This window comes from Ictidomys tridecemlineatus, unplaced genomic scaffold (assembly GCF_052094955.1).
Source record: "Ictidomys tridecemlineatus isolate mIctTri1 unplaced genomic scaffold, mIctTri1.hap1 Scaffold_46, whole genome shotgun sequence".
Taxonomy (NCBI): domain Eukaryota; kingdom Metazoa; phylum Chordata; class Mammalia; order Rodentia; family Sciuridae; genus Ictidomys; species Ictidomys tridecemlineatus.
Window position 1 is genome coordinate 1,638,913 of NW_027522984.1, and position 72,089 is coordinate 1,711,001.

A 72,089-nucleotide genomic window follows, 5' to 3' on the forward strand; every position below is an offset into this window, starting at 1 on the left:
TTACCCTCAGGGAGCTGAAACTCTAGCCCATAAGTAAAATAACTTCGATAAAACTCTTATGCCAGGCAGAGCCCAATGGGCTGTTCCAGAGAGTAACAAATCCAAGAGATTCTGTGCAGCTTTGGGGAAGGAGATTTGCAGATGGAGGAGAGGAGGATGGGTCAGGAGAAGGTGCTGTCTTACGGAGCAATGTGGAGAGCAAGGGGTTGGTGCGGAAAGAGGAAAAGGGAGAGACACCAAGGGGCAAGTGTCAGAGACGCCTGGAGGGCTCTGTCCTGGGGAAGCTCAGGAGACAGGCTGGAGGGCAAGGTCGGCCAGGCTGGGAGGCGTCTGGAATGGGCCACGTCTCAGGGGAGAGCTGCTTGAGCTAACTTGGCTACAGGGATGCGTATTTGTATATTTGAAGGCATTGTGGCTTCTTGCACAGTCCACAGGGTGGGGGGGAGGCAGGTCCTGCAAGAGACCTGGGACCCATCCAGCCTCTCACACCCCGTCCTTGTCCATTGCCCACCTCCCTGCCTCTCTGTGTCCCTTGGGTCTTTCAGTGTCCCCTGGGTCTCTCTCTTCCACGTCTGTTCCAATCTCTCCACTTGCTCTCTGTTTTAGTTTTTTGTCACTGTGAGTAAAACATCCAACAAGAACAACTCAGAGGATGAAAAGTTTATCGGGGGCTCATGGTTTCAGCATCTCAGTCCACAGTTGGCCAACTCATTGCTCTGGGCCCAGGCGAGGTAGCACATCCTGGGAGGTGGAGCTGCTCGGCTCATGGTGGGATCGGGGAGCAGGGAGGCAGGGTGGGGTGTGCAGGGAGGGTGCATCTTCCAGGGCAGCCCCATGAGCCACCCCTCCAGCCAGGCGCCACCTACCCACAGCCACCCCCAGGGCATCACCCCTGGATAAGCCCCATCATTTCACCCCTGGGCATTCCTGCTGTCACAGAGCTTCAGGGGTCATCTCACACACCAGGCATGACAATGACCCAGTAGGGCTGTATTCTGTTTATCTTATGCTGCCTTTTAAATATACATTTGGACTGTTAGTCTTTCTTTCTAGTCCAAATAAAGAGGCAGGAAACACACACACACACACACACACACCTTTGAAATCTCTCTCTGGGACACATGGTGGACCCTAAGAGAGCAGCCCGTCCCCTTACTGCAAGAAGCTGGAAGCTGGGCATTGTTCAGTGGCTCTGAGAACACTTGGAGAGCAGAGGTCAAAGAACCACTTTGGGAAACTCAGGACTGTTGTGGTGTGAACCGATCAATACAATCAATAAGTTACTGATACTAGTTGTGTACAGCAATTGCTGGTGAAACTACCTGATCACTTACGACAGTCCCCCCTTTCTGGAGCAGGGGGAATGGAGTCACTGTGGCTGTGTGAGCAAGCAGGTGTGGCCCTAGGGACCCACCCCAGCTGTTCTAGACTCCACCTTGGTTCTTCTGTCACTGCCCCCTGAAGGACCTGCAGGACCCGTTTCTGAGAAAACAAAATGAAAGCTGTTTTCTGCTAAAAAAAAAAAAAAAACTAACAAAACAAATAAACCCAAAACAACATATTATCTTCTGTACTTTGTACCCTACAAAATGTTCTCAACCCAGGATATGGTGGTCTTGGTGACTTTAAAGTAGATTCTCGCCCCTGCTGACCACCTGCTGGAACCCAAGAAATGGTTTTCTGAGTTGCTCTGCCACCTGCTGTTTCAGCTTCTGTGACTGGCTTGCTTGCATGACATTAAGGAAAGTCCCTGAGCTGTGGTTTTTGTCCTTAAATTCCCAAGACACAGGCCAGAAAATGGCTGTTTTCCCACAGAATTTAGTCTCTATGGGGAAACAGTCCCCCGCCAGGTGATAAAACTCTCTAATTTGTTTCAAATTCAGTCTTGAGTGTTTTCTGAGCCGGCTCCCTACAACAAGGACCTGCTGTTCCCTTATCTGGAGGCAGAAACCACTGAATACCACATAAGCTGATAGAGACAATGAACTAGAAATTTTAATTATTTGCTAGAAGCCAAGCGTGGTAGTGAGACGCTCCTGGGAGCTATGGTCATGGGGAGGAAATTTTCGCTCATTTCCAGGTATTTCCTCCAGGTTTTTCCTCTCACAGGAAGAATGAAAGGAACCCAGAGGTGTTGTTGGGGGAAGGGAACGGCAGCTACCGAGGCTCCAGGGACCCATTTTCCTGCAGGAAACAGGGTGAGACCTGCCAGCGACCACCCTCTGAACCCCACCAGCCACGTGACCTCCTGGGCACTCACAGAGCCTTCCTTCCACAGAAGGAGGATAAACGGCCCCCCAAGTGCACACAGGACAGTCATATTCTGTCCCCAACATGAACATTAACAAATTCAGAAGAACAGAAATCATAAATGTGCACCCTTGAACCATATCAACATTGTCCTAGAAATCAGTAATGGATATTCAGAAAAGCCTAACTATTTAGAAATTAAACACCACTAAATATTCCAGGGGTCAAAGATGAGAAGCCTCAGGAAATATTTAAGAAGTGTTTTCAGGCAAAAGAAAATTACAAGGTATTGAAATTTTGGGGGCACAAAAAAGCAGACTATTATGATTTAGATGTGGTGTCCCCCCAAAAGCTCATGTATGAGACAGTGCTAGAAGGTCCCAAGGAGACATGACTGGGTTGTGAGAGTGGATTAATCCCCTGATAGGGATAACCTAACTAGGTGGTGGGTGTGGCCGGGGGAGGTGGGATGCAGCTTGGCTCTGGGTATATATTTGTATCTGGTGAGTGGGGTCTCTCTCTGCATCCTGGCCACCATGAGAGCTGCTTCTCTCTGCCACACTCTGCTGCCATGATGTCCTGCCTCACCCTGAGCCCAAAGGAATGGAGACGGCCAAAACCGTGAGCCCCCCAATGAATTCTTCCTCTTCTCTGGTTGTTGGGGTGGGGTCATTTAGTCACAGGGGTGAAAAAGCTGTCTTCCACAGTCCTGAGAGGGAAAGGCACAGCGCAGAATGCCTATGTAGAAAAAGGAAAAAAATCACAAAGTAGCTGCCAGAATTTCCAACTTAGGAGCCTCCTAAAGAAAAAGCAAATGATACCTAAGATGAGCCTTAGGAAGGAGATAGTGAAAATGACAGCAGCTGGGGCTCCGTTCACCCCCAAGACGGACGCCCAGGAGTGAGCGCAGGTGTGACACTGTGCCACGGGGGGGTCTCTGCAGAGGCAGTCCGCTGCACCCTTCTTGGTGAGTGGTGCCCCCCCACGCCACTGCCCGCCATGTTCCCACTCCTCATCAATCCTGTGGGCAGAACAAGTCCTCTTTCTCGTCAGTTTTGCAAGTCTCAGCTCATTGTCCAGGGTCACTTGAGAAGTGTATCACGCTTTGCCTGTCCATTTTCCTGTTGATTGGTTGATATTTTTCTGATTGAGTCAAAAGAGCCGTTTACATTGTTAGTTTAGGGGAACCTGTCATTTTCATAGATGAATCATTTCCTCTACTTTGTCCCTTGGGTTTTGACCTGTTTATTACATTTTCTGCTATCAGATTAATTAATTTTCTCTTCTGTGGATTCTGGTTTTTGTAAATTGCTCATAACAATCTTACCTACTTCAAGGTTATCAGAGGGAACCTTTCCATGTTTTCTTTGAATTCTTTCATTGTTTCAATTTCTGCTTTTAAATTGTTGATCCACCTGTAATTCATTTACATACAAGGAGTGATTAAGACATTGAATTTTAAGATGATTGTTGAACACCTGGAAGGAATTTGTTGCCTTGCTTTGATGAAGTTTGTCATTTTTTGCAAATAATTCGTGTTTACCAAGAAATACGAAAATGGGCAAGAAGAATAAAAACTTCCCCACGATTGTGTCCTTTAGATAATGTCTGTGAATTTATTACGTAACCTTTCTCTGTGAAGAAGATATGGAGATGATCTTTCACGAAAGAATGGCAGGAAGCATCCCATTCTGTCACCTGAACATCCTTCATAGCACGCTGTGGCTCTCTCTCTCCAAGTGCATGGTTTTAGCCACTGTTGGGTTGAACTCAAGACAGTGGGGGTTGTGGAGTGAGGCAGGCAATGGGGTGCAGCTTTGGCCCCAGCTCCTGCTGGGGTTTGCATGTCTCCATCGAAGCTGAAGTGTGAGCCCTGTTGTGAGCTCTGAGGTGGGAAAAGATGGGACCTCAGGATGAGGGTGATGAGGTCACAGGGCTCTGCCTGCAAGAGGGAATTAATCTTCTCATGGACTAGTGGGTTAATGGGGCATCTTTGGAGTGAGTGTCATAAAATCCAGTTTTAATCTGTCTCTCTATGCTCCTGCTCATTATACAAAGCCCTGTGCCTTCTTAGGGCTCTGCAGAGAGTCCCCACCAGCAGAAAGACCTCATCAGCTGTCGCCACTGGATCTTGATATCCCAGTCTCCACAACCATGAGTGGAATAAAACTCCAGTCTTCATAAATTACCCAGTCTGTGGTCCTCAGTTATAGGAACAGGAAATGGACTCAGATGCTGCTCTTCCCCAGAGCGCAGTGTGACAGGAAGAATAGAGCATCCGCTTGAAGGTGACTTGGTGGAGGAATCCTACGTCAAGGGGGATGAGACCGTCTTCCTGCAGAATCACTGGACACTGAGGGGACCAAGGAGGATGTAGGGGGAGGCGGAGAGGAAGAATACCCTGCCAGGAAGAAACGCCAGAGCAGAGGAATGCCAGAGTCCCCTCTGGGCTCATTGTTCATGTGATTGGGACTGCAGTGGGCTCAGGGTCTCTAGGAAGTGGGATTCCCAGAGCAGAGGTTCCAGGAAGGTCATCAGGGGGCCAAGCAGAGCAGCAGCAAGAGGCCAACTGCAGGGACCATCGGAGCAGCCACTTGCACCGGGGTGCACCCAAGATCAGAGGAGAGAGGAGAAGCCTGGGGCATGGCCGGGGAGAAGGGAGATGGGCCAGCAGGGAAGACACCTTGGGTGTCCAAACCAGAGACAAATGCAGACAGGTCGATGTCCACCAGCACCGTGCTGGGCCTCTCCTCAGGGGTGGTTTCTGCCTTGTGGCTTCAGTGTGTCCACCTGTGACCTCTCATAGCTTGTTTGGCTCCACCCAGCTGCCACACCATCATCCCCTCTCTCCCAGCCGGGCTTCCTGATCTCAGGTGTTGTGGTATCTCATGCAGAGAGACTGGCCACCAGGGCATCCAGCAGGGAGCAGTGTTTATTAGTGCTGACGCTGGCCCAGCGGATTCATATCCAAAGGCCGAGCCCTGGGTGCAGGAGGCGTTGTTTAGCTAGCTCTGGTCAGTTCCTCTGCAGGAAAAGACCTGCAGCTCCATCTTCCTGTGAGGTGATACAGTTCCCATCTGACATCCACTTCCCCTCTACAGAGTTGCAACAATGTTGCTGCAGAGCTGGGGGTGGAGACACTGACACTGTCATTGAGTCTCCAGTGCAGAGGGGCAGACTCCTCTCACCTTTAGATCCAGGAGCCAGACAAATGTAAAAGTGGCCACCCTGCATCCGCTGATTCCCCAGGGGGGGCTCTGTCAGGTTCTCGACTTGTCCCTCCCAAGAATGCCCCGAACCCCCATCCCCCCAGGTCCCATCACATGATGATTCAGATCAACAGTGTCCTGAGCTTCTTGAACAGAGATGCAGCAACCACGTTGTTGCAGGAAGGACGTTCAGAGCAGGCGTCTCCGTCTGTTCATGCTGTGGTGATGACACAGACCGAGTGGATCCTGAACAACAGGAACGTGTTTCTCACAGGGTGGAGGCAAGTGAGCTTCTGTCCCTGTCTTGTCTACAGAGACCCTGCCCTCCAGATACCATCATGCGGAGAATAGGGTCTCAACACACCAAGTATCAGGGACGTGAACTTTCAGTCCCCTGGAGTAGAAAACGACAGGGTGACCTATGCCTCATCCAGGCAAATAACTCCCACACAGCAGGACGTTCCCAGGACACAGGTCTGCCAGAGTCAGCTCCAGAGGTGATCCCCAAAGGGTCCCAAGGATGGGGAGGGCCCAGGCACTGAGGAGCCAGGCTCCAAGTGGAGAAGGGTGCACTTGCGGGGTCACCCAAGACCAGGGTGACTAGGGCGTAGGCTGTGGTGTGGCCCCTGGCCCACTCCACCCAGGCAGGCTGCATAGCTTTCCTGGGTCTCAGGCTCCCCCAACCGTGGCCGGAGCAGGCAACAAGGACCTCATTCAGTGCTGCAGTCCAAGTGGTCCTGGCCCCCCCTTCTGTCTTCCTCTCCACTGTGCTGTTCCGCCTCCACCCTATGGAGGCACAGTGTATTCTGAGCCTTCCTAGCAGGATAATCCATCATATGCTAATCGCATTGCTATTCGGCTGTAAGATCCGGTCAGCAGCACATGGGCCAGCATGAAAATAGAGGAAAGCAAGGCCTTTCAGGGAGCATGGCCAATGTCTCTTGAGCTTCCAGCCCAGTGCACAAGGCCACAGAGCAAGGCCCAGGCCAGGGAGGAGCAGGAGGCAGCATCCAGGCTGCTAAGCGGAGGGAGGGGAGAGTGCAAGAGGCAGCCCTTGGTGACCAGTAGCTCCTGCCTGGTCACCAACCAGCTCAGATGAACAGATCAGCCTCTAAGTGGCTCCACAAGATTTCTGGAATTTTCTTTCACCCAAAGGGGGTCCTGGTCCAGAAGAGACCCTGGTGTTCTTAGTCTCATGTGATTCTCATGACCCACTGAGAACCAGAAGAGGAGCACCGGGGCACCCCTGCTGGCTCCTTGGTGCTTGGTGACATGCTTGCCTGTCACTGTGGCCCCTTCCTGGCTGGGGAGGGATGACAGTGTCAAGTAGGACAGCAGAGGGGCCCCTTGCTTTCTCTACTGCTCCTGAGCTCCTTTCTCTGGTGCTTTCTAGAAAGCCACAGCTGTTCAGGGGATACTGCTCTCCCAGTTCCTCACAAGGACGTGGAAGCTTGCAGAATCTGAGTGAGCAGAGGCCAGTGGCAATGGCGCTCCCCACATGGGGTGGAGCTCGCTCCCTCACCTGCGAGGCCATCTGCCACCCTCCTGAGGATCTGCTAGATCATGTGGCTTGGGAAACCCCTCTCCACACCAGTGAGAAGGAGGTGAATTGGCTCGTGACTATGGGAGGAGGAGGGCTAGACACCTGTCAGCCTACCCCCAAGACTCCTTGAGGGATGGTGACATCCCCTGGGAGTCACAGGGACTCTGCAGTTCTAGATGTGCATGCTGCCATAGAGCTGGCGGATACCTGGGGGGGGGGCAAGGAAGACCAAGACCTTCAAGGTCAGGCAAGGAAGGCTATGTGAAGATGACTGTCCCAGGTTGGATGAGGTCGCTGGGCAGATGTCCCTTGGAAGGACAGTGTGTTTGTATGGGTTATGGTTGCCCTGCACCATTGTGGTCTCCCGAGCCCCCGCGAGGGTTTTGTGACAGGTGCGTGTGCGAGAGTGTATCCTCTATGGCCTCTGATTGCAGCAGCTTGGCTTGGACGTAAGTGACTCACTGGATTCTGACAGCTTCTCAGCCCCTTCCCCAGGCTCCTGCTTCTCCGGCATAGGTGTGGGGTCCTCTCCTCCCTCCCAGCTGGGGAAAGGGCTGGCATATGGGAAAAACATAGCTGCCCTGTCCAAAGGCTCCCAAAGCTGGGTGCTGCTGGCTGGAAGGGACAATCCTTGTGGGACGTCTTAAGGTTGCCAAGAGTCAGCTATAAGGAAAAGAGAAAAATGTACAAACACCGAGGAGGAAGGGGGCGGGCTCAGTGGGCAGCCTGGTGGAGCATCCCAGAGCAGCTTAGGTCTTCATAAGAGGCCTCTTCCCCCTCCCCACCCCTGGTGACCCTGAAAATTCTACTCTGGGGACAGCCCCGGGGCCGCTGTTGTAAGCTCCAGATGGCTCCCAGCCACCAGCGTCAGCCATGGTTGAAGGGAGGGAGCATGATGACAGGGACGTTGGCAGGGCAGGACCCAAGGCTGCAAGCCAGGCAGGCTGTGGGCAGCTGAGGGGCACTCAGCACTCAGCACTCTGCTTGCAGGCCCCTCACCCTGGCCCTCTGCTGGCAGGAGAGGCCAGTCAACGCCTCTCAAGGAAGAATTTTTTCCTGGAAGTCCAAAAGAAGTTGTGAGGCTGGCCAGAGGCCCCTCTCTTCTCTTTCTGGAACCTCCCTCCATTCCCAGGAGTCCTTTCCCATCCAAGAACCTGGATTTCATTAAATTCCAAGGAAGTAAAGCACTTTTGAATCATCATCAAGATTTGGATTCTTAAAGGCCCACATCAGTGGTTCTCAAAAACCAGTCACCACCAAGACTCAGAGCGTGTCAGGAAAGCAAAAACAGCTGACTCACATCCAGCAGCGAGGACTGCAGAGTGTCTGGCCTTCAGCAGATGTCCTTCGTCTGACTGTCTGGGTAAGGTGCACTTGTCCTTATGAAGCAGGGACAAGACAAAAATTTATGGAGAACCTCACCGGGGCCAGGCATGGAGGCAAACACTTCATAGAATACCTCTATTTTACAGATGAAGAAACTGAGGTTCAGAGAGGATCAGTGACCCATCCAAGGCTGCACAGCGAGGAGGCAGAGCGGCCCCTGAGCTCCCGCTGTGTGGAATAGCAGTTTTCAGACTCTTTGGTCCTAGGGCCTCTTTGCATTCTTAGAAATTATTGAATGAGTACCTAAAAAAGCTTTTTGTTTACACATGTTGTCTCTAGTGATGTTTTCTATACTAGAAATCAAAGCTAAGAAATTCTTAAAATATTAGTGCATTTTAATCAATACACCCACTACACATTTAACATAAACAGGGTTCTTTAAGAAAACAAAAGATTTTAAAAGAAATACAAGGACCGACCTACAAAATAATAAAAGAAAGAAAACAGATTAAAAAATAAATAAGAGAGGGAGAACAGAAAAATGACCCTGTGTTCCCTTTTTGCCAACCTATTTGCCATGTGGCAAAAGATAAGACAGGCAGGTTCCCACATCTGCACCAGGTCTGTTGTGACACCCCATCACCAGCCACTGGGAACTCCACTCTGTACCTGTGGAAGTGCCCTGCTGACTTTGGTGAGGTGGTTTTGCCTGGTAGACCCTCTTGAAGGATTCTTGGGGACCTCAGAGGTCCCCAGGCCACACTTTGAGAACTGCTAGTGTGTTCTCCAGTGCTAGGGACCATTCTACTTCAAAAAACCTCCAGGTGAGCTCATCCTTACAGTCTGTGAGGACCCCAGCGTGGCTTCTGCAGGTCCCCCTGTGGAGAGGGCGAGTGGGCTGGGGAGCAGGGGGTAGGAATGCGGGCTCCCGGCTGGGCGCTGGCATTCTGAACTCTGCCCCTCAGGTCAGGCTCAGGAAGGTGGGTGGCTGCAGCTCCTTGGGATTGCCGTGGCCTTCCTCAGGGATGCTGCCTGCATTAGCAGGATGCTGGGCCCAGCCTTGCGGTCCACCAGCTGCCCACGCCCATTGTGGCCTCGAGGAGGTTCAAGCTGGCTGGGATCCACAAGGGGGGAGACTGAGGTCCTGCCTAAGAGCCCACGGGCTGTTCCTGGGAGGACTGAGCTGAAACCTCCTGACTTAATGCCCAGGTCAGAAGCTCCTCCAGGAGATCTGGGTTGCAGGAAAGGTCATTCCAAGCTACCTGTTGATTGGGGGGCTTTTGTCTTTCTTTGTTTTAGTAGAGACCCTGGAGATAAGCTTTCACTTCTGTACCCAACCATGCCTTTCACATCACAGGGACCATGGTGGTCACTGCAGAGAGAAAGCTCCAGGCCACCAGCCACGAGGTCTTGGCTCTGGGCTTCTTTTTTCCTGTACCCCCCAGCCCCCCATGACCAGGAGTAGTCATGGGACCTTGCTGCTTTGCATTGACTAGGCATTTGCAATGTCCCTCTGCCAGGAGCTGACTCATGGCTGGGGACACAGAGATGAACCATGCACAGTCCTTGACCTTACAGAGGTTGTTCTACCAGTGGGAGAGGAGAGGAGGCCATCAACAGAGTGGGACAAAGATTAGTCGGGGTGATCAGGGCTCAAGGGGGAACTAGGTAGCCAGAGGGCCTCATGGTCATGGGGGCTGGGAGTTGCTGGGTGCTGGAGGGTCCTAAAGTCTCGGATATAAAGCTGAGGGTCTGAGGTGGGTGGGTCTGATGGGGGAGGAGGTTTGTGACTTCCAGGGCTCACTGTGGGTTGCGGGATCATAATGTCATCAGCGTAAGAGTGACGTGTGGTTGCCCTGGGTGCTGAGCCTCCACAGGGTCCGTCTGTCCCACCCTCTTGTTCTAGGCAGGCCGGGATCCTCCTGTGGGTGGGTGGGGTTAGTGCTGGCCAAGAGGGGATGGGGAGCCCAGCTGAGAGGGGGCACTGGCTCCTGCAGAAGGTGAGCTGGGCTTGCAGTCACCTCTGGTTAATGGGCACCCTGGGGATGGAACTGCATCTGAGTAGGGCCCCCTGCTCTCTGGGACCCTGTTCAGGCCTCCCAGGGGAGTTCCAGAACCAGGGCAGGAAGGGAGGTCCACCACTGGCCACCACATCCTGTTTCTTCTACAGAGACATTGCCCCACCTTTTGGGCAGGATGGGGCCCTGACATATGGAGCCTCCCTTCTGTCAGGTGGACTTGGGTTCAGTTGCTCTAGATATGAACCTCTTTGTCCCTAGAAAATTTTGACTAAAGTTAACCTCATAAATCCACTTCAAGCACACTTAAATTTATCCTGTTTGGAAAATCCTCCTGTGTTAAGAGGATCACAGATTAAATGTGTTTAGGGAGTAAATACCATAACATCCCCCGGCAGGGCACCAGGACCGAAATGCAACGGGGCTGATTGTGGGGTGCACTGGAGTCTGATTCATAGAGCACCTGGAAATGGGGGGCAGTCAGAGGTTGTGTCCTCACCTTCAGCTGCCCCATTTCCAGACAGAACCTGAAGTACCAGGAGGCTCAGCAAGACATCTGAGATCTGGTCAGGGGAGCACGTGGGACCCGGGGTGGGTTTGAGATCTGGTTGGGGGAGCGTGTGAGACCTGGAGAGGGTCTGAAATCTGGTCAGAGGACGTGTAGAACTTGGAGTGGGTTTCTTAGGTGGCTCCCCATGCAGAGTGCTCCTGGCCACACCAGTGGTCCCCTGGGCCTTGGCAGTCTCCATATGTTTGCTGGGCTCAGGGATGGTGGGGGATCTGCTGGTGCAGGGTCTGGGGCTCAGGAGGCCATCTCAGCCCAAGGACTGTATGCAGGCCTCCTGTGTCTGCTGATGGGCTCTTTCCAGATGCAGATCATCACCACCCAGTAGCTTGTGCAGCATGAAAAACAATCCTCCACAGACATCTTGCAGCATCTACTGTCCCCAAACACTTGAGTTCTTGTTCACAATGACCTTGTCTGCAGTTTTGGAAACGGGCATAAAGTGGTTACAAGACTCACCAGGGATCCTGTGTTTATCCAAGGGTCAGATCTGGAGTTGGAGCCCACCCTGACCCTAAGTCCCTTCCTTTAATGAATATGAGAGAAGACCCCCTGCCTGGGGCCCAAAGAGTGAGGCTGACTCATGACTGGACTTCCTGGCGTACCCGGGCTCGCCCCACCTGCAGTGGGACATTGGGACCCCTGGGGACATCCACACCACAGTGGCCATGCCAGTCCCGACCTCTAGGAGGCAGACACATGAAGAAGATTGACAGGTGGGAACTCATGGGCAGATGCCTGTCTGAAGCAAGAGAGGCTTTGTCTCACTGGCTCCCGGAAGGAGGTGTGCTCAACCTGGGAGACTTGGCAGCAGGCAGACTGAGGAAGCATGCGCCAAAAAGTGGGGGCCCGCCAGCCACACGGCAGGGCTCCCAAGGCTCTGGAAGCTTCTGAGCACCAGGTCCAAGGGCACATAACAGGAATGGTTCCACAGGACTTTCTAGTGGCTCTGCATGTGACGTAGGAGTCCAGACTGCAAACGTGGCCAAAGGGCCTCCAGTAGCCCCAGTTCGCTCTCACCTCTGACTCCCCTCCCAGCCCAGGCTGGGCACAAGCCAGAGGAGCAGGTCAGTTGCCAGGCTGTAAGGGAGACTGGGAAAACCAGCCTCTTGCATTTCTAGCTTCCCTGTTGGAGGTGGGCAGTTAGTCCCAAAATATAAAGGACTGGACGTGAAGGGGTGGACTTGGAAGGCTTTGCAGACTTCCCCGGACAGCAAGGCCTCAGCCTCTGAAGGACATTAAGATGCCGGATGCTGGCCATTAGGATTTCATTGACTCCCAGGGAGAGCCCTGTGTGGTGTCTTCTGATCAGAGAAGGCAGGAGACACCCCACACCCCACTGGCCATTTCAGAAACAGTGGGCCGTTTCCTCGGCTCCTTCGCTGATCAGCCTGGCTGACATCTGAGGTCTTTTATATTCCAACCCAGAAGGTGGTGGTTAATTCTTTATCCTGAGCATATCAGAAGGCTGAGGAGATGATTCTGGAAGCTGCTTCAGGCCTGACAGGGACTTGGGAGCCACCAGGGCATCTTGGATTTTTCCATCTTTGTGAGGAGCCTTGGCTTCTGCTCAGAGAATTTGGCTCACTGCAGCCGAATCTTTTCTGCTTCCTCTGCAGGGATTTCCGCAAATGCAGACTCTTGGGGAAGACCCCATTTCCCCAGCAACTTGACCTCGCTCATCGTTATCATTGATGTCATAACTGAATTTTTTTTTAATAAGCGAGGGTTATGGTTTCCCTTCCCTAAATTCCATGACTGTATCTTGAATATATATATAATTATGTTATGTAACTACTTATAATTATATGTAATTATACATTTAATATAATTTTATACATAAAGTAATTACCTATATGTGTAATAATTCACAGTTTACCAGTGAAGACTGAGGTGCTGAGAAATTTACTGATTGGTTCATATTTAGGGGGAGAAGGGCCAGGCTGGGAGCCCAGGCCGTCTGTCCCAAGGGAGTGCTCCTCTCTCCCCATAGATCTCCCTTCAGCACTGGCTGGGTTACTCTCAGGCTGGGGCAGGGGTCTTCCCAGCTCAGACCCTGCTGCAGGGCTGTCAAGCTAGCTCTGGGCGGTGGTGCAGGGATGCGGGGGCCTGGGGTTGGCCAGGTGGTGCTCACGTGTGAAATGACAGCGTCTGTTGTGAGCTGGGAAAGTTCACCTGTCCCTATAGAAGGTGCCTCCTGGGACATGGGACAGAGGGTCAACGCCCCCTGCGTCCTGCATGATAGCAGCCGCTGTGGGTGTCTGGATGGCGGGGTAGGATATGGAAAGGGGCATGGCACAGGGCGAGAGCCACAGTGCCGGTAGCCACGGGGAAAGTGCTAGGCTGAGCTGGAGGACACAGGGCATCGCCCATGGTAGGAAGGCCTCAGGGACGTCTTGTGTTTGTGAGCCAGCTGTGGCTGGAGGGCATCTGGGCTACGTCTGTCCCTCGCCCCATGACCGAAGTGCCAGCTGCACAGGGGCTGTGCTGGTTGTGTCTATCTTGGCCACACGCCCTCCATGGAGGTCACCACTTGACCCCTCTCAGAAGCGTCAATGCTGTGGGAATGGTTATTAATAGCTCAGGGTTGTCACATGGCTAATTTAGGGGTGACAAATGACTCTACAGCTTTCATCTTCCCCAAATGAGAGAGAATGGAAAAAAATTGCGGGTACCAAAAATAGATATTTCTGGATAGCAGCTTCTAATGTTAGGACCTTGGTGAGATTTACCATTTATTTTACATGCTCTGAAGTCAAATAAGTTATGGGTAAAAACAAACACATTACTGAACTCAAAAAAAAATGCAGATTATTTTAAAGAGCCCGATTTTTTTATGTGTTTCAGGCAAGACTATGGAGCTGAAGGAATAGGGAGCAGGATGGCACCTACAGGATGACATCCCTGTGGGGAGCTGTGCTCCATGGATGTTCCCTGGGATCTGGGACACGCTCCCCCACAACCTCACCATTCCCAGGCCTAGTCCACCCTGTGGCCAGCTACCGCATCGCCTGTGCCTATAGAACACAGCAGGGCAGGAGAGGTTTGGCCCATGGAAGGGACCCAGACCATAACCCATTAGTACAAAACACCAAGCTTTTGATGTCTTTGTTCTCAATGGGGAGAATATTTTTCCCTCGCAGAGATTTTTTTTTTCTCTTTTTTTTTTATTGATTGTTCAAAACATTACAGAGCTCAAGACATATCATCTTTCATACATTCGACTCAATTGGGTTTTGAACTCCCCAAATACATAATACAGACTCACTTCTGTTACATACTCACATTTTTACATAATGGCATATTAGTGACTGTTGTATTCTGCTACCTTTCTCGCAGAGATTAATCCACAGGCATGTGCTACATAAACCCAGACAGGACCTGCATGGATCTGTCATCTCCCGTTAGAGAGGAGGCCTTCCTGTTCTTTCTGTTCACAGCTGCCTGCCCCAGGCACTGTGGACCACTTAACCCACCTGCTCCCATTTGCTTCCTGGGAAAGAAAAATCTTCTCATCAAAATGAGAGAAAGAACCGCTGTGGCTAGGGAGACTCAGATAGGAAGCAAACCGAGCTGGATTGTTGATTGATTTCAGAGGGTGCATGTGGTCATAGCCAGGTTTTAAACTCAGACAGTGTCACTGGGTCAGGAAACAGAATTAATAGCTGCCTCACCATGTGGAGCTCTTTCTCTGTATGAAAGTGGCATATTCTGGGCACTCAATTTCGAGAACGGCCAGTGGAGCTTGCGCAGGACTTCTGTGGATGACTAGGTTTTGTGAGCATCCTACATTCTGAGCCTTGTGTGAAGCCATTAGCAGCCTAACCTGCTGCTGGCTCATGAAATCGCCTCTCCGGGGTCTTGGCTGAACATGGTGAGAGGTGAGCCCCGTGTCAGATAGGGCCACTTTGGGAGCCAATTCTGCCGCAGCAGATTACAGATGTGAATGGCAGGACAAACCCCTCCCCCTGTTAGAGCCATCTCACCCTCGCCCTTGGAGGGCGCCATGGCCAACATCAGCATGTAAACAAGCAGCCGAGTCCCAGGAGCACAGAGGGATTTGTCCTGTTCCATCCGTGCCTCCTGGCCTGCTGCCTCCACACCACTGCCAGGCAGCTGGCCAAGGGCAGGAGACTCGGCCTCAGGGAACTGGTGGAAGAGGAGGGTGATGCGGCCATCCCTGGAGCCAGCCAGGGTCATCACATTGCAGAGGTGGAGGAAGGCGGGGAGAAGGAGCCGTGGAGGAGATACCACCTAGAAGTGCTTCACTGTGATGTCCTCACTGCGATCACAGTGCTCTGAGCTTTGAATGATGGCTCTGTCCTTCCCTTGAAGAGCTACAGAATTTAAGATGCTGCAAGACTGACCCAGGGCAGACACCTAGAGGCAGCTTTTCACCACTGTGAAGAGCATCTGAGGAATCAGCTTAGCGGGGGAAGGATTTATATTGCCCCATGGTATCAGAGGTCTCTTCCAGGCCTGTGGGGAGGCAGAGCATCATGGCAGAGGGGCATGGTGGGCCCAACCACTGAGCTAAAGAACATAGCAGGATGTAAGAGCCTTGGCGTATGGAAGGGACCAACAGGGTGAAAGAGAGAAGGAGGATGAAATACTGCCCTTTCAGGACACGCCTCCAGGACATACCTTCCCCAACCACTGCCCCACCTGTCCACAGTACTTTCCACCCCCCTCTCATATTCCGTTCAGTCACCTATGGATTAGTCCACTGGTGAGGTCAGAGCCCTCAGGAGCCAGTCACTTCCCCAGAGCCCCATCTCTGAACATGGCTGCCCTGGGGACACAGCACCTGAGCCTTCAAGGAGCGTTCCAGATGCCAACTAGAGCAGGGCATGAGAGTCGGCTCTCCAGACCTGGGAATGGGTGGGTGAACAAGTCCCCTACAATGCAGGGACAGGCCCCGTGAAAACCCAGGAGTTTTAATGCTCAGTCAGGCAGAAAGATAGCTGTGAAAACTCAAATGGAAAAGGCAGAGATCCTCACCACCCGAATAAAATCAGAAATAGGATTTATTACAAATGCTCCTTCTTCTGGTTCCTCACCTTCAACATATATTAATTCTTCAGGATCAACCAGAACTTTCTGGACCAGTGGGTTTAATTTTTTTCTATTTTATGGGGCTTCACAGAAAGGACAAAATGACAACCACAGTGTCACATCTGCAGTCCTGCAGGTGTGGGTTTGCACCGCAGTTTCTTATAACATTTATACATGTGAGTAGAGGGGGGTCTAGGAAAATCTCTCCTGTTGTAGGAACTAAACAATACGGTCTTCATCTGTGGTGGGGTCAAATGGTCCTCAAACTTTGGTGTTGGTTAGAATTATCTGGGGAACTTTTTAAGAATATAGCTACTTTGTGGCCCCTTGTCTTAGAGTCAGATTCAGCGAATTGGGGTGGGCACATGGCTATTTTTAACAACTTCCCTAGGTGAACACTGGACCTGCCAAAGCCTAAAAGCAAATGGTCTATTTCTGTCTCAGAAATCAATGAGCTTTGTCAAGTTGCTGAGCCCACCAGCCAGCATCCTTCTCGGAGGGCTGGCTTTTAGATTTTCTAATGGGTTAAGATACATTAGGTAATTGCTCACGGGGACACCCCACTGGACCGCTCCAAGTAAACAACCAAATCAATAATCTCCAGACGTTTAAAGTGTTACTTTCATATACCGGATCAGCGAGTGCAAGAAGACTTCCCCCATATCTTGGGGTTCAGCAGATTTCAACTGCATCGAGTGTATTAAAGTTGTATTCATTAAACACCAGGAAGGTAATTATGTTTGGAAAGATGTAAGTGCTTTCCCCCGTGGCTAGGAAGAAAGGCATATTAGGGTCTCTACGGGATTCATTCCCTTTTCTTGTAACTTTTCTCTTCCCAAGATGTTTCATTCATGTCGACAAGAGGCTCGCAGTTCAGTAATGTCACTGAAATCACTAGTTGAAAATGAGTTGGTTTGGCCAACAAAATGCAGATGAAACTGAAAGCATCCGAAAAATGGTGGGCTAGGACTCCCACTTCCCGTTCTTTCACAGAAACATCAACCTGAACAACTCCCCGCGCACAAAAATACCAGAGCTAGGGAAATCAGGTGAGAGATCACAGCACCTAGATGTGGAATGAAAGCCGGTGCCTTAAAGAGGGCAGGAAAGGCAATTTCACATCACCTGGGTGACCCTTCCTCCAGGCCTGGGCAGCACAGCAGTGGGACAGAAACAGCTTTCTGTTTGCCTTGAATTAGGCTGATCCAGGAGGACCCCAAACCCCAGGTTCCTGGTGAGTATCTGAGCACTTGATCTCCAGGTCTACCCTAACGCCAGGCCAACCTTGTGGGGCCAGCCTTTATGTGACCCATGCACTCAATCTCCAGGCTCTCCCAGGCCAGGTTAGCATGCTGGCCCTTGTGGCCTGAGATTCAAGACCTGCTCTAGTGCCAGGATTGCCCCTGTAGATCCCAGGTCCCAGTGGTCACTGGCTGTAGGCCAGCCCCTTTAGCAGTCCAAACCTTTAGCAGATCCAGGGCTGGATCCACTCGAGCAGATCCAGGGGCAAGTCCCATCTGAGTAGACCCCAGCATCTGACTGGCTGCACTGGATCCTGCATTCAGAGCAAAGCAGGCCCCTGTGGCCCCAGAATCCAAGCTAATCTCCATGGACCTGGCCTTCATGCCAGCACATGCCTGTCCAGCCTCCAGGAAGACTTTCACAGATACAAACTCCAGGTCTTGCACAGGACCTGGCTGGCCTCAGGTTCCAGAGCAGTCCCCAGAGCTCCAGGCTCCAGTGGAGTCCAGATAAAAGCCTTTTCCAATGGATCTCAGGTTCAGGTTCACCCCAGGAGACTCTGGTACCAGGCTGGCTCCTACAGACTGAAGCTCCTAGATCACCCCTACAGACCCAGGACCCAGGCCAAACACCAAAGACCAAGGACTCAGGCCCATGCCTACATATTCAGGTTCTAAGACATGTCCATATGGACTCAGGCACCAGGTCCAAACAAATAATTCAAAATAATCAAGAAGTTTAATAGGCTATAGGAGAATACCAACAGATAGCTAAGCAAAATCAGGAAAGCCACACATAATCAAAATGATAAATTCAACAAAGAGAAACAGATGAAAGGTGGAGAAGAGGGGACAGAGTGAATAAGAGAGAGAATGTAATGACTGAACTGAAAATTCCATAGAGAGCTTCACAAGCAGATTTGATCAAGCAGAAGAGAGGATAAGTAAGCTTAAAGAAAAAAAGAATTAAAACGAGTTAAGAAGGCCTACAGGAATTGAGACATGTACAACCAAATCAACTTTCAGAAATACTTTGACAGCAATGTAAGTTCAGTTCTATATCTCAGAAATAAAGCAAATATCACAATAAAGTGAGTCATACTTTTTATAGTCTATCATTGCATATAATATTTATGTTTATCCTATACTATTATTTATTAAGTGTGCAATAACTCTCTTAAAAACCAATTTACATACTATAATTTAAGGAATACCTTATACTAAACTATGCTCACCATTACCTGAGCCTTGATGAGCCGTACGGTTCTTGCTGGTAGAGTCTTGCCTCAGTGTTGATGGCTACTGACTGATCGAGGTGGTGCTTGTGGAGGGATGGGGTGGCTGCAATAATTTCTTAAAATAAGACAACAATGAAGTGTGCTGGGTTGATTGACTCTCCTTTTCGTGAAATATCTCTCCGTATCATGGTGTTTTTTGATAATATTTTATCCACAGTAGAACTTCATTCAAAATTGAAGTTGATCCTCTCAAACCCAGCTGCTGCTTTATCAACCAAGTTTACATAATATTTTAAATCATCTGTGGTCTTTTCAGTAACGTCTCCAGCATCTTCACCAGGAGTAGATTCCAGCTCAAGAAACCACTTTCTTTTTTCATCCATAAGAATTCATTTTCATCTGTTAAAGTTACTTTTTTTTCCTTGAAATGAGGTCTTGCTATGTTGCCCAGGCTGACCTCACACCCTAACCATCCTCCTGTCTTAGCCTCCTGAGCAGCTGAGACTACAGATATGCACCACTGTGTCTGGCTTCCTCAAGATTATGTTGAGATTCTAGCAATTCAGTCACACCTTTGGTCTCTACCTTGCTGGACTTCGGAATGGATATTGTGCTAGTAGGCATAAAACCCAATAATCTTGTACTTCTCCACCATACTCTCGAATGACCAGATGCATCATTGGTGAGCAGTAATATTTGAAAGTAATTTTTTTTTCTTTCCACACAGTAGATCTGAACATCGGACTTAAAATATTCAGTAAACCATGTTGCCAACCAGATGAGCTGTCACCCAGGCTTTGTTACACCATTTATAAAACACAGGCAAAGTAGATTTAATATAATTCTTAAGAGACCAGGATTTTCAAAATAGTAAATGGGAATTGGCTTCCACTTCAAGTCACCAGCTGCATTAGCCCTTAACAAGAGAGTGTGTCTGTTCTTTAAATCTTTGAAGCCAGGCATTGATTTATCCTCTCAAGCTATGGAAGTCCTGGGTAGCCTCTTCCAAGACAAGGGTGTTTTATCTACGCTGCACATCTATGTCTATTGCCGCCATCTTTATCACTTATCCTGATCTTCTGGAGAACCCTCTGTAGCTCCTGCACCAACACTTCCTTCTTCCCCTTGACTTCTGGGTAATGGAGATGACTTTCCCTAACCACCATGAAACAGTCCCTGCTAATTTCAAAATGTTCTTCTGATGCTTCCTCACCTCTCTCACCCTTCATAGAAATAAGATAAGCCTTCCTCTTGATTAGGCTTTGGCCTAAGAGAACGCTGTGGCTGGTTTAATCTTTCATCCAGACCACCAACATTTTCTCCATATTTCTATAAGGCTGTTTTGCTTTTGTCTAATTCATCTGTTCACTGGAGTAGCACTTCAAGTTTTCTTCTAGAACTTTTTATTTACCCCTACAGCTTGGCCGACCCTTTGGTGCAAGAGGCCAGTCTCTCTGCCTGTCATGGATCTTGACATTCCTTCATCACAAAACTTGATCATGTCTAGCTTTTGACGTCAAGTGAGAGATATGCAGCACTTCCTTTTACTTGAATACTTAGAGGCCATTGTAAGGTTATTAACTTGCTTAATTTCAATATTGTTGTGTCTCCAGGAATAGATAGGCCTAAGAAAAGGGAGAGAGGCAGATGGCCAGACAGTGGAGCAGCAAGAACACACACATTTATCAATGAAGTTTGCTGTCCCATGTAGGCATGGTTTGGCACCCCCAAGCATCAACAATACGACATCAGAGATCACTGATCACCTTTTACCTTAATTAATATAATAATAATGACAAAGTTTTAAATATTGTAAGAATTACCAAAATGTGGCACAGATACATGAAGCAAGTACATGCTGTTGGAAAAACAGTACCAACAGAGTTTGCTTGTACCAGGGTTGCCACCAAACTTCGATTGAAAAAAAATGCAATACCGCTGAAGCACAGTAAAATAAATTATAATAAAGACAGGTGTGCTGGTACCTACTATGGGTGTCTCAGTAAGAACAGAAAGAAGTAGGAATCTTACATAAGAAATAGTGACAGGGGAGCACCCAACTATGGAAATGAATCCCAGAGAACCACCAAACAGGTTGATCATAAAGATTTCTTTACCGAGATATATTTTAACCAATGTTCAAAACTCAAAGAGAATTTTGAAGGCAACAAGAGAAAAAGGATTTGTCATGTACAGGGGACCCTCCATGAGACTTACATGAGACTTCTCAGCAGAAATCTTTCAGGCCAGCAGAAGGCGTATGATATATTCAAAGTACTAATAGGAAAAAAAAAAGCCAACCAAGACCACAATGGAAAGCAATGATGTCCATCCTAAATGAAGGAAGGAGAAAGACTTTCCCAGTCAAACAAAATCTGTGATTTCATGACCACTGGAACTGTTATCACCAGCTGAAAACAGCCTGTTATCCCTATAAGATGTTTTATAACACGTAGGTCTTAGGGCAACCACAGAGATAAACACCTCTAGTGGGTACACAAAGGACCAAAATAAGGATCTCTTCATATGCTTATCTGCCACCATAGAAAACACAAGGAAAGACAGAAGGGGCATAAGGAAGAACCCAGCATCTGCAAAACAACCACAAAAGAGAGACCAAAACTTTAGTCATCTGACCTTAGCTATCAATGATTGCTTTTCATATAAATGGATTACATCCTTCAGTCAAAGACATAGAGTAGAAGAATAGATTTAAAAAATAAGACCCAACTACATTCCACTTACAAGACCCTTCACCTTAAAGGACACACATAGGTCAAAAGTAAGGATCTGGAAAATTATATTACGTGACTTATGAAAATTATAGTACATATTTTATATGAAATAAAATAGACTTTAAGTAGAAACTATAAAGATAGACAAGATTATTTTTGTCATTATATCAATTCATCAAGATGATATAATAATTATAAATATGTATGTGTTCAGAGTTGGAGCACCTGAATATATAGAACACTTATTAATAAATCAGGCAGGAGAAACAAACTGTATGATAATAATAATAGGGGACTTCAACACCCAATTTTCAACATGGATAGATAATCTGAACAGAAAATCAATGTGGAAATAGTGGACTTGTACTATACTTCACACCAAATAGACTTATATAAATGTACAGGAATTTTCATCCAACAGCAGCAGAATGTATGTGTTTTTCAGGCACACATGGGATATTCTCCAGGATAGTCATATCTTGGGTCAAAAAATAAGTGTTAAATTTAATAATATTGAAATCATCTTAAGTATATTTTATAAACACAATGGAATTAAACCAGAAATCAGTAATAGGACGAGTTGCAGAAAATTTACAAATGCATAGATATAAGGCAACATGCTCCTGAATAATCAATGAGTTAATAAAGGTATTAATAAGGAAAGTAAAAAATATGTAATACCAATTTCACTGGGAAAACAACATACCAAAATTTGTGGGATTCAGAAAAAACAATTTTGAGAGGGAAATTTATAACAATAAATACTTAGAAAGATCCCAAATAAATAACCTGACACTTCAAGGAAGTAGGAAAAAAACAAGCTCAAGCCTAAGGTAGCAAATGGAAGAAATAATAAAGATCAGAGCCGAAATAAAGGAAATACAGAGAAGAAACACAATATAAAGATCAACAAAACCTACAGCTGACTTTTTTGGAAAGATAGCAACAAACTTTTAGCTACACTAAGTTGCAAAGAAGTAAAGAAAGAGGATATGTTATAACCCACACCATAGAAATACAAAGGATCATGAGACACTATGGGTATGCTTACTGTGGCTATAACTGAATATCTCAACCTGGGCAAGTTATAAAGAAGAGAGTTATTTATCTCATGATTCTGGAGATTGGGAAGGAAGAGAGCAGGGTACTGGCATCTGAGCATCTAGTGAGAGTTTTCTTGCTGTGTCATGCCAAGGTTGGGGGACATCACATAGCAAGACAGCAGACAGACTAGAGAGTTCACTTTCATATCAGAGCCACTCCCCTAAAAATGACTCATCCATTCATTAATTCATGAATGGATTGGTCCATTCATGAAAGTACAGCTCTGGGGACCCTGTAACTTTCCAAAGGTCCATTTCCAAACACCATTAACATATGAGTTTGGAAATTAGGTTTCTGACAAATGCAATTTGGGGTACCCATTCAAACCATAGCAAACACCATGGACAATTATACACCAATGGATTGAGTAATGTCTGGAGGAAATGAGTAAATTCCTGGACACATACAACTTCTCAATGTTGAATCACAAAAAGAGAAAATAAGAATAGACCAGTAATGAGTAAAGAAATGGAATCAAAATGCTTCCATCAAAAAAAAAAAAAAAAAAAAGCCCTGGGTCTGACAGTTTCAATGCTAAATTTTACATGAAAAGAAGAACTAAACTAAAGTCCCTCTCAAATGCTTCCAAAAATAGGGCAAAACACTTTTAAACTCATTTTTTGAGAACAGAATTATACTAATTAGAAAGCTAGACAAGGACAAGGACAAAGACAAGTAAAGAAAATTACAGGGCAATATCCCTCATGATCATAGATGCGCATATTCTCAACAAAGTATCCAAACAATGAATTTTAACAGCACACTAAAGGGATCATTCACCCTGTGTCAGTGGGTTACCCGTGTGATGCAAGGATGGCTTGGCATAAATAGATCAATAAATGTGATGTCATATGCTAATGGAATGAAGAGCACAGTCCAAAGGATCATCTCAATAAATCCAGAAAAATTGTTTGACAAAATCCAACATCTTTGCATGACAAAAAAATCTCAAGAAGAGATGCATAAAAGGTATGTACCTTAACCCAATGACAACCATATATTAAGAATCCAAAGATACCATCATATTCAATGGTGAAAAGTTGAAAGCTTTTTCTCTCAGATCAAGAATAATACAAGTAGAGCGATCGCAGTGGTGCACACCTGTAATCCCAGCGGCTTGGGAGGCTCATGAGTTCAAAGCCAGCCTCAGCAAAACTGAAGCACTAAGCAACTCAGTGAGACCCTGCCTCTAAATAAAATACAAAATAGGGCTGGGGGTGTGGCTCAGTGGTTGAGTGCCCCTGAGTTCAATGAAGAAGAAGAAGAAGGAGAAGGAGAGGAGGAAGAGGAAGAAGAAGAGGAAGAATTATTGACAAGCATACCCACTCTTGCCACATCTGGTCAACATAGTACTGAAAATTGTAACCAAAACAATTAGTGAAGAAAAATAAATAAAAGGTGTCCATATAGGAAAAGGATATGTGAAATTGTTTGCTGACAGCATGATTGTGAGAAAACCCTAGAAACTCCACCAAAAAGCTATTAGGACTAATAAATGAATTCAGTAAATTGTAGAATATAAAAGCAATGTTCAGCAGCATTTCTATTATACTAACAAGGAACTATCTAAAAGATAAACAGAGAAAATAATCCTATTTTGAGTAAATTTAATCAAGGAGTTGAATGATTTATACAATGAAATTATAAAATGTTGAAATGGGAATTTGAGATGAAATCAGATGCTCTCTCTCCTCCTGCTGGCGGGTAGGGTCTGTGTAAACAGCAGACCTCTGCAGCTGAGAAGGAGGGTTTTAGTGTGAGTACCTAATTGCAGCAGGGGATGGTGACAGCTCTGAGGGTCACAGTCAGCAAAGCCTGATTCTTCCCCACCACAAACGAGTGGTGTGTTGAAGCTCTAAAGGGTGGCTGCGCCCCTCATAGTGGCAACAGGTCCCAGCAGCTCACCACCAATTCCATCTGGTTGTTGTCTTGCAAATTCAAGGAATGGAACCTGTGGGCCAAGGAAGGCAAGAGCGAAAGAGGTAGGATGTTCTCAGGTGTGAAGAACAGAAAGGGAACTCTTGCAGGGGACAGAGGGGACCTGATAGGTGTCGTCACCTAAGCATGCTACTCTAGGGGATTACACAGCACTTGGGTTGACACAATTGGTTAAGATTTTAACTTATCAGGTTTGGGGAAAGTATTGAAGCTATTGTAAAGTACTTGAGTCTGAACTTCCATTCAGGTCACCCCAATTCCGCTTGCCAGAAGGTTGAAGTTGTTTCATTATGGAGGTTTGGGGTGGGGGTTCTGGGCTGGACTGCTGGGGGGAGTAGGTGTCTGCCCAAGGCCAGGTCAGGTTGCCACTGGGTGACCAGTCAGCACTCCCTGGCTTCTGCTACCTCAGGCCCATGCTGGCACATCAGGCTCTGCAGGGCCATGCCCATACTCACCGCCTGTGCCCGCCTCCTGTTAGGACAGTTAGGACAGTGCCTATAAAATGTTAAGGAATGGCAGAATACCTCCCACCCCAAATTTTGACATAAGGATTTTTTTTAACTAAAGGAACTTAAACAGGAAGTGCAAAATGGTTTATGGCACTCCTCTTCTGGAAAACAGGAGATGAAACTCCAATTTGAAAGATATAATCCCTGTAACAGAAAGAAAGTGACATTCTCATCAGCAAGGAGGGAAATCGGTAGAGACTTCAATACAGACAAACCCAGTTAAAATAAATCACTGCTTCCTTTAGACTCCCTCTATGATTTAGTTACTTCCCCGCAATGGTGCCTCTTTGTACAACCTAACAGGAGGGTGTTTAAGTTTAACCACTTCCTTGGGTCTTTATTTCCTCATGAGAGCTCCTGTGTCACAAAGAATTTACATCAAATAAGCCCCTATGTTTTCTCTTATTTAGGTTTAGGATTGTTTAATTCTCAGACCTAGATGAAAACCCCCAAAAGAGTTGAGAAAAAATGTTGCCTCTCCTGCAGTATACATCCTTCGGTTACTACACTATGCTTGCCATAAAGAAAATTAGTGGACACTCTGCACTCTTTCTAAAATATAATTGATTAAACATTGTAATCTACTAAATGCCCCTAAGCATTTAGAATAGTGGTGATTTTAATTAGGGAAAAGCCTCATTACAATAATCAGAAAAACTGTACAACTAAGCCATATCTATATACCAGCTTATCAGATAAACAATTCTTCAACAATATGAGACATTCCATTCCTAGGGTCTCACTAAGTTCCTTAGGGTCTCACTAACTTACTGAGAGTGGCTATGAACTTACAATCCTCCTGCCTCAGCCTTCTGAGCATCTGGGATTACAGGTGTGTACCCTATGATATTTCATTCTTTATGATACGGAAATGGATTTCTCTTAGTTTTTTTTTTTCAAATAGCCATGCTTCCCAAAGAAAGTAAAATTTGTGTGCTATTTTGATGCATTCAAATTATCTTCAAAGTTTTTACTTCTAACTTCTAACCACTCAACTCCCTAAATAAAATGCACCTTATTCAAAGCATCCACTAAAATTAAAGAGCCACAAAAAGAGACTGAAAACTAGAAAGCAAGCACAGGATCAAGATGTGTGCCTTATCCTGATACCTGACACCTCCTCATTTTCATTAGTAAACTTTCAACTCACTAAAGGATTGCCAACATTGACTGATGGAGTCATCTGTTTTCAGACCAAGAACAAGGCTCAACCCCATTATTATATGCAGGAATAAACTAGAACCATTCTATAGTCCTACCCAGCTCTCCAAACCCACTGAACCTGATCTCAGCAGATTCCATTAGACCAATATCTCATGTATAATATGAGAACATTTGAAACAAGTGATATTATGAGGTAGGTTAATTTAATTTCTTTCTCTTGTAATGTCTTACGTCAGTTTCTCTAGACCTGTCTTAGAGAAGTAAACACATCCTGCATCCACTTTGACTCCATCTCACTTAACCACATTAAGAAGAAAAAGATTAGTTTATGATGGAATTTAACCACTCAACAAAGAGAAAAAGAGCAAAATAATAGTGCAGTGATGATTCAATAAAGTGATTTTATATCCCCACACTTACTTGATTTTTTACAAATTTTATGAAATAATGAGATCATTAAAAAGATGACAACTCATAGCAGTTCTTCAATTTCACAATGATTTTGCTAATTTATGAAAAACATAATTTAAATATCATTGCAACTTTTTTTAACTTTTTCTTAGTTTTTTTAATGTTTTTTTTTTTTAATTTAAGGGCAAAACAAGCAAATAAAAATACAATGTATTAGTAGCAGTGCAATAATTTACTCCTGCCATTTTACTCCAGTTTCTTCCCCCTGAGATAACCAACATGAATCTATCTATATTTATTTCCCCACTTTTATCTTTGCTCATAAAAATATTTACTACATGTATATAGCAATATGATTATTTTTCTAGAACATGACATGCATTTCTCACTTGATACTATATTACAGATTAAATTCCAAAGTTTTGCAAGGAAAGTGGTAGTAAAAACACACACTTTTCAACATCTTCCAGCTTTCATGTGTAGCTTCATCCCTGTCTTCAAGAGTGGACAATTAGTCTCCTGGCCATTATACACACTTTATAGCACTTGTGCTCAGTAATCCAATGATAGTTCTAGTAAATTTGCATAAGAAAATAGAAGTCCTATCATGTGAATTAATGTCTACTTGACCTTTAGTGAATAATTGTTGTAGCCTTCCCTCCAACACCAGCCCCTTTTCAATAGACACACACAGAGAGAGACACACACACACACAGACACACACACACGGACACACACACATTGAAGAGCATGGGTGGTTATTTCTAACTTCAGCTTCATCATGGGGTTGCCTTTCAGCCTTCTTACCACCATTGATGTCCTTTGCTTTAGCAACAACAACTTTTGCTTATTTATTTAGCATACCTGCACATTTTCTTGCCTTTATCAAAGTTCTTTATAAATCAAACATCAGCAACTTTAAGAATAGTCATTACATATATTCCTTAAAGCTTCAAACTTATCCAAACTTATATCTTTATATTTTGAATATAATACTCTGCCACACTTAAATAAAATTTTTATAATAATTTATTTAGTAGAAAGAAGGGAGGAAAGGAAAAAAGAAGGAGGGGAAATGAGAGAGAGTTATAATTCTTAATAAATGCATATTTATTCATTAACATTTAAGACATAATAATTATCTAATTAGCAATAGCCATGATAAGAGTGGTCATATTTTGAGATAGTAAGATGTGTATTTCAAGCACAAGTACAGTAAGGACCCATGCCAAGGACAGTTATTTTGGTGAGAAAACAGAATTCAGGAACCCTTGGTTTTCTTCCACTCCCAAAGCTTTGATTCTGCCATTTCATCTCTGGTTTTCCAGATGTCTTGGTTATCACATTTTTGATTCAGTCATCATTCTTACCCAGAAAATTCTGTAGAAGTGATCATTAGAATTAAATTATGCTATAATGTTCAAGTTATAAAATGTAATAAAAGGATATTTACCCAGTTAACATCTTAAGAGTCCCAGACTACAATCCATGAAATATGAGGCTTCTTCAGAGATATAGCTATCATAGTTACTTATGATTTGTTCTGACTTTCACTTCTAATTTTACAAGATTCATAATGCTGAGCTTTAAACAACCACATTTTAAAACTCTAGGACCTCAAATACTGATAATCTTTCCCAAAAAGTTGAGTTTTGTGTGGTGACAGTGGCACTAGGACTTTTTTCATAATCATAGAGTATTGCCTGAACTTCATTTTCCAGGTCATTCCTAAGAGCCAGACATAAAGATGTGAAATATGTGCAATTTTTACCATTTTATGCTAATTGACAGAAGCCAAATGCTCACCAGGTGTGGTGTTGCACACCTGTAATCCAAGTGGCTCAGGAGGCTGAGATAGGAGGATCACAGGTTCAAAGCCAGCCTCAGCAACAGTGAGGCAGTAAGCAACTCAGTGAGACCCTGTATAAATAAAATACAAAATAGGGCTAGATATGTAGCTCATTGGTTGAGTGCCCCTGATTTCAATCCCTAGTACCCTTCCTGGGTTGTGGGGGAAAGAGAGAAGTCAAGAGCTGATAGAAGTTCAGCTTGTGAGACATTTACTCCTTATCAACTCTTGAAGAACTTCTCACCATTAACCTATTCAAAATCTCAAATTCTAGTCCAGAAACACCTTTCACTAAATTGATCAGGTAACTCTTTTTCATCACCTCTAGTGGTATTCCAGACATGGCGCCATGCCTTCCTCACCTTCCTAACTCTAATTTTTTCTCCAGAAGTTAACATGGACAACACTTCTGGAAAGCTCTACTTAAAGATACAGTCCAGTCAAACATAGGTGCTCTTCTAATGAAAGCCAAGAGCAATACATATTAACTCCTTATTATATTGGTATTTCAATATATTCTTTACCTGTGATGCTAAAACATTAGATTTCAAGTCTTGGAAAACCCTTGTCTTTGTAATCTAAGGATCTGGTATGAGTTCAAGAAATGTAAATTGATAGAAAAATAAGGAAATGAATGAATATATTTGAGTACTGTTTTAGGCATGTTAAATTCTATACAGAATTTCCTGAGGGATGAGCCACTAGAAGCCATGGTTATATTCTGAGTCTGGAAATTTTCTAAGATTAGTCTTTTTTTTTCAGATAAATATCCTTATCCCTCTAGTTATTAAATTTTAATAAATTCCTACTTAAAATATATAGCCATATCCAAAGAAAATTTATTGGCATATATTCCTAGTTCTACAGTTTTATAAATGTCTTTTAGCATCATGGTCAACCACATATGCCCATGAGGTCTAGGTTCTCAAACTTAATGTTACTGCATTTGAAGGTGGTTAGTCTTTGTAGGTTGTAGTGATACCTGTTGGTATTTTCTCTCTATGGCTTAACACTGTATTCATTCATTTATAAAGAAATTTTGTATTGGACATAAACTCGTATTAATTTAATATATTGCTGAATATTATAATCTGATTCCATTTTTAGATAAATATTCTTCAAGATATCAAACATGAGTAGAGAGAGGAGCAAAAGTCCAGATCAATTATTTACATTTCTCCAGGGAAATACTAACCTATATTGACTATGATAAGAATTCTTATGTTTTTATCATATTTTCTTTCCTTCCATTTCTGTTTCAAAATACAATTATTAAAATGCTTATAGATCTAACCATTTGATGGTACAGAATAGAGAGGAGAAAACAGGCATTGGTTGGCTACAATCTATATAAGAACTGAACAGTACTTTCTTCTAAAGTACTCAGCATAAGTGATAAAATTTGTTGTGTTGAAGGACAGAAAATGGAGATTGTAAAAGCATAGCAAGTGAAGTTGAGTTCTAATTAGAAGAGTATTTCATAAGCCCAATGGATAATTAGTGTAGAAAAAGTCAAGCAAGTATGTGATTACAGCAAGATGAGAACTGATGTTCTCTACTCAGAGACCCTGGCAATGATCAGGCTGCTAAGATTTAAGGGTAGAGAAACACTATCATTAAATCTTTGGAGATGAATAAAGACATGATTAAGGGTAGAAATCCTGGTGACATTTAAGGAGAGTACAATACAGACAGTGCTACCAAGAAGACTTCCATGAGCAAATAGAAATACAAAATACTCCCATGACTGACATCAGAAAGCCTGTGAGTAGTCAGACCACTTGGAATCAATCAGTTCCAGCTATGAGTAAGCCAGTAAAACAAGAAATTCTTGACCACCAGGGAAGACTGAAGAAAACTCACCAAGGTGAGTTCCAAAGGCTTCATTCACATCCAGCTACTCATTGTGGAAAGTTTTTAGAGGTAGGTCAGCTGTTGATTATGCATTATGCACATATTTGATGGTGAGAACTTGGAAAAATCCAATGCTAAAGATTAAATTACAAAAATATGAATATCCAATAGACATAATATAGGCACCTTTCCTTCCAGAGACACACAGAGAATAAATTATGTGAAGTCTGTCCATCTCTGAGACATCACCTTTGATGACCACATGTGATGTTAGTACTTTCATTTTCACTTTCCCAATACTCAGATATTCCAAAGTTTTATTTTGTTTTGTTGTTTTGTTTTGTTTTATTATGGGAGAACATAGTATAAAAGAGTTCTTTAATTCCTAAGTTGCCTAATGCAGTCTTCTGTTTTAAAGGGGGACTAAAGCTTATTTCTAGGTCAGTAGGAATATGTATAGCAGGTGTTATTTTAGGGTTCATGGAACTTAATCAGTAGTCCATACAGTTTAATCAATGTTCCATCTATATCCATTATTGGTAACATAATCATTAATTTGTGGGCCATTTTTGTTGGACTGTCAGTGCAATAGATGGCTTTTATGATTTGAGACCAAGGCCAATCCTTCATTCCATTTATTGAAAATAATAAGCCTTATCAGAACAGAACACATGCACTGTGTTACATTTAAACTTCACTATGATTCTTGAATACTAACTCTGAAATTGTTAGGGGATCTGACCTTAGCAGGAACATCACTTATTTATAAGCATTGGAATAAGCATCATGCATTTATACAAGAATTGGTATAAGCATCATGCATTGCCAATTCCCTGCAAGCATTCAATTATATATGAGTTAGTACTATGCACATATATTATGTTTTCATTCCCTGTATTCATATGTTTTAAATAAAAAATTTATATTTATATTATATATTTTAAAATATATATTTTACATATATATGAGTATGCATATATGTATTTCATTTACCTTATTCTGTTGTAATGTATATACATATATTCCCTCTCAATAGTGAGCAATTGAAAATATTTTTAAAAATCCAGTTTGTAGATGTATTTTTGTGTATTTTCATTCACAAAATAAAAAATTCTGAAGCTTGACCCAATTGTTTTTGACTTTAGAATTATACATAAGGTAATAATACTTTCTATGATATTTATATTGCTTTTAAACATGAAACCCTTTCAGGGTATTAAATGTGGTACCAAATGTATACAGACAACATGATCTGGCAGTTCTCCACTGATATAAAGTGTGAAGTTTTCTATATCTGTGCATATTTTTATTGTACATACATATTATTCCATCTGGTAGCCTACCCTGAGGCTTCCTTTTATCACCCTACATGTCCGTACAGTTTCTTAAGATTTTTATTGAAAGAAACAATGAAAATGCTAAATAGTTACATTTTTCATCATAATCTTGTTTTTATATCAAAATATCTCTCTTTTTTTCCCTCCTCTGTTCCTGATTCTATACTCTATTCCCAATGAGTTTCATTGCCCCAAAGCTATCGTTTTTAGGCTTCTAATATTGTTTTCTGTTCACAGGGCTTAATAACTACTTTTTAATGGATTCTGTTTACCTCAGAGGCATGACTTTTGAAGAATTCAGCTTATATTAGGGCAGGATTAAAAACTTCTATGTGGCTTTGGGGACTTCTGCCCTTGGAAAATTAAAATGGTTTAATCTTTTGACTGAAAAAGGAACTGAAGTGATTCCTTTTAAAATAAAACACTTGTGACTTGAAAGGGATCAATAAAAAAGAAGAAAATCCTGCATGTATTCAAATGCATAGGCAGAATATTTTATGCACATTATTATTTTACTTCTTTTAATTGTTTTTGTTCAACCTACTTAAAAAAAATGAGCATCTAGCCAAGCACTTGAAGTGGAATCTATTGTTCCAGTATAAATAACCATGGAATCCAATTGCAGATCATTTTTAAAAGCTTCTTTTATAACTTAACTTTTTTTCCATTTCCTTTAGCCATGAAAAGTTCACTTCATAACTGAACTAAATAATTCCAAATTCAGTCCCCAGAAAGAGGTTCTTGCACTTATTCACTTGCTCATTTAAACATACATTGCTCATGTGTCCTTCATATCTGCGTAGAATGAGAGGGAGGCACAGATAGTCATCGCTTCACAATATTACTGATAGAATAAGTGAAAGGAAGAAGTCAGAGATGGTTTAGACTTCAGTACAGGCAGATAAGAAAATTAAAAGGGAAAGTTGCATTTGGTTTTAGATGTGGTTAATTTGCATAAGAATAGTGGTCTCTCCTACAGGAAAATTTAAAGAGCAGTGACTAGCTGATAGTAATAGTCATCAACTGCCACAAACCTAATAGCATGAACAAGGTCCAAACTGGTAAGTCACTGTTTGATTTTGGGATCCAAGTATGAAAATATATGATCCCTAACTCCTGGATACCTGGCTATGAAGACAGGATTAATACAAAAAAGCATGCTGTTTATTATCTCTCCCTGGAACTTCAGAGATGTCTCTTCTAATTTTACCATCATCTGCCTTATTGCCACCAGGCACATAAAGTTCTTCCCTGAGCCTCCTCCCATCAGCATCCAGACATGGGAAGTATTGGTCTCTGCCACATCACTGCTCAAGCTGTCTGGTCCTGCCTGCTGAAAAGCTCCATCTTGCTAATGACACCCTCCATCTGCCACAGCGGGTATTCTGAATATGCACAAACGGGAACAAAGATGCCCAACACAGGTCACCAAGGGATCTTCCATCAGAAGGTACTGATGCAGCATGAGCATCAGTACCTTCTGCTGTGCACAGGTTGATGGACCAGGACTCTGGAGCAAGGGACTCCTCTAACCTTTGATGCCTTTATTTCTGTTGGTGAGAAACACTATCCCTAATAGAAGGGCCTGGGATGCTTAATTAAAAACACTAATAGCACATATTTGAAATGTTGTCTGGTTTTAGCAGCTTTCTATTTTTGTATTGCACAATATTCTATTTACTTTTGCCCACAAGTCATCTACATGCCTGTCCTGCTCCACAATAGACAAGGGCAACAGAATTCCCAGTCCTTTTGAGTGGGAGCATGCAGAGGCAGGCATGGGGAACTTTTCCGGATATTGTGCCGCAGCCACCCTCACAATCTTTTGAGTATACAGTGGTCCCTACACAGCCTGACTCACATGCAGAATCACTAGAAGAATTCAGTTTCAGGATTTATTGCAGCTTAAGTGTTTACAATTTGATTTTAATCCATTTTCTTCTTCATTCTCACAAACCTCACCAAATCCCAGAATAATTTCTTAAAATAAGATAATTGTATGCAGAGACGTTCATTGTTAAAAAATCCAGGATTGAAATTGTGTCTGTTTTGTGCAATAAGAAGCCTTTTTTTCCTTTACACTTTTTTTCCTCTCTAGTTTTTTGATTATTAGTTTCACTTGATTGTGTTTTTGCTATTTTTGCCTATTCTGTACATGGTAATCTGAGTTTTCTTTCTAAAGGAGAAAACATGAATGGATTCTAATAGAGGCTGGGTCTGTGAAATAATTTAACACTAGGATGTGCCCTGTGACTCATTGTTCTGTTTTGCTGAGTTTTCACAGACACATTTGTATGAGGATTAACTCAGAAATCTTTGCTGCTTGGAATAAGCAAATTGTAAGTGTTTGACTATTTTGATGTAGAATCCTAGGAAAGCACCAATCAGGCCCAGGGACAGAAGTCTGCCATTCCTTGCAGGCTTCACAAGGGTAATAAAGATGTGGGGAGTTATCAGAGCAGATGATTTACAGCACGGTGAGTTTGAACACAACCAGTATTTAAAAATGTGACATGCTTTTCAGTATTTATTTCATATCTCAATGCTTAAATTGATTTAAGAAGACCAAAGAATGTATATCTTCCCCTTCACATGCACAGAATTAGGTTGACCCTAAAAAATAATGGAAGATAGAATTGTCAGTTGACTTTTAAGAGGACAGGAAAGCTACCTGCATTGTGGTCCCTGGAGGAATTCTTAGTTCCCTGACTCTAAACATAAAGAAGCAAAAATGAGAAATGAAAGCAGATGCTGTCTTGGTGTCCTCCTTTGTCCTTCCAGGTCCATCCCAGAGCCTGGTGCCCTGCCGTGCCCATCAGCCTGGCCAGCTGTCCTTCCAGGGCTAATTGCTGATTCCTCCACTGCACCATATGTAAACTGGGTGTGCATTTGCTTCACTTGTCAAAACAATTCTGAGATTCCATTTTCCTCTAATAAGGTATAGATTTGTTCTCCAGATGTATGCTTCAATAAGATGTCATACTCTGTTTTTATTTTGGATTGCTCTCTGCTGATGTTCCTACACAGCAAGAAAATTACCTTATTGAAACATATTGCTGGTTGTGCCTACAGTGCCAGGTCTTGCATCAGTATTACACACATGACATATTCAGAGATCTCTGTGTAAAAATATGAATATCAAGTGATTAAAAAGATTATACAGGCTTGGGCAATTTTCATGAGGTAAGAAAATTAATGGTTCCAGTTGAATGTCTTTCACATCATTATAACTATATCATAAAAACATGTCACAAAATAACAGACTTTATAGCCTGGGCACCTCACCTGAATTGCCCCACTCTTTATTTCATGTGGAATTGCCTCTAGTGGCTGTAGGTGTGCTGGGGATCTTTTTTTGTGTTTCTTCATTCCCATCTATATGGAGGTACTCTGGATTTCAGGTGCAGTCTGGCCAGGTGTACAGACTCTCAGCATCATGGGAATCAGAGAGTTCTAAATCCTGTGTACAGTGCTCAGGCGAGGTACCACCCAGGTGCACAAAAGAAATCTATGGACATGTGACTAATGGTGGTGGGAGGAATCCTGAGGTCTACAGAACTGTGGATGTGGGGCTGGCATTGGCTGGGCAAGATGCTGGCACCAGATGTGTCTCCCAGCTCGTGTGTGCTGGTGGAAACCCTCAATGGCAGAACCCAGCTTACCCTTGGAAGACCAGTCAAGAAGCCCCTGCACAGCCACAGGGCCCAGTGTGGAGTGTGAGTGACTTCTGGGATGAGAGACCCAGGAACACCATGAAGAAGAGGAGCTGGATAATGTGCACAGGTTGGCCCTGTGGTCCCTGACTGAAGACGCTCCCCCCGGGAGAACATGTCAAAAGAGCCTGTCTGCCTGAAATCACACAGTGCTGCAGGCCACCACTGTGTAGATGCAAACCTCCTCAGTTTAGGATTCTGGCTTCTGGGTAAATGCTTCGGCATTTTTTAGGGTGTCTGGGGACCAACATCCTAACCCCAAAATACAGTTACATTCTTTTACAAGGACCCAAACACCGGCTACTGAACAAAAATTTTTTGGCATCTGAGTAGTATCCATCATACTGAATATGTAGAGGAAGAAATGATAGTGTTTGGAATGTGAGGGCCCTATTTATGCCCTGCTCCATAGCCTCCAGTAGGCTGTTCTTCCTTGGAGGCCTCACATCACTCACTTTTAGTGTCCCATGTGCAAAAAGCCATAACAGCCAGAGAACATTCCAGAACTGGATATACCACTTTACAGGGGCCATTGAAACTTTAAGCAGCAGCTCTCAGATTTGGCCTATTTCTGAAGGAGGTTTTCATTTTCACTTTATCTTTTTCTATTATGTCCCTCTTTCCTTCACTGATTTCTGCCTCATTTCTTTCCTTTTCCATGATTATATTTTGGTCACTGATGTGTGCACTCGGCACCCTTGCAACCATCCTCTCAGGGACCAGGAGGCTGGGCCTCATACCACGGAAGAGTTTCTCAAAAACCAGACCTGAAACACTTGGGTGCAAGTCCTCGATTCCACACTGGGTGTGTCACTGACAACTGAGGAAAATCACGAGAATATGAGTTTTATTTTAAATGTTCTATGTTGCTTTTGGCCTGTGATTGTCTCATCCATGGTTCTAACTGGCTGCTCAGAAAAGCTCCCAAGAACACAGAGGGCTCTGAAAGTTCCAGGTCTCTGCTGAGCAGCTACATGCCCCTCAGGACTCTGCTAGAATGCCACTCTTGCTGCCTCTGTATCTGCTTGGTGGTCTGCACTCTGCAGGCTGGCACATGCCACCTAGACTCTCCAGAACTCCAGCAAGGTGCCCTGCTGTATTTCTACCTGACAGCTCTAAGAGGCCTGTGGGCCCAGGGCTCCTGGACTTGGGGTGTGCTGACCTGCAGGAAGCTCAGTTCTCCACATAGACTGTTCTGGAAACATTCCCTTTCTCAGCACTGGATTTTATACATTCTGGATAAAATTCTAGGGAAAGAGGCTGATCCCAGCTGCCTGCTCATTCACTAAACCAGTGTTCACATTTCTTCAGTGTGGAAATCCCTCTTTGTAAAAGCTGTCTCCTTCACAGTTTTTGCTCTCTTGTTAATGTCCACATTGTGAGGCATCATTTGTGCCTCCTGTTTATTATTCCACTCTATGTACTTTACAAAAATGAAAGTCCTCTCCTTTAATTCCTCTGCTTCTGAGGGATAAATGTACTGCCTGGGTGTTTTATTACACCAGTGTTTATAAAGGTACATCGTCCAGCATATCCCTCCCCCCAGGGCCATATCTTCACACCTCACATGGAAGCAATTTGGCCACACAGAGATGGCATCCTGTAGCTCACTTCCTGCTCTGGTGGGTTTCAGGAATGTCCAGTGCCAGCATAAACAGGGCAGGAGCCCTGAGCCCCTGAGTCCCCATCCAGAGCCCCAGAGCCTGTAAGTTGCTGGGCACACAGTGCAGTGCCCTCCTCATCTTCTTTGCTTTTTCTGACAATTTTAGTCCCAGTGTCTGTTGATATGTTGTTAAACAGGCTAGTGCAGAATGTATCCCTTCCATCCCCAATCTCCAGTTCCTGGGAACTCTTCACCCCATGATCACCTCTTCAAATACCCAGTGTCTCCACATTTCAGTTGTGACCCACACCCTTCCCGGGTGCTCCTGCCTCCTGTTACCCTGAGCCTTGGTCACAGACTGCAGGCTGAGACCAGCCCCTCTGTGCCTCGGACCTGTACAACAGGATGATAAAGACCTCAATGCCAGTCCTGCCTTGTCCTGCTTGTCCCCAGAAATGCAGCTTTAGGACCCAGCAGCACACAGCAGACCTCTGAGCCCACCAGGACAAAGTGCAGAACTCCCTGTAGAGGTGGCACCTTCCCCAGTCCACCAAGGGTGAGCCTGGCTAGGCTTGGAGGGGATGGCAGGAGTGCTGTGGAGAGGGGCTGCTGACCAGGCTGAGGCTCCTCAACATAGGAGGTTGGCTAAATTGAAATCCAGCTACATCTAAGGAGTAAAAATGATGTTCAGGGAAGAGCATTGGTGCCATGCAGGCATGGGTGTGGAAGCTTTTCCCTGTAGAATGGTTCTTTAAGGACACCAGCAATCCTCTAGAATGTAGCTTCTCTCCCAGGAATGGGAAGGAAAGTTCAAGTGCCAGGGCTTCACAGTGGGAGACCTGTCACATGGGTGGCATCATGAAATTTTACTCCAAAATATCCTGTTTATATTTTGAAAAAAAATTAGCATTTTTAAACAATCAATTCGTTAATGGCTGAAAGTTAATCTCAAGCTATTCTGCTTACTGAATAAAGTGTCAGGTCTCTAAAGATGAATCTTAAGTTACCCAAAGGATTACCACTCATTTTAAACTTTACTTGAAAGCGGGATGTACATTTATTATAATTTCAAACAAAATGCCAATGTCATTAAACAAATGATGTTGAGGCAAATTAACTGCATTTTAATAATCTGAAGGCCTATGATATAGGTTATGAAACATTGGCTTGAAATATCAGTTGCAAGTGTCATTTTCATTGCTGTGAATCTCAGGAGAATATTTGTAATTAGTATCATTTGCCTAACATTTCAGGTTAATTAGAATATTTATTTGAATAGCTGTAATATTCAGAGATTACTGTTTTATAATCAAATTAGCACCATCCCAATGCACGCTGATCACAGGGTGGCAGCCTGCCTTCACTTCTACTGCTCAATCCTCTGGAGCATTCAACAACATAAGAAAAAATCAGTTTCTTATACTTTTGAAATTTAATGATGCATTTGAACTCTGCCAGTAACATTTAATCAATTTAGGGAAAAAAATCCCAACCATGTCTCCCATATTGCACATTGGCAAATACTCCAGCCAATGGTGGCCCCTGAACCTCTCCCCACAGCTCAGAGGTGAGATTTAATGCAGCCTTCTCTCCTGTATGCAAGGCCCTTTTAAATAGCTCTTGCAAAAACAGACCAGATGAAGCTTTTCCGGAGAGGTTACTAGGATACTGTTGAAACACCATTAGGAATAGATGAATTGAGGTTTATAATGTTACAATGGGTTTAATCTTGTAACATCTCTGCTGAACTTTGCATTGTGTCCAGAAGGTCTGTGGAATCAGGTGCCCACACACCTAACTCCTGGTAGCCAGAAATGCAATTTGTTTTGAAGACCTGGGGACAGGACTGGGGAGGTGTTTGTAATAAAACCTTGGCACCCAGGAGGCAGCAGGGTTGAAACCTGAGGAATGACCATGTACTTGTTGGCTGCATCTGCCCAAGGGCTCACACACTTACTTGCTCTCAGCACTGGAGTGTGATAATCACTGTGGAATAAGTCAAGAACAGAAAACACATTTAGGGTAACACCTACATTGTGTCAAAGAATCATTCTCAGACCCAGTAAAACCTTTCCACCTGGGGTGGCCTGTGAGGACATGTGAAATCTCAGCATGGAAAGCCCCTCTCAGGCTTTGGTGGGTACACGGTGTATGTCATATGTGAGTTCCCGAAGGCCAAAGCTCCGAGGTCACTCACATCTTAAGCCATAAAAAAAGTTCAGAGGCAAAGGGGATCTACAGACTCTGGCTCCTCCTGGCATAAATCCTCCTCAGCCTTTTCTCCTTCAAAGTGCCAATGCAGGAGCACTGGACTTACTCCTGTGGTGGGAGTGGGAACAGAAAGTGGGAAGCAGGCCCGAATGAGCTGACACCTAGCAGTCTGTGAATGAGACCTTCCCCAGGCTTTTATAAGATGGGATTCATCATTTTTCCTGCAAGAACTGTGTACCCTTAGAGAATTCCAGAGGAACACTCACACCAAGTGTAAGTCAGATTTAAAACACAGATGCTGCTTTTCACTTTGAAGCAAAGAGAGAAACTGAAATAGAGAACTGATTTTAACTGGTCCAGTAAAAAACAATGAGGAACATCAGTTCTGGGTGGCTGTCATGTAGAGGTGAGTTTGATTTGTTACTAAGAATTGACATAGCACAGTGATAACTCAGAGCATGGGCAAAAGCAAAGCACTGTTGGTGCAGAATAGCAGGCAACACAATTGGTCTGAGTTACATTTGTGAATACTAGATGGTGTGTTCAGCCACATCATTAAAGATAAACTTTACTGCTAACTGTTATTATGAAATACCACAGAACTAGTCACAAAACTTGGTATGTCTTTAATGAGAGAGAAGAACAGAACAGGGCTGGGTCAAAGGGAATGTCCTGGAATGCAGATGATCTATGTTTGATTTGCAGCAAAATAGCCTTTCCAGAGCAATGGAGATGGGGCAATAAAACTGTGTTGGGAATTAAACTCCATTCTAGGTCTCTGCCTGGGGCCCTCTGCTAGTCCAGCCTGCTCAATTTAGAATGAAAATAGCACTGCCAATAACCCCCTTGACTATCACTAATTTTATTTTCAGCTCTCTTTCAAATAATGATTTAAAATCCATCCTTAAGCAGCAGTTCAAAAAGCACTTTGAGAATTAATTTTAATGGGAGCATACTGAAAAACTGAAACTTTCCAGTATGACATCCTGAAAAATTGCTGAGTACAGTAATAGTGTATGTTGTGAGCAAATGGAACCATAAATTATTCGTAAATTTGGGCTTCAAAGTATTTTGTGTAGAACTACATCTACTTTTCATGAGCTACTGTTATATCTGTATAGATATATCAAAGTATTCATAGCTATCTTTAAAAAATGTTCCCACTCTTGGATCTGTGAGCATCTGCTGGAATCCATTACAGGCTCTCTTGCTCCTCTCAGGAGCAGGGCTGTGAAGTACTGTCTCATGGTGGAGGTGCTCCTACACATGAAAAACCTTTCCAGAATTAAAAATCTGCTCCACTAATTTTGAAACAAATTTTCAACAATCCTCTTTGAGAATCCAGCCCTAAGTGTTCTCACATCTATTAAACAGATGGCAGGTAACATTGTAAACATATTTGCTTCATATTGAATAGATAGTTACTGAATTTATACTGATTAACATATTAAATGACTGATTTTTTTGCATCACATTAGAGTAAAAGCCACTTTTTAAATTTGTCTTGGGTATTATTAACTTTGACAATAGCATGCAGTGAGAAGCTATTAAATATTTCCCCAGTAATATTATGCATAGAGTAGTTTTATTTTATAAAACTCTATATTTTATTATAATCCACTTGACTTTCATTACAATCATTACAAAATGTGTGTACATTTAATCCATTTTCAAAGGGTGCATCTTCTGCAGCTGTTCCTTGCCATGGTGATTAGCTCTGGTCTGCCCATGTGCATAAGCCAGGCATGCCTTTTCTTGTTTCTCATATTTTAGTTGGGACTGTTCAGAGAAGTGGACTTCTGATGCAACTGTGGCTGCAGAGGCAAAACTGCAGGCAAAGTCTCTGTTCAACTCATTTGGGGGACAGCTTTTCATGGCCATGCTGCCTGGTGGGTGCATGTGGACTTTACCCACAGGGTGGAAGCTGTGTGGCTGCTCCCTGCCAGCAGGACTCTGGAGGGCTGGGCTGCCTGCTGCTCCTCCTGGACCTGATAGACATGTCCATACAGAGGGAGGAAGAGCCTTACCTTCTTGCCAGAAAGGCTATTTTGGTTGTCAGATGAAAAACATCTTGAAGGGAGCTTCAGGGTCTGTGAGGATCCAGTGACCTCCAGTCACGGTGCCAGTGTGGGGCTTCACTCTAGAAGAAAGAGAAAGAGACAGGAAGAATTATCAAGAACAATCTGTGCACCTCAGCACCCGGGTTCTGTGGAGCAGGACTGAAGCTCAGATTGCACGGCCTTCAGTGTTCCCCTCTGTTTATAGCCTTAGGCTTAGAGTATTTTCTCTTCTTTTTTCTTTTCTTCCTTCCTTCCTCCTTCCTTTGTTACTTTCAACACTTTTATATTAAAAAGTAAAACCTTCCTTTAAAGAGAATAATTTGAAAGCTTGTGTTGTAAAGGAATTGGCAACTACAGAAACAAAAGGAAGAGTAGCATTCAGGTGAAACCTGGGTACATTTCTGGTGACCTTGCAGAGAAAGGTGAGTCATGAGACCCCAAGGCAGCTTGTGAGAAGCTGTCTCAGAAAACAAATCATGTGTCATGCAGCAAAAACCACCTTCTGTAAGATGAGGAAATGTGGCTTGGACAGTTTTCCTAGAAACAGCCACAGCTGCAGCATACACTGTGGAGTCTAGTGGAGCAAGGCAGCAGCTGCCAACAGGGTGAACAAGTGTGGAGCCACCATGAGTAGCCATGAAGTTCAGGTGGAGGACCATGTCTGGGTGCCTCACTTCCCTTACTTGCCCAGACTTCTTAAGGCTCCGCTGCAGGCAATTCACACACATGTCCTACACACACACCTAGAACACTAGTCCAGTGACCAACATGGGGTCATAGTCTTATTTATTTTATTTGTATCCAAATACAATATTCATAATGAACCATTTCAGACCTGGAAATATTCCAGGTGGTGGGCATTTTTCTCTCTACTCTGCATTTTCCTAAGTTGTGGTAGGATGGGCTTTAGGGATGCAAGTGCTTACTTGAAGGATGTTGGTAGACTGGGAAGAGTAAGTGATTGGCCCACGCATACCATCTATACCAGTGGAGAATATGGTTGAACTTCTAATGGGTGCTGATAATTCAGGACAAAAGACTGTCACATACTGGCACAAAAATGGTCTTTTCTATCTTCAGAATATTTTTTAGCAAGCAGGAGACAGTGCAATGATTAGACCACAGAGGGAATGAGGCAGGCCTGAATAATATGCCAGTGCCCTCTACCCCAAAGGGACCCTGAACAGAGTGAGCAGGCTGGACGCATCTGAAGACCATCGTTGCCCATGCACTCTGCACACTTTTGGCAGCCCTGCTCAGGTCTTTGTGGTGCTCACCATGTTGTGCTGAAGAGAGGTTTGCAGCCTGGAGTTCCGCTTTGAGTCATAGCTATCTGGTGTCTGTCCACCTGAGTGATTGAGTGAGGAAGCTTACCCTTATGAACCTACAAGTGATGGAGAAAATGGTAACTCCACACGACCAGGGGGTCTTGAGTGAACCTTTTGTATCCACTAGAAGTTCTCTACTAAGCTGCAAATTAATGTTTGCTTTTAAAGGCTGTGTGCGGTAAGGGGAACACTGTTGCTAAGTGCATGAGCAGAGAGAGGGCACTGGTGTTCTTCTGTTCCCTGGAGGTGGAGAGGTCTTGAGACAGTTGGTGGGTGAATGTAAGCTCCCTTAGACCTGTGCATGGCACCTTCATTCCAACTTCACCTCAGGGAGTTCACTCAGAGGCTTAACTGTTCATGTTAGATAAGTTTTGCCCTAAAATGTGAGCAGGCACTGTGTGATGGTTGGTGTCCACTCTGAGAGGAGAATGGCTTGGGAGCCCAGAGCTGGAGTTTAGGGCTCTGCCCTTGGCAAGCATCAGAACTCTGTATCTGGAAGGCCCACTAGAGGACTTCCAAGGCCACTCTGCACACTCTCTCCCTTGAGCAAGTATGACCCTCCCACAGGTGGTAAATGGTGACAGGCCCTATGTGTGTTCACAATGTGACCTCTGAATTTTGTCTTGGACAGGTCAGGAAGGATGGCTGTAGAAGCATCCATCTCCCTGTACAGAAGCACATTCCCCTTGAATGTAGCCAGGAGGAGGCAGGATTCCAGAGGAGAGCACAGTCTCTCACTTTCCCCAATTTGCTCTTAACTTTTCATACCCTGTGGTAAAAGTCCCAGATGTCCACCAAGTTGCACATGGAAAAAATGCTAAAATGTTAAATGCCCAAATCAAAAAGCCAATGCGCCTAAGAACAGAAACTATCCATGAGGAAGAATCACTTTGGTATGTATGCATCCTTGATTAACTCTGTGGAATATCCAAACCTACCTATCCACCCACCCTTCCTCTCTGTGTTACAGTCCATGTTCCAAACAACCATCACTGGGCATCTAGGCTACTTCATGTCATTGCTTCAGTTTGACTTTAACTACAACATACTATGAAAGGCCTCATATGTTGAAAACTGAAAAAAAGGAAAAGAAAAATGTAAAGTTCTTAAATGTAGAATGTTAGAAATATGTGTGTGAGCATATTGTACACACATGTGAACACCTGTGTGAGCATGTGTGTGCAAGTGTGAACACATGTGAGCATGTGTGTGCAAGTATGAATGTGTGCGAGCATATCTGTATGCAAACATGTTGTGTGAACGTGTGAATGAGCATGTGTATGTGTGAATATATGTGCAGACATATGTATAAACAATTTGTAGAGAAATTCTGAATACTGTAAAGGTATTCTAGAACAGGATTCTAGGACAAATAATATTTTCAAATGGCTCTGTAATGATTTTTATAGAAAATAACAAAGTAAAGATTCAAAAATTAACAGAGACCATAGAATTGTTCTTTAAATAATGTCACTTCTTGTGTGGACAAAGTTACTGGTTATCCTGTGTGTTTATTTATTTATTTATTTTGGGGGTTGTTTTTTCAGATAAAACAATTTTCTTAGGGTATAACAGTGTGCTTATGAATTCGTTAGATTTTCAAAAAGTGATAAAAAGGTGCATAATACTACCTTGGGGTAAGAATTGGAAGCCAGCCAATGCTTGAAGTACAAAGCCTGAGTGAAATCCTGTCAGACATCAGTCAATCAGTCCCTGTGTATTTGTCCCTCCCTGTGTCCCTGGGAGACATTGGTATGAAACCTCAGACATCCGAGCCTAGCATGTCATTAGAGACAGGGACCATGGAGGAGTGTCTCCTGCTGTCTGAGACTGCAGATGTCCTTCCATGCAGTTAGATCCCATATAAGTGAAAGAGCATGAGTGAGAGATGCTCATGGGAGGAGTGGGAAGGCACACAACAGTCCACAAACATTCATGGTTTTAATGAGTGAATGGCTGATTCTGGATATAAAAGAGAACACTAAAACAATTCTTTATTAACCTCATCATAAAAATTCAAATAAGTTAAACAAAAATGTAAATAAAATGAGTGATAAAAATTTAATTAAATAAAACTTTAATTCAGTGATCTATAGCAATGAGATAATCTAGCAGGTTGGTTGTTCAGAAGATGTTTTTCAGGTTTAAAATAATATTTTTTTCTAAATTGATACACCTCGTAAAGTGGATTAATTTTGACTTCCCCAAAACTGACTTATTCACATCTTCTTCAAGTATGGACAAAATATTTTGATTATCTCCTGTGAGTCACTCAGGACTGAGGCATCTTTGCTGACAATGGCAGTGACAAGGAGTTTCAGAAGGGAGCAGCTGACGGTGCCTCAGGAGTAAGGCATTCCCAAGCCTGTGCACTCAGACTTTGGAAACAATGTGTAATTGTGAAATTGACACCTTGAGCAAGCCAGGCTGGGAATCTCAGGCAGCCCACGGCAGGACTCTTGTGGGGCTGTTGGTTATAGTCTGTAGCACAGGCTACCAGTTTCAAGGCTACTGTTAAAGTCAATTGGGAAATGGGAAAATAAGAACATTGTGCTTGCACACCTGGGAATCAGCCACATGCACTCTGCAGCCCAGGGCACCTGGGAGAGGCTCCCAGGTCTCTGGAATGCATCTCCACCCTTCACTGAGCATGCAGGCCCTTCCCACTGCCACACCACTGGCATGACCTGTTTCAGCCACTCTCAGTTATACTCTTGTCCCCCTTTGCACCCTCACTCCTCCTCTGCCCAATCACTAGGTAACACCTTCAATAGTCAGAAGCTGAAAAGCTCAACCCAGCAATGGGCTTCCTTGTCTGTGATATATGACAGGAATTGGTGATATTTGATGCTCCTTTCATGGTCAAGGTGATAAAATATTCTTTGCTTTACAGTTTTCTGTCTCAATAACCTATGTATAAATTATAGAATAATGACTTAGCACAGCCAAGCATTGACCCTGTGTCAATCACTGTTCTTCTGCATGGCCTTATTTCACTTCCTCCCAGGAGCTTGGTATGATCCCCACAGTGTATGCAGCTGTGAGTGCCAAGTCTGCCCTAGGGCAGGTACTCTTATGGAGTGTTTTTACCAGTTGAGATCATGTGAGATCCATTGTGGTGTGAAAGGCTGCATTTTACTTTACTCATGATTATTGCAGAAAATACACCAGGCTTTCCCTTCAGTGCTGTAATGGTGGCACTAAGAGCCCAAAGCCCAGAGAGGAAGGTGTTGGTGTGGAGAGGAGCATAGGAAGGCCCCCTTGGAACCATCCTAAGGCCCATGTGGTCCCCACTCCTAGGCTTGGACTGGCCCTTTCTTTCCCAGTTTGTTCCTCTAAATTTTATGTTTGTGTGCAGTTTCTCTTGACAAGCATACCTTATGGTGAACTCCAGAGGTGAGGACCTACCACTTCTCCACACAAAGTTAATTGAACCTGCTTGAGAGCTAAATGTTGTTCCTCTTTTTCCCATGTGAAGTCAAGCAGAGAAGGTAAGAATCCATTCTGGATCATGGCATCCATACCATGACCCACTGAGGTGGGGACAGGAAGAAAACTGAAAACGCCTACTTCAGGACTGCAGTCCACCACACTCTGGTGCTCCTGTGCTTGTGGTTGTAATGGCCTGGGGTCACTACTAAGGGTAAACAGGGAATGATGACACCCTCCTGAGAGTAGGACATTCTGGGAAACGATTAGGCATAAGAGACCTCCTGTCACTGCTCCAGGAGTGACCCCAGGTGCCATTGATTCAAATAACCACTGCTGCCTTCATAAACAACAGCATGTTTTCACCTCCTGTCTTGCCTCATGACCCCACAAAAACAATCATGCAGCAGAAGCTTGTCTCTGTGAGACCATGTTGTGTTAACTCTGAAAAAAGCTGTATGTTTCATCTGGTCCCAATATCCCTTTTGTTAAACTATGAATAACATTTTGATAAATTTTCCTGAATACAGTTAACATGGAAGAAGCCCTTACTAGGTGACTGTGTGTGCTTCAAGGTGTTGCCATGACCACCAGTCTTCCCAAATCTGTCTATTAGAAGGAAACTTGCTATAACTCTTAGCCTGGCTACAGACCCACCTCTTTCCATCTTTACATCCAGCTGTCTAGACACAAACTCTTATTTAATCCTGAGATTCTGTCTGAGCATTTCTTTAAAGTATATCATTAATGGTGGCATTAACAAGGCAAGATGCAGGAAAGTTGTGAACCTCGGGTGGGTTTGGCACATATCCACTGGGTTCTGCAAGACTCTGCCAAGGCCTTCCTGGTACTAGAGACTTGACAGTCAGCAGAACTCCCACTTCAATAAGTGGTTAGAAAAAAAAGGAAACACTATTATAAAAATGAATCTTACCATTTTCCCCAAAAACCTTATCAGACTCCACATAACTAGGTTCCTTCAAAACCAGCATCTCAGTGCTCCATCATAAATGGATCCATGGTCAGGGGCCATGACTTTCTCATTTTTCATGGTGCGGGGACATATCTGTCTCTCCTGGCTAGATTTTCCTTCCAGGCATGGCTTGGCCTTACAGATACAAACACTATTGAGGTGCCCCAAGGGGGAGGCAGTGGGAACCATGAGAATCTGTCTTGAGTGATTTGTATGTAGGAAAAGCCCAGTGCCCAGTGGCTTGGTCCTGGAAGTCTGCCAAGAACCTGCAGATCCTGGTGGATGTTGTCCTTTATTGCAAAATCTGTGCTGTTGGCAATAATACCCCAAGAAGCAAACGTCTTTGAAGCAGATATTTAATTTAAAAATTAAGTACCAAATCTCCATTGTTCAAAAAACTTAAAGATGAACATAATTTGCATAAAATATTTATCATCATTTACCATCTCCCTGGAAGCCACAGTGGTTCCACAGTTATAATGTCACAAAACCTGAAGACAACTGCACAGGTAAACTTCTAACAGCCTTTCTGAAACCCACACATGCTAGGAAGACTACCATGCACAGTGCCCATCATCTGCCCTGCATCAGGAGATATTTATGTGTCATTCTGAGGACTGCAGCTTTAACATAGGTCTCAGGTTTTAAATCTTGTTTCATTCTGCTTTCGAGATAGGGTTTCACTAAGTTCCTCAGGCTGGCTTCAAATCTGCAGTCCTCCTGACTCAGCTTCCTGAGGGGCCAGGATTTCATGTGTGTGCCACCAAGTGTAACCTTCCATGTATGTCATATGAGCATTCTTCTAAATTAACATATAGCATTTTTACTTCCTGTGTGGGTGCCTGTGTGTGTATGTGACAGTAAAGCAAAAATCAATCATTGGCTTTGCAGCAAAATAAATAAATAAAAATAAATAAATTATATAATTCCATTTTATATCAGTACCATTATTGTGGTTAACTAGATAAGCAGCTATTATTTTTAATAATGGCTCAAGAGTTTATCCACTTCTTTATTCAAAACTTAATTTTGGGGGTGGTACAAGGTGTGGAAATCAGGGTCACTCAACCACTGAGCCATATCCCCAGCCCTATTTTGTATTTAATTTAGAGACAGGGTCTCACTGAGTTGCTTCGAGCCTCATAGTTGTTGAAGCTGGGGTCGAACTTGCAATCTTTTATCTCAGCCTTCTGAGCCACTGGGATTACAGGCATGTGCCACTACATTCAGCTCAAAAACTTTCTTAAATCTAACAAGAAGTAAAAATTGTAAGTATATTATGAATCATACATATTTAGCAAAATTTTAACATTAATTGCAATTTGTTTGGTGGTGGTGATTACAAAAGGCAAATTTTGATTAAACAGCTTTATGGTACAAGCAATGTATGTCCTAAATTGTGGAGCTTCTGCAGCATTAATCAATCTGGGATGGGCTGCTCTGCCTGCAGAATTCATGGCTGTGTGGACAAGGTATGAAATTCCACTGGGGGAAGTTAAGGTTGAAAACTCTGCTCTGTTGCCCAGAGTAACTGAACCATGCTTCCTGTGAAAAAGTGGGTATTATCTGGGGAACCTCCTTGGCTTGGTGGGTTCTACCTGGATTCACCTTGTTTCAACAACTGCTGGGTCAAAAAGGTATCTCTTGTGTATCAGCCAAAGCATCCTATAATAAATTTATTATGAAATAATCAATTCCCTTAAATTTGTGAAGTATTTTACATAGTTATTTTCAGATAGTTAATCCGATATTTAATCAAATTTTTGCCAAAAATGTCAAATTCTGAAGCATTAGTGAACTGTATTATTGCCCAGTTCAGAAGTTACCCCTCCTCCTGTGAAAAGGATAAAGAGACATACCACATAAAGCAAAGCAAAAACACACACACAAAAAAAAACCCAGAAAACTGAGCAATATAATGTCTATTATAGGATGCTTTGGCTGATACACAAAAAAGACCTTTATGACCCAGCATTCGTTGAAGCAAGGTGAAGCCAAGAAGAACTCACCAATGTTATAGATTGTTGAGAGTTCAAATGGCATATGATTTAATTTGGAAATTAAATGCATTTTGAATATCTGAACTTATAAGTGTATTTAGAGAAAACTTATATTACTATTAGATTTGTTTATATTATGAATACAGATAGAGATTTGAGATCTATAATTTTTGTAATCCAAAGTTTACAAAATTTATGAAAAATCATACTGAAAATTAATTTCAGAGCATTCATTGTATCTTATTATATTTATGCTTTTTACTTGGCTTCTCAATAAAAGGGAAATATAGTACCTGGGGAAACATGAAGGCTGAACTCTGTGTGCAGTTCAGTATGAAAGTAGAAATCAAGACTATCCTTCATATGTAGAGTTGCCCCTGAAGCCACCAAGTATCTCAGGGTTTATGGAGAGCTTCTTTTCTTATAAAAAGAAAATGCAGCTATGGAAAAGAGTCTACTATAATGCCAGCAATTTTAAAATTATTAATCATAACACTCAACTTTTGAAGATGATTAAAAGAAATTATATTAAATGTTCAAAGTAATAAAAAAATTAAAATATATTTTCTGAGTAGTAGGAAGATATTAGGATGAGACAGATATACCTCATGATTACTACTCATGCTCACTTAATGGAAAATAACTCATATAAACAGGTATTTTTACAGGTGGCTTTAGTGTATGCAGATATATGAAGTCTATATCTTTTCAAAATAATTTGTTTTGAAATAGTTTTTTGAGAAGAACAATGTTATAGATTGAAATGGTTTAGAGAAGAACAATGTTATAGATTAATATAAATATATGCATAAAATCGAAACAAATTGCCATTTAAAAAAATAAACAGTTTGGGCTGGGGCTGTAGATAAGTGGTAGAGTACTTGCCTAGCTTGTGTGAGGCACTGGGTTTGGTCCTTAGCATTAAATAAAAATAAAAATAAGATGAACACCTTGATGATGGAATTCAACTTACTTTTATCATTTTCTTTTACACTGAAATATGCCACACTCAGATGATAAATTTCATTGCCACATCCCTATGAGTGGCCCTGAGTCTACAGTGTCAAGATGAAGAGAGCAGCCTCTGCTCTCCCTGTGGGGTCTTTATGGGACAAGAAACTTCACTGTGAGAACCAGGACTGCCAGGATTTGCTGTAGAGCCATAGTTTCAAAATCCATCAGAGAATGAAGAACAGAAAACTTTATATACCTAAAAATAGAAGTCAACTAGTCCTTAGTAAGGGGAAGGAGGACTGCAGCCTTTTCACTTCCTGAGTGGGGGGTTAAGGAGAAGCTAGTGCAACTTTAAAAGACTTTCATTGGCCACATGTGGCATCAAAGTTCACAATCCTGAGTAAGGTGGAGCTTCCTGTTTTGTTGTGATGCAGAAAGATGGCAGCCCACAGGCCCAGAAATTCGACATCCCACCTGGGGGTCAGAAAGATTATGCCTGACGCAGACAGATGGCCACCACTGTTGAGCACAGAACAGGGTTCATGGCTGTGCAGTGTTCAGACATAAGGTTCCAGAATGTGAATCCTGAGGCTTCCTCCAAACTTTCTAAAGCTTCTGTTGACCAAAATCCAACCAGTGCTACAACAAAAAGAACCCCCTAGTTCCAATGCAAAGCAAGCAGGCAGAGAAGCCAAGAGAGCCAGCCTGGCCAGAGAGGGCACAGGCCACTCTACGTGAGTGATGTGTCTCAGGGACTTCTACCATTTTATACACACCATCTGGAGCAGAGTAAGAAGTTAAAGGACACATGAAAAGGTAAGAAAATAGCTTCCCTGGTCAATAGAGAAAGTAGTCAACAGAAGACTGAGATATCCATGTTCAGCTCTAGACCTTAAAATTATGAGGACACAGTAAAAAAGTTCCACAACACACTTGGAAAGATGGGGGAAACTACCTCTCTGCTAAACGTGCAAAAGAGTAAACTTGAAGAAAGAGAGATACAAACTATAGGTTGAAACATAAGGAAAAGATTAATAGGATCAACCACAGCCAGGACATGATGACACCAGGGTGGACTGTGAGCCTGTGGAAGGACATACTGGGTGTCTGTAGGCCCAGAGGAGAGGAAAACAAGGAAGACAGAAGAAATATTTCAAAGGATAATGTCTAATAATATTTGAATACTAATAAAAGAAATCAGTCAACTGATTCGGAAAAAAGCCAGGACATTCAACCAATAAAAATTCAAATGTAAAAACCCGTATGTCTGAGCATATCCTCTTCTAATTGCTGAAACCAAAAATAAACTAAAAATGTAAAGAGGAAAATAAAAATAATGTAAAGGACACTGATTTCCCACTTGAAAAGGCATGAAGAGAAGACAGTTACCCAATGAACTCAAACAGGAAAGATAAGAATGAACCCTAGATGCAGCAAAATACCTTTCAGAAGAATTTTCAGATCAAGGAAATGAAAATTTCATCATCTGAAGAACTGCCTAAGCAGTTATACTAACATAAATCTACAACATAGATCCTCCAGTCCAACAGAAGCCAGACCAGATCTGTCAGGAACAGAGGGCACAAGGTTGGTCAATGCTGAATTCTTCCTTCTGCTTTCTTGGTTTCTTTAAGTCACATGACTCTTCAAAGCAGAACTGTAATTCTTAAATATGGTTTTATTATATATCAATAAAAGGACATAGCACATTACAAAATTTGTCTAAAAGGAAGCAGTCAAGTACCAAGTCCAGGTAGACAGTGAAAAGTGGAGATGCACCTTGTAATCTCTGGAGCAAGGAGTAGAAAAGAATGTCAAGACATTGAGCTTTAAATCAATATAGAAATTAGAATAGACTAATAAAAATTTCAGTTATCCCCAAGAGAGCAGAAAAAATTGAATAAACACACATATATATGGCACTAATAGCAATCAAGTGTCAATATGATAAGCCTAAACCAAACTATATCACATTAAATACATGTGGACTTAGTACACCACTGTAAAGACAGAACTGTGCTCTAGGTGAATCTACTGATTCCTTATCTGTTCGTGGGATGAGAACACATAGATAGTTGATCATGTCAGGGTTGGCTGAAAGCCAGAGGATGCACTCTAGCAGAATTCTTGACTAGAAGGTGACATTAATCAAAGTGGTGTAGTCATTGGTCTGATCATAGATACAGCATCAGCCAGGAAAGCTGTCTCTCCAGGGCTCCAGAACTTCCCCACATGGTCACTTAAGGGTATTCACATTCATCTCCCTCAAGCCTCAGATTCCTACAGAGGACCTCTGCTTCCTGCCCTGAGGAGAAAAGGCAATTCTGAGCTCAGTGAGCACACTCATTTGCACTGATCCACTTGCCTATCTGCTAATCACCATGGTAGAAATTTTTGTGCAAACCTGCACCTCTGGTTGGTTTGCCTGGCCCCAACAGTTTTCCTTAATGCCACCTGATGGGTGAGAGAGCACCTTGGCCTCCTCAGAGTAGATCAGGTCAACCCATCTCCCATGGGAAGGTGCAGAGGAAGCTGCCCTCCACAGGTCAGAAGGTCAGAGCAGTGATTTGTCCAGCTCCAGATGTCCTACCTGCTCCCAGGATGTCAGGAGCTGGGTTGCAGAGATAAGCAGCATTGCACTGGTCCTGCCTGAGATGTTTCTGTACATTAACAGTGGGGCAGGTGAAGGAGAAAAAGCCAGCGTGTGCCATCAGGAGGACTGCATGATGGTGGTTGATGCAGGCAGCCATCCCTTCCCTGCATGGTCACGTCCTCTGCCCTTGGTACACCTGGCATCAAGGACTATTGGCTGAAAGCCAGTCCTTATCCTCTCATATCAGAAGTGCAAGTGGCCAAGAGATATACAGCAGAGGGCATCACCCCCAAGACCTTGCAAGGTTGCTTGGAACCCCACAGGTGGTCTCTGGTGCCCAGGGAATAGTGAGCTCCAGAAGCAGAATAGCATGCTTGTTGTACAGCAACCCTAGAGAGGGAAGGCGCACACTTCATCAATTTCCACACATCTGTCTTTACACAGTTGGGCTCCTTCACAAAGTTACTCTAAGTACCTTAACATAGGTAGAGCAAAATTAAAATTACTTTACCAATTTTGCATTTTCAGCTTTCCCATATTTTGTGTTATTTTCCATCCATAAGTTCATCATTTTTGCAAAGCCCTCTCTTCACCTGGAGAAGTCAGCAAGTGAGAACCAAGTATGGTTGAGGGGCTGTGGGGAGGCAGAAGAGGGAGAAAAGGTGTAATTCACAAGACTTCAGTACTTTTCCATATTATAAATTTGATGATTTTGACATTTTAACAGCTAACATTTGTCTTTCTCTTTAATGGAACAATATATTTTCCCTGAATTGTTTATTTCCAATAAACTACTTTTAGAGTTGAAGTGGGATTTTGGGGTATAATGTAAAAAGAATACCCTTTTAAACCTTGCATATTATCTTGTAAAGCAGCAACATACCCTCAATGTAATTTTGTAAACATTTCTTGGGTGTATACTTTTGCAACATTTTCTTGAAAATGTTAAGTAGGGCCAATTGGTCACAGCAGGAAGGAGCAGAGTAAAATGGAAGACAGCACAGGCGCTGGAGAAATGTGATTCCTGGGAACAAGAAATGCAGGTAACACAGAAATCAGAAGAAATGCCAGCCAGCACAAAGCACAGATTGGCTTCTCTAGTTTTTGATACAATTCACTTTGCTTCACCTTAAGTAGCTTATACATTTGGGTATAGAAGTTCACTGTTACCCTTTCCATCATTCTTTTAGGTTTTTATGCAAACATGAGGTACATTTACTTTTCATCATATTGACACTCTTTCGCAAGAAAAGCATAAATAAATCCGCTAGAAAGGTCCATCAATACACTAACCTCTGGTGATCCCATGGATTTTGTTTGTTTGATGCTAGAGTTTTCTTATATTTCAGAGGATCTGTTAAGATGCTCAAAATAGTGGGAGGCGCCTGTGAGCCTCGTGGCCTCTTTGCTACTTGGGACCTTTGGTCCTGGTCATTGCTCTGGGGCCTGCAGAGCCTAGGAGGAACCTCCATTCCAGGTGCTGGGCATTGGGTCCATGGCTCCAGTGATGCCTCCTGTGGCAGCTCCGCTGTCCCTGGCTGTCAAGGCCCCAAACCCAGCAGCAGCCACTACCTCCTATGGGGTCTTTTGCAAGGGGCTCTCTTGCACCCTGCTCACCTTCTTTGAGCTGGCCTGGAAGCTACAGATGAATTTCCCATAGTTCTACATGGCAGGCTCGGTGATCCTGAACATCCGTTTGCACGTACACATTTAGAAAAGTGACTAAGCCGCCGGCCTTGGGTGGCCAGCATGACCACTTACTCCCAGGCTTCCCAGGGACTTGGTTAACATGCAAGCAAGGGGCTTGGACATCTTGGAGGGGGCCTGGACGCACTGGGCGCCTGCCCTCTGTGCTTCTGCAATCCCTAGACCATGGTGGGACCCCTGCTGGGATGAAAAAGAGGCTATAGCGGATTCTGGGAACTGAGACCTTCGGCTAAAACCAAAGAAAATCAGAAACTTTGTATTGTTAAACTCCGATCGAATTCCAGGATATAATACAAGGGCACAGAATGTTATTAAAAAGGAAGACTGAATTATTCAGGAAAAAAAAATTGAGTGTGCAACAAATTCTTGGCCTGAGTGAAAATTAAGAGATCAGTAAATTTAGAGAATACCAGTGTGGATTATTAGCAACATCCTGAAGAAAAAGTCGATAGTATTAAGAATATGAAGTGGAAGTCATATTTTTTTTTTCATCCAACGTGAGGGACAAAGCAAAACTGTTTAGAAAAAACATCCTCCAAACACTAAATGTGAAATGCTGCACGATTTTGAACAAATGGTGGAAGGGTGAGAATATGCATTCTGCTTTGACATCCCTGTGAGCAGCATTGGCATCACGACCTTTGCAAAAAGGAAATCCAAACAGCATAAAACTTGGCTAATCACTGAATAACATTTTACCATCATAATACAATTTCTGTGTGTGTTTTTCACCTTTTAAGGAAATACTTAATTACTGTTAGAGAATAGAATGTGAAAGTCATTACTCTTTATGTAAAAATACAAGTGGGAATGTTATAGGAGGGAGGAAAGCGTAATTGGAATGGTTATGGTGTTCGAATAAGGGGGAGAGTTAAGAGACACAGTCTGATGTGAAAGGAAAAGAAGATATTTTGTTACTTACAAGGTAGCCATGGTTTGTAAACTAGAAACCTAACTATTAAAGGGGGGAGGTGAGAAGAGCATGAAGTCAACAGGAAATCCTGAAGTTGAAGTCTACAGGCAGGACTCCTCTAAAAGAAAAACTGATAAGAGTAACTGGTGTACTTGAATGTAGACTTTCAAACAGTCTGGAGATTAATTATTAGTCTGCAGCCTTTTCAAAATCCAGAAAACAAAACTAATAAATACAAGGAAAAATGAATAGTTACAAAAAATATTGCAACTGCATTTTTTAAAAAGCCGTTGTGTATCAGCAAAATGTTTCTTCATTTATTTTGCTCTTTGACAGTATCTTCCAATAAAACTTTGTTATTTTCTCCAAAAATTTTGAATTTCACTGAATTTATTGCTAGTTATTCATTAGAGTTATTTAAAAGAGTCTTTTATAGAAATTTTTTGAATATTCATGCCATTTCTATTTGAGAACTATTTAGTTCTCTATATGACAGAACTAAAATGTTGAAATGTTGAAATGTTGAAAATGTTGAAATTTACATCTAACTTTGTACATTTTTACTTTTTTATTTTTTGTTTCTTTTGACACAATTTTCATTGTTGCTTTCTTGATCTTCCTTTTTTAGTAATTTGAAGTTATATACTTTATTTCTTTTAGGAATAATTCTAGATAGTTTAAAATGCATATTCAAAACTGTGAAACTGAAAGTCATATTACTTTATCTCTCTTTGAATAATACGTAGAATCTTGGAACTTATTTGCTCTTACTTAATTCAGTTCTATTTTTATTAATTGTTATAAATACCTAATTTAGAAATTTATCACTTTATATCACAATAATACATGACATGTGTCCCTGTTATTCTGTGGCCTTGGACTCCCTCCTGTTTTTCCAGACATGCATCTGGCCTTCATTAAGAATGTCCTGAGTCAATTTCTGTGGTACTATAATCCCCGCAATTCTGGAGGCTGAGACAGGAGGATTGCAAGTTCAAAGCCAGCCTCAGCAAAATTGAGGCACTAAGCAACTCAGTGAGACCCTGTCTCTAAATAAAATACAAAATAGGGCTGAGGATGTGGTTAAGTGGCCAAGTGCCCTTGAGTTCAACCCTCCTCAAAAAAAGAAAAATATCCTGAGCTTTTGTGTGTAGTAAGCCTTCTTATGTTTATATTTTGTTAAGAGTATCTCTATTTTATCCCCTTTATAGAACAGTAGTTTCATTGGTTAGAAAATTTTAGAGGGCTATTTATTTTTTCTCAGTGCTTTAAAGATACCTGATTGGATTCAATGCTGTACCTCTGTTGGTGTGTCCAGAAGCAGATTTCTATTTACTCTTCTACAGTTGTATTGGGCCTCCTGAGTGCCCAGATTTTGCTTTTCAGCAGGTCTGAAATAATTCTATCTATCATTGCTTGGTATAGTCCCACTTCTCCCAGAATACTGTTTCCAAATAAGGATTATCTTTCCCACCACTCCATCAATGACACCTTCACTTCTCTATCTTTCTGCTTTTGTGCTATACATTGATTGATTTCTTTAACTCCATATTCCAATTTACAAATTCTCTTTGCATATGGGTCTAATGTACCATTTAATTTATCCACCAGGTTTTTTATTTCAAGTATTGTATGATTTTTTTAATGTAAATGTTTGCTATTTTGGATGTTGCCATATCCTTGCCACATAATTTGACAATACAATTTGGTATGTTCTAGTCAATTAGCTTTATGTTGTAGAGCAGTTTTAAATTTACTGAAATACAGAAAGAAAGCCCAGAGTTACCCTGGACCTGCTTCCCCTACACCTTACACCTTGTAATTGACCCTTATGACAGGGCAGTAAATTTGCCCAGATCATGAACCAATACTGACACACTGCTATTAACTACTATCCATAATTTTCATAGAGTTCAGTCTTCATGGTGTACAGTCTGTGGGTTTTAGCAAACATAATGGCATGTATCATCACCATAGCATCATACAGAATTAATTCTCTCTCCTGAAGTTTCTCTATGCCTGCTGTCCATCCCGCCCCAGCCTCCTTCACTCTGAGAACCACTGATCTTTTCACTGTCCTCAGTATGGTCTTTTACAGAGTGTTATGTAGTTAGAATCATGCAGTGTGCAGCCTTGTAGGATTGCTTTCTCTCACTGAGTATCTGCCCTTGAGTTTTCTCTCCATGGGGTTCTGAAATTTCTCTGACATCTCATTTATATTCAGTAACAACCTTGAAAGTAGCTTCCTTCGCCAACCCCATGGGCTTCCTCTTCCCTTGGATCTTGACAACCAATGAAGTCTAATTTTCAAGGGCTTGACTTCTCTTGACACCTCATGTAAGTAAAACCTTACAGTGTTTGCTTTAAAGAAGCCAGTCACCAATGTAATCAAGCTGTAAACTGTGAAAGTAGTTTGTTCTGTTCTAAGGGCAAATACTGTTCCATCATACTGACATAGCACAGTTTACCTTTTCAATCCTCCATCCAGGGACACCTGGGTCCTTTCACATCCTGGCTGTGAAAAATAAACTGCTGTGAACACAGGTGCACAAGTGTATCTTCAAAACCAGTACCTTAGTTGGGTTCTAGGATCAGTGTGACTGCACTGCATGGTGATCCTACTCTTAATTTCTGGATGAAACTCCATGCTATGTTCCACTGTGATTGTACATTTGGGCATCCCCATCAACAAGGTCCAAGGCCCAGGCTCCCCTTGTCATATCCATGCATCACTTCCCACATTGTTGCTTGCTTTCCTCCTAAAACTGGGAGGTTACTTCTCTGTGGTTTGGTCTGACCCCTGAGGGTCTACTACTCTACCTTTTGATCTCCTCTGTGTCTTCCATGGGAGGACATATATTCAAGTGCTTTGCTCAGTTTTTAAATGGGGTATTTTGAGTTTTATTTATTATTTTGTTTAGCTTTGGCTGATTTAAAGCAGTCCTTCATCCATTCTGCTTATTAACTCATTGGCAGCTATACCATTCGCAAGGGCCCTCTCCCAGTGGACTCCCTACTTAGTCTTTTTGTGTGTGTGTGCTAAGGTGCCTTTGCAGGATGTGGTGATTTTCCTGTGGTCCATTTGGTTTTTTTCCCCAAATTCTTTGATGTCATATCTGAGAAGTCATCAAAAATCTAATCTTGTAGACTTTCCAGCTCTCCTGAGAAGTTTATAGGTTTTGTCTTAAGCCCAAGTCTTGGATTGTTTTGTGTTAACTTCTGTGCTTTTGTGAGGAAGGGCCTGGCTTTACTTCTTAGCGTATTAATGTCCAGTTTCCCAAGACCCTTTGCTGAAGATTGTCCTTTCTCCATGGAGCCATCCTGTATCCTTGTCATAAGTCACTGGCTGCACATCCAAAGTTTGAGTCCATCCACTCACCCAATATGCCCGTTAGCTTCACAAACCTCTGCTTCCTGAGCCTTTATAGGAAACCCTGAAATCGGAGGGTGCACCCCTAATCTTGCTCTTCTTAAGGTTGTTTTGATTATTCAAAGTATCTTCAGTTTTAATATGATGTTTTGATGTTTTCACATTAGAAAATGCTAATGAAATTTGTTTTGGCACTGGGGATTAAATCCAGGGGTGCTTTAACACTAAAACACATCCCCAAACCTTTTAAATATATTCTTTAGACACAGGGTCTTGCTGAGTTGCTTAAGTGCCTCATTAAGTTTCTGAGATGACTTTGAACTCATGATCCTCATGCCTCCCAAGCCACTGGAATAACAGACATGTGCCCCCATGCCTGGCTTACTAATGGAATTTAATCAGGATTTTATAAAATGTTTGAATTGCTTTGGTGGCACTCACATTAGTAGTAAGTTTTTCAATGCAGGATTTCCTCTATTTATCTGTATCTTTAATTTCTTTCAATGACATTTGTGTACCAATTTTTCAAATCTTTAATTTTATTTCTAGGAATTTTATTATTTTTGATGATATTATAAAAGAAATTTTTTCTTTTTGGGTTGTACACTTGTAATATAAAGAAATAAAACTGATTTTGTTGATGGTTTTCATCTTGTAACTTTGCTGTATTTGTTTATTCTAACAAATTTTTTTTTGCATAGAATCTTTGGGGTGTTATATATAAAAACTTGTATTGTTAGAAAACAGATAATTTGACTTAAAATGATAACAGCTTTTCAATGTTAAAGAATTTAGAGGTCATATAAACTAATAATAATTATAGTTATAAAAAATAAAAAAAGATAACTTGGGAATATAATGCCTATTAAGTTTTCTCAGGGCACATCAAGGCCTGAAATGCAGAGGGAAAGAAGGTAGGATCCTGGCACAGTGAACAAAGAGGGGCACCAGGCACCCCACTGAAGCGAACTGAGACACTTGTCATGATCAAAATCATGGGGATCACTCTAGACATTTCTCATGTCTAACAGGTATTTAGCTTATTTGGTTATCGTTTCTGGTTTAAAAACAAAAAAAACATATGAGTAATCTTTTTCCACCTTCCCTAAATCCCACTTTTGGTAGCCCACACCTAGTGAATCAATGATTTTTCCATGGATTAGTTCTCTGCATACATTTTCTTTCCAGACACACAAAGAAAAAGCATTCAAGACTCCTGAAGCTGCAAATCACCTTCCAAGCAATGGGTAGAAGCTTGTATGTGAACACACAGGGCACCACAAAAGCTCTGAGGTTTGGCTTCCAGAGAAAAGAAGCAAAATTAAAAACCTATATGTTAATTTTGAAAAACTAGAAAAAGAAAGACAAAACAATAAAAAGAGACTATGAAATAAGGTCAATAAAGATAAAAAACTGGAAGCCAGGTCTTTTGGCACATGCCTAAAATCCCAGTGCCTCAGGAGGCTGAGACAAGTGGATCAAAATTTCAAGGCCAGCTCCAGTAACTCAGCAAAACCTGTTTCAAGGAGAAAATTAAAAGGGTTGGAGATGTAGGTAAGTGGTAGAAAACATCTAGGTTTATTTCTCAGCACTTAATATATATATATATATATATATATATATAACTATTATATATGTAATATATAAATTTATATATATTATATGTGTGTGTTTATGGCTGTAATGCAAATATAATACAAAAATGATAAGGTTTATTAAAATGTTCTTTTTATAACACAATTAAAATGAACATGGGTCTTAGACACAGTTTGATGATATCCTGTGTGTGGTGGCAGGGAGTGGTGCTGAGGGTGTAACCCAGGGCCTTAGGCATGCTGGACAAGTCCTCCACCTCCAGCCCACAAATTGGCAACCCTAAGAGCATAGAGACATAATCAAACATATAAGAGTTAATGTAATTAGAATCAAATATTAAGCATAACTATAGGGGGAAAGAGGAAAATGAAAATAATTATCTGGTAAAATGATCACTATAAAAATGATCCAAGAAGAACTGGAAATTTGACAAGATCAGTTATTAAAAATAAATTGAAAAATGATTATGGATTGATCTTTAGAAAAGAGAGAAGTAGTCATTGAAAATTTAGTCATAGCAAAAGTTAATACTCAGTAAGAAAGATTAATTTGAACAGACACCTCACACATTTTTAATGCACTGATAATTTACACTCCTCAATGTTTACTGGAGGATTAGAATGCTGCCTGAGATGTCACAGACAAACAGAGGCAGAGACCTGGAGACAAGTGGGATGCTGGTCACTGGAGACAGTATGAAATGAGCTAAGCAGTGTGGTCCTGGGCAGATCCAGGAGGAGAGACACAGAGCACCCCCAGCTGCTGGGGAGCTTTGTGTAGGGTGAAGGTAGGAACACAGAGGGAGACCCAGCTGTACAGGGAGTCGTGCCCACTGTGTGCATGAATGTTCTGGTTTGAGCAGACACAGAAGCAAGGTGCTAGGCATGTGCAGTGATTTAAGTCCACAAGTGCAAGGCTTGGGAGAAGCAGGGCCTTTCACAACCAATCCAGGCCACACAGATGTCACCTTTTACACACACTATGTGCATGAGTGTGAGACCAATGAAGGCAAAACAAGCATTAGCCTGCTGATGGTAATGGTAGTGGGAATATGGCATTTATGACATTTTCCTCATGTCCCTCTTAGGTGTTGTAGAATAGTGCAAAGCTTTGCATTTAGCCTCACTCTTACATTATAGTGACAGGCTCACAGAAGGGCTTGGAGGACACACCCATGCACAGGCCTCCCACTCAGCTTTCCTCTCTTCCCCCCTCTTTTCCTATATTCCTCTTATTTTGGCATGGTGGGCCTCTTACAGTCAACAAAACAACTCTCATATTTACAAATAGGATCCTCACTTCAGATGTTCTCCTGGACAGTGCTGTGGATTGTTATCAGGTGTCTGGGAGAAAGACCTTAAATGACTATTGCTTTGGTTTTTCTCACAAGTAAACTGGGTTTATGGATTTACGGGAGGAATACCCAGAAACAATGTGCAATTCTGTTCACTTATGATCTGGCCCCAGACAACTGAGGTGAGGTCCCCGCTGATGTTGGCCCTTATCACCTGGCTGAGGTGATCCATTAGAAAGTGGCTCTTTTATTCCTCTTTTTTTCCTCCATTGAATACTGGTATCTCAGGCAGCAAGAGTGGAGGGCTCTGCTCCCCTCCTTGAAGGCAAAGCAGCCATGTGAGAATATTTGGCATGGGAGTTGGGGCTTTTCTCCACATTTGCCTATCTATTCAGTCATTTGTTTACACCAAAATGGCCATAAGACTGTTTATTTTGACTCTTGGCTACAATACACTGTAACTTCATTTGTTACTCAATTGCTCAATTGCTCTAACTTTTGGCCACTTAAAGTATGTCCAGTTGCCTCTGTGTTCCAGGGAGTGAGGTTCTTTACTGTGTGCTTTTCTCTTTAAGAACTACCGTACACTGTGGTACCCTGAGACACTCCAGGACCACTAGTGTATCTCCTCCTGCAATCCTTTATCCAAGAAGCCCCATTCCTTTGATGTGAGAAAACCTGTAGGAACCAAGAGCTGGCTCTGGCCTCCTTGATATGCATTATTACTTCTAGGCCTGTCACACTATAACCACAAAACCACACACATCCTCCCCATTTTCCACATGTGTCCAAACTGGTTAGAATCAGGCAGAACTGGCATTCATGATGTCCTTTCCTTCAGTCCTCCCACTGGGTCCTTCTGGACTTGGCTTACCTGCACTTCCTATTTTCACAGTGAGGAAGCATGCTGCATATCCACCTTCCATTGTCCAATTTCAGTGTGCAAAGCCACAGGGTCAGGGTGGCACCCAGCCATCACAGGTGAAACCAGGGAGAGTTGCACATGGGCTCTGTTGGTGCTGCCAATTTTGCTAACGTCCAGCATCATGTAGATCAGTGCCTTTAGCTCCCAGCCCTGGACATTAAGTAGCCCTGTGGTTCAGAGAAAACCTACATAAAAGAAACCTTCAAACTTTGATAAAATTTAATATTTCTTAAATTTTCAAACACAATCTTGGTTTTATTCATGTAGTATCAGTGAATATCACATGGACCACATTTTGAAAGAGGCTGCTATATATATGGAGCATAATTTATTCAGCTATTTGATTTTATACAACCCTTGCAAACACAATCTTGGCTTTATTTATCTAGTATCAGGAAATATCATGTGAACCACATTTTGACAAAGGTTGCTGTATATATGGAGCACAATTTGTTCGGCTATTTGATTTTATATACCCCTTCCAATAAAAAATAAAATCCATTTCCAATTAGGAAACCATAAAATATTGGGAAGCATAAAAACATTTTTTTAATTGTGCAAGCATTTTAATTGTGAAGAATGTATGCACTATGCCTTTCAGCAAGGCCTGTCAAAAGAGTAACTAAAAACAGGTGCACAACAAAACACAACCAGGTGAGAGGATTTTTTTTGCAGCACAGCTAAACATTGCAGAGTACCTACCCATGAGTACAAGAATAAAATATATAATATAACACAAGCATATTGTAGCCCATGCCATTCACTATGAGTAGTCAAACACAATGAGTTAAATTTGCATAAAGACATATGGAAAGATTGCAGAAACACATTGGGTAAGAAAAAAAAAAAAACAGGAGATCCCAAAACAAAGCACGATCTATGCAAAATTAAATGCCCAAAGAACACTGTTTATTTTTCAAATATCTGTAATTATCTAAGTAAATATGTAGTAGGTAATGTTATAGTTAAAGCTTTGTCCCAGGGTTTCATAAACTGACTTCCAGACCACTCATGTATAATCAAATCAAGCCTTTATTGAAGCACATCTGGTGGTGGCTGCCCAGAACATAAAGCTGTTTCCCTGATCTGCCCCAAACAATTGCAAGGGCACTCCTTATAAGCCTGAAAACCACAAAAGGGATGTTCAGGGGGCCTGGCCAATGCAAGCCAGCTAGGTTGCAGAAGCGGGACAGTGCAGGCAAGCGGAGGGAAGCTTAACAAATCACAGTTAGCCCAATCACACCAGTTACAGAAACAGAGGCCCATTACCCTATTTACAGAATCAATATCCCATTAGGTAGTTTTCTGTTCTTAAAGGTTGCTATAGCAAAAGGAAAAGAACATCTTGACCCAGTCATGACTCTTCTACTTGAGATGTTTCTTTTACAGGATGAAGTCATGAAACAAAATGGAGTCACATTTGCTCCTATCTCACAGTAGATTGCCAGGGGATGCATCCAACATGCTAATGGGTATCAAAGGGTGAGAAGGTTAAGTAATGGGATTAGGGGAATCAGTCAAAGAAGAAAATTATGGCAATTTCAAAAAGAGAGGCGCTGACTGACAGTGACAATAGTAATTTAAAAACTAAGAAGTGCTGGCTAAAGTGAATTATACACAGAAAGTCCTTGGAAGCAAATAAAGAAGAGTCAGAGGAAGAAAAGGAAAGAGAAAAAATAATGAAAACATGAAATTCCCTGGAAAAAGCTAGAGAAGGCCCTTGGCAGGAGTATCAAAGTCTCAGAAAGCAGCTGGGTTTCTACATCACAGTCCTTCCTGTTTTGTATTTTCTTGGAGAGAGAAATGCTAGATAGATAGATAGATAGATAGATAGATAGATAGATAGATAGATACATACATACATACATAGATAGATAGATAGATAGACAGATAGATAGATAGATAGATTGATTGATTTTATACATTTCTCTAAATATAGTTATATAAATACGACTATATCTATATATGAATAAGAGAGGAGTGACATTTTGAAATAGCTATTTCATTTCTCTCTTTCACTATTCTTAATAAGTAAGCTTTGTAAGAGTATTTTGACCTCAAGTGTTAAGTGTTAAAACCACATTTTAAGTCTTCCCTTTTTAAAATGCATCTTCCTCATGAATAAATATTGCATAATGAGGCAACTAATGTGTTCGGTTACCTTGGGTGGGCCCTCAAATATGCAATGTCCCCCCTGCAGAATGGAAATTGCTTCCATCTTTCATAGCAGAGCAGTGGAGAAGGCTGAACCAGCCCATTGAGATCTTAGGGAAAAACTGGTCCTTTCATTGATGGGGGGGATTAATGAAGTAGTTTCTCAGGCCACAGCAACAGTGACACCATGATGTCTCCTGCAGAGGTGAGCTGCACCACCTGCAGACCTTGTGCCCTGGATAGGTTCAAGTCTCATCTTCCCTTTGCTAGCACTAGTTTTTTTTTTTTTTGCATTCTAGTTTCATTTGCTTTAATAAGCTTTTTCATTGCTGTAACTGAAAGACCAGACAAGAACAATTTTAGAGAAGAAAAAGTTTATTTGGGGACCCACAGCTTCAGAGATTTCAATCCATAGATGACTAATTCCATTTTTTGCTTTAAGACTCTCATGACCCAATCATATCCCCTCTAAACCATTTTGTATTGTCTCACATATTAGTTTAAGTGGAAAGCTCACATCTAAAACATAACAATATGTAATAAAGGCTCATTCCAGAGACAGAGGGTTTCTGGAGATTGAGGAACATGATAAACACACAGGTATTTCATATCATATAAATCAACAATGAAAGAGCAAACTATGCTGCTCCACTTCTACCATGAGTTAAAAACACACGCGCCATAATTACTTTTCCCCTGGAGATGAATTCAGACCTTTCTCCCACTGCAGCTAAAATCCTGCATCACAATCTCCTCCCTCTTTCTTGCCACAGGTAGCACTCACTGGTTGTCCACCACCTTCTCTCTCCAGCTTGCCCAAAACTAAGATTCAGGAGCTGCAGTTTTAGATAAATCTTAGGGGAGGATAGGATATAATGGAAAATAAAAGCAGAAGCTGTTTTCTAATAGGCTACCCTGCCTTAGATTGGCAGCACCCTTGGGCACATAGTCAGGGGCTGGCTTGGCTGGTTGGGCCCACTGTGAAATTGGCTGACTGCTTTCCCTTCTTCACCAGTTCAGGGGAAATATAAATTCATTCCCATGAATATGCAATGGATTCTTTCTGGTTATATTTCATTTTAAAAAAAAGACGATTGCTTTAAAAAAAAAGTATCTGTGTTGATCAGATGTCATTCTTTAGACAAGAAGGTAGTTTAAAAATGAAAGCATCCTAATACATGTAAACCAGACAAATATACCCTCCTGCTGCCTCTATTAAAACCCATTTCAAATGTCAATTAATGTCAAAGATGAGCACTTTTTCATATAACTGATGAATGATTACATATCCTCTTCTGAGAAGTGTCTGTTCAGGTCTCTGGCCCACTTATTGATTGTGTTATTTGCTTTTTTGGTGCCTAGCTTTTTGAGTTCTTTATATATCCTAGAGATTGGTGCTCTATTTGATGTGTGAGGGGTAAAAATTTTCTCCCAAGATGTATACTCTCTGTTCACCTCACAGATTGTTTCTTTTGCTGAGAAAAAAATATATAGTTTTAATCCATTCCATTTATTGATTCTTGGTTTTAATTCTGGCACTATAATAAAAGAGAATAAAATCATGGCATGTGCAGGACAATGGATGGAGTTGGAAAATATAATGCTAAGTGAAGTTAACCAATCCCCCCAAAATCATATGTCAAATGTTTTCTCTGATATAAGGAGGCTGATTCATAGTAGGGTATGGAGTGGCAAAATGAGAGGAATAGATAATCTCTAGATAGGGCAGAGGGATTAGAGGGAAAGGGAGAGAGCAGGAGATTTGCAAGTGTGGTGAAATGTGATAGACATCATTATCCAAAGTGCATGTATGAAGGTATGAATTGGTGTCAACATACTTTATATACAACCAGAGATATGAAAAATTGTGCTGTATATGTGTAGTAAGAATTGTAATGCATTCATCTGTCATTTATTTTGTTTTAAAAATCAATAAAGTAAAAATAATGAAAAAAAAGAATATAATGTGAAGGAGACTCAGGACTTTTCCAGCAGGATTGAAGAGGTCAGCTCAGGAAGAAGGGGAGTCCATGTGATGGGAATGAGCTTCTGACTCCCTGTAGCTGCCATCTTGCCCTTGTTTGGTGAGTATAAACTGAGTCCTTTGAAGAATAATATCAGTCAGGGAAGAGAAAAAAGGCTCTATTTACAAGAGTAAGACAAAAAAAGCCCTCCAGAGGCTTTTTTGCAGAGGTCATGAGAGTGTGAATGAACTGTAGTTACAGACACAAGTTGAAGAAGTCTGACAGGCAAGTGTGATAGATCCAGGCAAAAGTAAGTTCTTTCAGATGAATAGTAATGCTTCTTTAACTCTGAGATGGCCCTTAGCAAGATTGGGAAGCCAGTTTTTTTTATCCTGTATAAAATCACTTTCTTTATTCTTCTCCATCACCCCTTCCATGCCATGAACTACTACTCTGAATGCCCAAACCCAAATTTTCAACACAGGAATCTTTATGAAACTTTCTTGATATTGTATGACCCCTCCAAGTATGAATTTGACCTTTACATTTCTCTGAATGTTGTATGGTATTTCTAGGTCTCATCCTTTTTTCTCCCCTTCCACTTCTTTTCCTACTGAAATTTACTCAAAGATTGATAAGGTAACACTGACTAACAGAGAGGCTGGCCTCTGTAAATGGGTACAAGTCAAAGAGACCAGAGTTCACAAGTTCACCAGTTTCTAGAGAGGGAGTTTTCTGAAGATGGTTGTCTCTATTGCTTTCTCCCAAAAATAAATATGGTATTGTGTTTGTTTTTGTTCAAATGCTGGGGATAGAAAATATGACACTGCCCATACTAAGGAGGTACTCTGCCAGTGAGATACATTCCCAATCCTAAAAGAATTGTTTCCATGCATATTTCAGAACAGATGGACTATACTTACAGTAGAATGATAATACGTTGAGCATTAGGTAAAAGAAAAAGAAAAGATAGATGACACAAAGCTCTCCTAGACAAAGATTCACCTCTCTAAAGCAAGGAGTAGAGATGGTTTGAAAGACAAAATCAGATAGTAATAATATTCTCTCCATTGTCACACATTGGGAAAATGGTCTGAGTTTCCTCAAAAAAGAGTAATGCAATGATTTAGGGTATAAATATCTAGTGCACCAATATGGAGAAACAACAACATTAATGTTAGTGTATAATCACATAAATGTTGGTATTTAAAGATGACAGGGAAAATTTCAGGAAATAGTAAATTAAATTAAACTATGCCTGTAACTCTGATTGAAACAACCCTGCTTATTTTAGAAAAAAAAAAGAGAATTAAAACTTATCTCACATTTACATACCATTAACCACTCTAATTGGGTAAGAATGAACTTAAGGAATGCACAGATAGCAGAGTTAATACCTTGAATGTAGAAAGGGAACCATAAAATTGTCACTGCTGAGTAAAGATGAGTGAGATTTTATTTCCAACTACCCTGTCTAAGCTTGCCATTTTAATTTCAGTGTCCTGATTTTTAAAGGCAAGTAAACCACAGAGTCTTAACACTTTGACACATTTGAATGTTTAGATAATTTATATTATAGAATTTGTACTATGCATTCCTGGAATGTGAATACAAAATCTATAGTATGCACAGAAATAAAAATGAGGCCAGTATGTTTCTATAGGACAACGACTGCTCATTTCAGAGTGTGAGTATTCCACCAGTAAAGAATAATGTTCTCTTGTTTTCAATGTAATTTGATAATTAGAAGATGGTACCAACCTTATTCTGCAAGGAAGAAAAAAATTGAGAGTATTATTTGGTCAAATTTTTCATTGCTATAATCAAAGACCTGACAAAAATAATTTTAAGAAAAGAAAGTTTATTTTGTGCTCAAGGTTCAGAATTTTTAATCCACAGACAGCCAAGTCTATTGCTCTGCGCCCCAAGTGAGGCAGAACATATGGGGGAAGGGTGTAAAGGAGAAAAGCAGGTCAGAATATGAAAATCAAGAATCATAGAGAGGGCTCTGCTCACCAGGGACAAAATAGGAACCCCCCAAATACACCCTCATTGACCTACTTCTTCAAGACGTATCCTATCTACCTATACGTAGCACTCAGCTAATCCATATCAGTGGATGTTTGCCCTTTTAGGTCAAGGATCTCATAGGCATGGTCCTTAAGCCACATTGCTTGTTGTTTAATTAATCAGAAAGGGGAAGATGCTGAGAGCCATAACCAAGTAGGAATGACCTATGGCATTTTTGGTTGAAAGGTGACCCTGCTCAGGGATTAGGGTGGCTCCAGGTTTAGGGTGGATCCTGCTGGATTAGGGTGGCTATGGGATTAGGGTGGATCCTTCTGGGAACAGGGAGGCTCCAGGTTTAGGGTGGATCCTGCTGGGAATAGGGCATATCCTGCTGCCTTAGGTGCCTGCTCCTTGAGTTCCCCGTTGAGTTCTCTCGGGGTTCTGAGAGTATTGGTATGCAGAGCCCAGTGAAGGGAGTGTATTTTCCTAGAACATGCGTCTACACGTGTTCAGGAAGAGGGTTCAGGAATAAAGTGTAGAGAGTTCAGGAATAAAGAGTTGCTGTTGGAATAAAGAGTTGCTTTTGGAATCTACAAGGCTTTTGTGGTGGCTCTGTTATTTTGTGCCCAGCCAGATTGTGGCGGGAAGGAGGTGTTGGTTGAGCAGAGATGCTCCACTCATGGCAGCTGGAAAACAAAGGAAAAGAGTTGGGGGTCAGAATCCCAACATCCTGTCCAAGGGAACACCCCCAATGACCTAAATTCCATTAGGCCCCAACTCCTACAAGCTGTACCACTTCTCATCAACACTATTGGCTGGGAATTAACCCTTCAACTCATGGACCTATGGAATATAAACTGTAACAGAAGTAGAACCCACCTCAATTCACAAAGATTATTCTACAATCAAATTCTTTCAGGCACTCATAAAAATATTTTATGACCTCACTTCATCTCCATCTGCATCTCCATCTCCATCTCTGACAAAAAAAAAAAAAACCTAAACATCTTTTGATCATTTCTTTTTATTCAACTAAGCAGAAACAAGGACTTTTAGATTACTGGGTATATTATAACTAGTAGATGTCTTGCTGCTGTGTTATTGTTAATTTTTTATTGCTTCCAAAATATGAGCATGATAGTACCTCCTAGCTGATTCAAAACAAACTTGCATCACAAGAAGGATGAAAATGTATTTGTTATATACTGTGATAATAAACTTTGGTAAAATAACAAAACTCTCAATAGTAACTTCTGATCACTATAAAAGAGAGATAATAACATTTAAATAGCCATTCAATAAAAAGTAAAATAAAAAATTTAGTGCACTCTTGATATAGAATAAAACCAAAATAACTCAGACATTATTCTTATTAATGTAGCATAGAATAATAAATAATTATCTAAGAGCATTCAGAGGAATAATTTACATAAAAATATATGGCCTTAAACATGCTTTAATAAACAATATAGAATGGAAATAAACTAAATATTAAAACTAAAGAAGAAAAATATTAACTATTAAAAGTTAGTAAAATGGTATTAAAAGAAATCATTGCATGAGAAAATGAAAAAAACTATAAAATAATGTAGTTTCTGTGCTAATACTTTGAAATCTCTTATTAAGTAGAGATAATATTTTCAGCTTTTATCAATCAAACCCAGATGATTAAATGCACATAAGCATATAAATAGTCATAATTACAGATTCTAAGGCAAAGAATTTATAAATGAGTAGCATATTCAATACTAAGTCACAAAATATTATTAATACAAATAATATTCTAGGAATAAAATTACAGTACTTTACCAGAAGTAGAAAACTTGTTTTGATCAATAGAATAATTGTTTTAATGATCTGGAAATTGGCAAGTTTTTTTCTGAAAAGGGAAAGATGGAAATATTTCAGGCATTCAGCCTCACACAGTCTTAGGTAAAACTATACAATTTTGTCATTAAAACATGAAAATATCCATAGACATTGTAAATGTCAAGAGGTCTGTGTGCCTACAAAGCTGTATTTTCAAAAACAAGTATGGGTAAGATTGACTGCTGTTTGCAGGCTTTGGATCTAGTACTGCTTCTAAACATCACTACCCTAGATTGTATGCATAACCTTCAAATATCTGCTCCATTAACTTCCATCTAGTCTGTAAATAGCAACAGCACCCCTGCTCTATCAACTCTTCAGAGTGGAGCAAGAAAATATATTTAACAAAATCCTGTTTGGCTCCTAACATCTTTTTAAAAATGTATTGGTTCTTTTTAGTTATACATGACGTAACATCTTTTAATATACATTTTGACTCTTATAATAAAAGCAGAAAATCCTGCCCCCATCTGCTCCACAAATTAACTTCCTCACAATTGTTCTACCTCCCTGCTTCCTTCTACCACATGACTATTGTGTATGCTTGCTTTTTGGTCTACATATTATTACTCCTACTCTTTCCTAATTAACTCCTTATAAATTTGCCTCAGCTCATGAATTACTTTCTCAATTAATTATTCTCTTATTTCATCCACCAATTAAAAAGCCTCTGGCTTTTCCCAGCATCTGATCTGCAGTTTCATACATATTTATTATACTTGGATCCTTATGTCTCCCCGCTAGATTATATACCTTATATATAGTATATACCTTATATAGAGTATATACTTTATAAGGATAAAAGATATTCCTGGTTTGCTTATGATTTTTTGTTCTTATTATCTAGCATTCATCTGCTTACAAAACAGTGACTCCATTTGCTGAGTAAACAAATAAACTAAAGAATGCAAAAGTAAATGAAATACTGGACTAACTCCACACTCATCAAATAATATTTCTACAGAATTCCAGGGCCAATTTTGAAAAGTTTTGCTTTAACTTTTTAGTGCCTGAGATTTACAAAATCTTCTAGAGCACAAAAATTTTGTAAACATACCTGATGCATTTTCTGCAAATTACTTTGACAAATAATAAGAAATAGAAAAGCAAATGTTGTTAATTGTCTTTTCACAGTATTCTTTCTGGAGCTACTTGATTGAATATTCTTCCAGTTATTCAATATTTTTCAATATTCTTCCAGTTTCCCAGATGATTTTATTATGTACCCAAGGCCAAGATTTATCACATTCAGGCAGGTCTAAATATTCCTGCTTCTGGGGAGTTCTGGAAGACAAAACAAGAAAAAGCAAATTTTGGTATCTCCATTATGCAAATTTAAGTCATATATATTTTTATTATTGAATACTGCATCTATAAGAAATGTAGTATTAAGATTTCAAGATTAGCATTTATTTTTATCTCCCCAGTAGCTCTGAGAACTAGAACATGATAATCCAAGTATATCTAGACAGAAAAATAGAAGAAAAAAAGGCCTGAATTCTATGTTGACCTACATTAGAATTTATTTTAGGATGAAATTTATTTTGAGAATATGTAGCAGAATATACAATTAGACATAAATATTCCTTGATAATTGTTTAAATATTCAGAAGAACCTCATAAAATAATAAAAATAAATTTCAGTTAAATATAAAAGATGAAACAAACAAACTGATGAATATATATATTTAAATCAGGCTAGGACTTCTAAAGCATAAAAGATCTGACATAAATAGCAAATTAAAATATCAGTTCCCTTGTTATATGAAAATATCCATGTATGTTATATGTGTATATGGTTTAATACTGTGTTATTGTATGTATATATATATATATTTATATATATATAATATTATATATATAATAAGATATAACAAAAAGTAAAACAAATATTTTCAACAAATATGGCAAGGAGTTAGTTTCCCTTATATTTAAAGAGATCTTAAAATATTTTTGCTTTTAGTATTTGTTTTCTTTTGTGATTCTGTTCTTTCATTTGAAGATAGAATCTAGGGCCTCAGGCATAGTAGGCAAACATTCTACTCCTGAGCTACAACCCCTGCCCAAAATTTTAAAA

General features: G+C 41.8%; 1 pseudogene; it reads left to right on the forward strand.

Moving 5' to 3' along the window:
• Positions 1 to 53,717: 53,717 nt before the first annotated feature.
• LOC144373702 (small integral membrane protein 10-like protein 1) lies at positions 53,718 to 53,924 on the forward strand (annotated as a pseudogene).
• The last annotated feature ends 18,165 nt before the right edge of the window (positions 53,925 to 72,089 follow it).